The sequence below is a fragment of the Micropterus dolomieu genome, linkage group LG08 (assembly GCF_021292245.1).
Source record: "Micropterus dolomieu isolate WLL.071019.BEF.003 ecotype Adirondacks linkage group LG08, ASM2129224v1, whole genome shotgun sequence".
In the NCBI taxonomy this organism is placed as follows: Eukaryota; Metazoa; Chordata; class Actinopteri; order Centrarchiformes; family Centrarchidae; genus Micropterus; species Micropterus dolomieu.
The window spans coordinates 22,655,636-22,726,275 of record NC_060157.1 but is presented as its reverse complement, the minus strand read 5'-3'; the positions used below and the strand labels follow the sequence as shown (position 1 = coordinate 22,726,275).

Genomic DNA, 70,640 nt, shown 5'->3' with positions numbered 1-70,640 from the left:
TTTTTGGCTGAAATTATATTCTGGCCCAACTTTATCTACCAACAATCAGAATGGATCACGTAGGTAAGACGTGAGAGAAATTCACCTGCAAAAAAGAAATAATGAACAAACATTTAAGTAGTCACTTTTGATTCTCCTCACCAGAGTGGTGGTCATGGGTCATCACAGTTTACATACCGCCTACATCTGAATGGTGTTTTTACAATGAGGATTATATATGTTATATCTAAGATGCAAAGAATCCAGTAATCTAAGTGTTTGTTTTTTTTTTGTGGAATCACCTGATGAAAATTAACCATTTCTGAGAGGGTTACATAAGGTATTATATTTTAAATGAATATAGTATTCAGGGCTGTGTAGGACACTTTCACAGTATTCTCTTAATATGTGGGTCTCACCTCTGATGCGATGAGCTCCAGTCCCCGACGCTGCCTGTCCTTCTCCTGCTGCAGAAGGCTCCACATCTCTGGATCGTCCTGGGCCAGGCTGTTCTGTCCTGTCCACCCGCTGCTGCTTCCGAGGCCATGTCTGCAAGACTCCACTGTGACCTGCCCCTCTCGGCCCAAACATCCTGAAACCCTGAGGAAGAGGGGCTGCATGGGGTGGTGGATGAACACCCAATAATCATTTCAGTTAACTAAACTAAACTTCCACTCCAACTGCTCTCTGTCACTGTAAATAATATGTTAGTAGTGTTTGGGAAGACCCTAGAGAGATGGTGCTGTATTTCTTTAAACGCACTATTCTATTTAACAACTCAGTGTAGTTAATGAAACTTTAATGGGGAAACAAAAAAGTCACAGGATTCGATAAAACTCTTCATTGTGCTATAAAGTGTCTGTGCAGAGTGAAAAGGTTTCTGAGGGGTTCTTTTTTGTTGTTGTTGTCCAAGATTGCTCCTTTGGTGTCTTTTGAAAACCTCAGGAAGAGTGAGCCTGTGCAAAAACACTTTCATCACTCAAAATTATAATACTTTGCACCAGGGGTTTGGAAACAAGGGAGTTAGAATAATGTGTCTTTTGATGTTCTAAACAATCCATTAAATGAAAGGCAGTGAAAAAGCAAGCGTGTTATTCCGTGGAGCGGTTAAAACCTTGGACATGAAAAGTATAATGTGGGTTGGCCACACACGCAGTGACTTATTTATCAGACTCTTGTTTGTTGAAGGCAGCTTGTAGCTGCATGATAGTTACGTAACTGTGTTACTTTGGGCTAATAGACAGATTACTGTACACGCATAAATATATGTTTAAACAAGCCTCCTTTCATCTTTTGTGTTCATTATGTTTTCTAAGCCTTGAGTATATTAAGCCTTGCATGAAGAGCAGAGTTTACAGTCAACTTTCCATCAACAACAAAACATATTCTGGGACAGACAGTAGCGCTCTTTTCTCTTTTGACAAATTCAAAATACAACACAAAGTCGTACATAATGTGCATCTTCAAAACAGACATTTCTTTTCAGGCCTGCAGTGACAAGCTGACCTAGTTTGTAGTAAAAAGTGATTTAGTTACAATTGCTCTTAGGGGCGGGGGGAGATCTTCTAATGCAGATCCATGTGGATCTGTGTGTACATTTCAAAAAGCTCTAGATTAAATACATTATAAAACAAATGAACTCACCTGTAATTTTTGCCGTAATGAAAGAGAAAACATGACTGTGACAGCAGAGGGCTGGGAAAACTTTTGAAGGTACAAAGGGTGAAAGTAAAACCAGTACTGGAGGAAAGCCAAGGGCATGGGAACTTTGTGTCACTGATTAAAGTGACTGCTTCATCTCACTCTGTAACAGTTCTTTGAAGAATAAATATCTTATCAATCATTAATTTCATATTAAATAGCGCTGTCCATGTCCAAGTCCATGTTTCAAAAAGTACAGATGATTCTGTCCCTAACGATATATCTGTTTTGTATTATTATTATTGAGGCAAAAAAACAAATTTTTCGTATTCAGAAAACAAAATTCATAAAACACAACACACAAAGTGATCTCATGAATTAAGTCACTGCTTTCTTTTAAAAACAATGTGGAGCTTTTGGCAGATGAGTTTAGTTTCAGACAAAACAAAGCACATGTTATAAATGTCATCGCTAACAGTCAATGCTGATATTAACACAAGTTTTGGCTCAAACTGCACTCACTGACATGTGGAAAACATGTTTTTAATGGCATATAAAACAGTTTGAAACTAGTTTGAAAACTGAACATATGATTTTGAAGGATGTATGTAAAGTCCGTGTTTCAGCATCTCAGAATCTGAGTCATCCGAAGTGCTGCTGGTTCTGCTCTGTCTGATAGTTGTGGTCTGGACAGATTTTCTGCACCAGCCTGTAATCGGTACCAGTGAAGGCAATGAAGATGCATATAACCTTAAAGGGTTTGGCACAGATCCAGGCTGCCTGGGACTGGGTGTTTTCAGAGTAGCAGGTCTGCCCCGGGTCGTACATGCAAGGCTTGGTCTTCTTGGACCGGTTGGTTCTCTGGTATTCAATCCGGCAGTTGAGTTCGGTCACCATCATTGTGTCCTGCTGCTGCTGCTTCTGCTGGTCTGGAGGAGTAGAGCTGGTGGACTGAGGTGGGCTTTGGAATTGGGAAGTCAGATCCGGAACCAGGACTGAGTTTTTGGTGTGAACACCCTGAGCCGCCGGATCAAATACCTCCCATCCTACAGCTTTGGAAGGAGGGACGATGCTGACGGATATGTTTCCCAAACGGGACGAGTTGTGGCGGAAGTAGACACTGAATGTGCCGTTGATGTGGTCCACGATTTTCCCCGTCACTAGGAGGCTGAATTTCACTGTTTTCACGTTAAAGTAAAAATTGCCCCAGCCCAGGATCTTCTTGGCCTTTGGGGATGTTTTTGCGGGAGGTTTGGATTTGGGAAGAGGTCGGTACAGATACTGATCCAGGGCTTGAGAGACATTCTGCGGCCATCCGTATGGGCCGAGAGAGCCGTAAGCTGGTGTTTTGTGTTTGGTGGAGATGATCTGTAAGTCTTTGGAGATATGTTTAACCTTCAAAGCAGCTCCCACTGTGTGCACTCTTCCTCCTTCCTCCTCTCTCCAATGTTGGCTCTGAAAGTTCAAGGGATTGGCTGTTTCCTGGACCTGTGGAGAACAAACCATAAATTAAGGACATCTTAAAATGTAAAGTGCTCTTGTTTCTAATCTAAATGGTAAATTCATCCAAATCCCTATAAAGCATTTTTTCTCACCAGTCCTCTGACCTAAACGACAAAATAGGTCATTTGTCAATGCCTCCCAAAACAACACATATGAGCATTTCCTGTAACAGTCCAGTGACCTTAACTACGTTATGTAAGCCACATGACATGGTTAACGTTGTGAAATAGTTTTTTGCTGTTTATGTCACCCGACTTCTTCCTTTGCTACCGTTGTATGGCCACTAGATTTCATTGTCGCAAAAAACGTAAATATGGGTCATAATAATGTGCTTCATCAAACGACCTAAATGGTCATTTTTATGGCCGGGACAGGAAACAGGTTTCTCACTTACCTGTATCCCTAGTGGTAGTCTAGAATGCAGGTGGTCTTGTTTTTTATTTTTAAGTTTGGAGACGTCTGTCTCCGAGATTTTCTTTGTAACTCTGAGAGCAACACTTGGGCTGTGTTTAACCTTGTAGATAGTTTTGAAGCATTCATCCATTTAAGCTCTGCGAGAGAACAAACAATTCTTCGGTCAACAACTAAAAACTCTAAATACAGTAAGTATAGTATGATTCGTTTTGTGTAAGATGCACTGTATGAGGTGACAAGAAAGATAAGAGAGAAGAAAGGCCTCTAGACCACCAGGATGACCGCAAATGAAGGACAGTTTCACTGTAGCTACATTACCAAGTAATCGATTCAAATAATTATGCTTTGAGGTGCTGTGTCCTCTGAATGAGAATGACTTGAAATTGACTGTGATCAATAGGTCAGCTCCTTCAGGCAAGGACTACAGTTATAAGGAGCATGCACACCCCCACACACAGTCACATTCATATTGCCATTAACACATTTTAATTTGGCTGTCCTCCCTGATGCTCTCTCTCGCTCTCTTGTAAAAACTCTCAATCCTCTTTTTCAACAACCTTGATAATGGAATCTATGGGCGTATTAATCATTATGACTAGAAGAGAGAGGAACATGGTCAACACACAGGTCACAGTTGAAGACACTGAAGAGGATCAATAAAATAATATCCATTTATAGTACGTAATTTATGAAAGGGTAAAACCGTTAGCCCCATCTTCTTCATATCGAGCTCCGTCTGTGCTGAACATGTCTCCGCTGTCTGTCTCAAAAAGACTAAAGATCCCTCTTTCTCTTTTACACCTTTCTCCTCCTCGTCATCCCAGTTTCCATTCTTAAATTGATTTGGATTACTTTCTTGAAATTTATATGGTATTAAGCTTTCATCTGGATTCACCTGGTCATGTTATTATTTCATACAAAGAGCAGTTCATGTTTCATTCATTTACTGTATATCTTCATTGCATTTCTCCATCTCCATACACATTCTCCTCTTTCCCATTACTGTCCCTCAGATTTTGTACATACATATACATAAAGGTTTATATAAGCTCACTTTCCCAAACATTTGCAACATGTCACCATTATGCTTTACCTTCTTAAAATGTTCTTACAATGTTCCCTATAAAAAATAGCAATGCGATTTATTCCTCCAAGAAATAATCTATGTGGAGAAACAAACTCATAAGACATATTTTGATGTGCGACTAGTTGTATTTGTGATAGTGTTATCAATAATAGTTTGGTTTTCATATCTCACACAGAGCAGAATACATCAGTAACATACAGAAAAATAGTTAGTTAAATCATCTCAGTTCATCTTAAGTATCTCAGTTTAACATGGTACTGCATAAAAAATATAAAACAAGTGTGAAACTTAAGTGCATGTTCAGATTGATGAAGCATCTGATTGTAAGCCAGGAAGCCACCTGCTGTGTCTATTAAAATGCTCAAATCAAATTAATCCAGTCATTAGTGAGGCTGTATTTGTGACTATATTTCTGAGACTCATTGCACAGTTGACGTGATATATTTGAATAACACACACAATCATAAAAATAAAAAAAAGTTAAAATCACTGTGTTAAGGTAAAAACCTAATGGGACCACCTGACTAGTCAGGTGAATCCTGGTGTCAAGATTTTTTTTCCTCTCTCATTAAAAAAATACTTCCATTTGTAAGAGGAAGTGTGAATTTAGTGAGGGAGACAGGTCACATTTTTTTGCCTCTTGAGCACTGAGACATGAGTTAGTCAAAAAGTTCTGCACACTCATTGTTTAGGACGTGATTTCTATTTTCATCATAATGTGTCAAAGGCAGATGGAGGTTTCAAGTTATTCTCCGCCAGATTTCTGAATAAACAGCTCCCAGGATATCATTATATCTCACCAACAAGTGGGATTCACATCACCCCTAACCACCCCAGCCCTGTGTGCCAATCTCTGCCTTCTCCTGTGAGCTCCAGCTGTGCCTATTGTTACACGCCTAAATCTCCAGCTCTGTGCTGTTCTCACCTACCCTAATTGGAGCCCACTGTGTGACAGCCGTGTCATTGGCTCTGTGTCAAGATGCCAGCACAGAAACTGCAACTGAGCAACAGCGGTGGAGTGGATGCAAGCACAACACCTGTGCAAAAGCACCTGCAGAGGCAAAAACTAAAAACCCAGAGACTTGAGAGCAGTAATTGCATTTTAAGGACAGAGTGAACATTGTTGCCATTGGCTAAAAGGAACCTTAATGTGTCACTTTTTCACGACTTAACAAAAAACGAAGTGACAATGTTTCTTAAGCCCTAGGGTAATAGAACTTTATCAAACTGACAACGACTGTGCAATCATTTATTTCAAGTAATAAAGCACCAAATTAGATTGCTTTGAGGTTCTCACCTGACAACTTCAGTGTTAAAGTTACAGATGTCGCAGTCAGCTGCTCATGCAGCAAAGTTAAGAAAGTTAAATTAAAGACAGAAGAGCAGATTAAATGCCTGAAAGAGAATTACAGACCACAAGACTGGAACAAATTAAAACTTTGAGGATGGTCTATAGCCCATAGAATACATAGAATATAGAAAACCAAACCATATCAGAACAAAAGATCATTATTATTATTAGGCATTTAGCTGACGCATTTATCCAAAGCAACTTGCAATTGCTACATATGACAGAGGTTGCACACCTCTGGAGCACCCAGGGGTTAAGTGTCTTGCTCAGGGACACATTAGTGGATGTGTCGCAGTGAGAATTGAATGCCGGTCTCCGACATGTGTCTTATCCACTGCGCCATTGCCACCCACAAAAGACCAGTGCAAATGTCCTTACTTGATTAACCAGCATAGATCAAACTTTTCAATTAGACAATTTTAAGATATGTAAGTTAAATATCAAATCAGTAGAAACAAAATCAAGTCTCCAGCAAGTAGCAGCTTACATTCTTGCTGGAGTCAAACCTGAGTTCTCAACTCTGTCTACTTCTCAAAATAATCTGGTGTATTTGCTGAACCATTGCTACTATGTCATCTTACCTATTATCCTTTAAAACTACCATAACCTGACTGTATTTTAAGCTATAAATAATTTCTGGAGGACAATTTTTTTAAGTTGGTAGATATCTTGTTTTTGTAACAGAACAGTTTAAATCTTTTAGAAATGATTGGACCATTCCCTTTTTCAGACACAGAAAAAAAACACACTGTTTAAACAGAAACGACCACTGATTGATTGTGCAACAATGCTGCAATATGATGAACAGTAGCAGAACCAGAGCACGAGGGAATTCGAGATTCATTCTTAGACAAGAACTAAATGATGAGATTAGTTTTACTAATTAATAGGCTAAGCAAATCTCCCGAAAAATAACACTTATCAGAGCCACCAAAATTAATTTGTTAATAATGAGCCACACAGCTTTAGGAGCAGAGCAAAGAGCGGCTGTTCACTGATTTACTCACCGCCACAGGGAGAAGCCACAGACAGGTGATGGCAAAGTTCAAACACAGCGCCCTCATTTTGCAGCAACGTTTCCCCATCCAGAGAACCGGACTGTCTTAGAGGCAATCTGTTCGACTGAGTAAGTGGTGATTTACTGAGTCAAAGCTTACACTCACTTTAAAAGTAGGCTAGAGAAGACATTCCGCAGTGAGAGACTCAAAAATCCCCAAGATCTGGAGTGAATACTCGGCTCAGTAAGCCTCCCCCATCTCTCTCTCTCTCTCTCTCTCTCTCTCTCTCTCTCTCACACACACACACACACACACACACACACACACACACATCTCCGTGGGGACATGTCAATGGGATGTGTCATTACCCCTTTAACCTTAACCATCAGAATTACATGCCTAACCCTAACCCAAATGTAACCTAAACGCTAAACCAATCCTTCAACGAGCAGTCTCTACCCGTGGGGACCTCAATGTTTGTCTCCAGGGTGACACGAATCCCCACCGGATTAGTGTGCATTCAGGTAAAAGTCCCCACCGTGATATAAAAAAACATGACACACACACACACACACACACACACACACACACACACACACAGAGGCTACATGCACTCGCGCGGACACACACACACACACACACACACACACACACACACACACACACACACTGTCCTGACTTGCCTCCCTGATCATTTTCACCACCTGGCCGGCCCTTATTATAACTCATCAACCCGGGGAAAGGCGCTCTTAGGCGGGCATGCACAGTTTGACAGCCCTCCCCGCTGTCTCCGCATACTTTAGCCACGGGGAGGCTGACAAAATGACAAGGGCTCTCTCTGGGAAATGTAAAAATCACTGACAAGTCTGGTGAGATTCTGCCATTGCCTCAGCCTATCAGTGGTATTCCAAGCCAACAACTCACTGCAGGTAGGCTACTAACCAGACAAGGTGTCTTTAATAAAGAATGAGAGCTTGTGTAAATACAGAAACCCATTAAGTTTCATGCTCAGCCTGAGCCTATATCCCACCTTTACAGCTTCTTTGCATGCTTCATAAAGGTTGATAAAACCTTAGGAGTGTCTTCAAACTGTCCCATTGTTTTAAAGACATTCAAAATTTGAATTGATTTTTAACTGGCCTTAAGGGACGACAGGCATAACCGAATAAGTGCGCGTTTTCATAGTTTCTTTTTGTGAAAATGTTCGTTTGTTCAAACATGTTGACATAACGTATGCGCCCAGCTAGAAATAGATTACTTGACAGTTTATACCGGATATCCTCAATCTGGTGGGGAAAAAATAACATCCTGATCATAGTCTATGCCGCCTATATAGGACTGCATGAGCAGAGCAGCCTGCACTCGGCACCAAGCTCATGTTTCGTTTGCGCATGCGCACAAGTAGATAGTCGTAAGCAAAACAGTGACATTGTTCCAATTTATCGCAAACATTTCACATCCTCTCTTTTGTCAGTAGCCTTTCTATGTCTTTGGCGTAAAGGAGAAAGCAGGTGTTTTATTCTAGTAGGGTTTGAATTTGGTTGTTTTAAATTGGAGGTGTGGTCTAGCTCGCCATATTCCCACAATGCATAGCGCACGTGGGGCATTTCCACGCTAAACGGTTTACATTTAACTCTCACCAGCAACATTTTGGTGCAAGAACCGGATATCTCTATTGTAAACACTTTCTATTTCTGGGTTCCAAATGTTTTCAGATATGGTCATTTTTCTGCTGTGAAGCCTAAGTGAGTATACTAAGGCGGAGAATCAGGTCGGCCACCAAGCGGGTGACAGGCCAGTACACTCTTGTTTCTCTTCAGATCGTATAAATCTTTCGCCTTTTACTAAAGATTTCCGTGGAGAGGAACAATAAGAGTTTCAATTAATTTTTTGATGCCCTGCTCACGCGGGGCTTCCTACACCTGTGAAAAATAAAATAAAATTGAGAATATAGTACTGCAGGTGCTCGTGGTTAATATGACGTATATGTGTGTTATGTTGTAGGTTCCAGTTTCATGAACAAAAATGCAGGTTCCTCTTTAGAATTATCTCGGAAGATTATTTAAGCAGACCAGTTATTGTGGAACAACAAACACATGATCACGTTTTAAACCATATAAAGGTCAACGTAACCATTAATAAACACATCTACATACCGTATATTTAAAAGCCCACTATATAATTTTATTTTTTTTAATTGATTGTCAACCTCGTAACATTTTGCTTTAGGGAACTTCTACAAAAATGTGAAATGAAGCTTCATGAATGACTGGGTGCAGCTGCATTTCGCCAAGTCGCCTGTGAGGGGCAGCAATAGACCAGCGGCGCAAAATCTGCAGGAGCGTGCAAGAAGAAGAATTTGGAAAAAGAAGAAGAAGCGAAACAGAAAAAGAAGAAAGAAAAACAAAACGTCGATCTCCACTGAAACAACAGACCACACAGTCCCTGGCACAAGCACGCTGCAAGAGAGTTTCTTTATTCGTTCATAGTTGATTGTGTGGCATTCAGGGGCGCATCGCAGCTCTGCTCGTCCAGCGTACCAGCCGCTGAAAGAGGAGGAGCGCTTCAACGGCGAATGAAAAAAAACACCTCATGGACGTTTTTGCTACCAAGCGAATGAGACAAGTGGATCAGATGAATAGTACGTTCACCCACTGAGGTCAATCTGCGTGTACAATCTTGTTATGCTGTGAACAGCTGATTGTCTTTGTAGCCAGTTAGCCTGTCCTCAGTTTAGAGCGCACATGGATGCTACTGCCATTGTAAAAATCGAAGAGTTAACAGACTGTAACAATAATGCCAGTGATCAACAACAAGAAGCGGGAGACACGCCACCACCAAAAAAGCAAAGGAGGAATAAAAGTGCAATCTGGAAATATTTTACCATTTGTGATGATGACGTGACCAAGGTGGTGTGCAACCTATGCAAGAGAGTTGGGAGCAGAGGCAAGGATGCAGCACATCTAACTACCAGTGCTATGCACAACCATATGCATTACAAACATCGCAATGTGGGAGGCATCCATAGCACTCTGAGTAGCAGGAGACCACAGCAAACCCCTACACCCCCTGCCTTAGTGCCCTTTACCCCACTTGTTGTCCCGAATTCCCAAACTGAATCTGTTGAGGAAGCAAACCATCCAATGACCCAAACAATCACAGACAGCGTGGGTGAAATGATTTGCATGGATCTTTTGCCATATTCATTTGTGGAGAACAAAGGGTTCTGTAAACTTATGAATTTAGTGGCACCTCATTACACACTTCCTGCGGGCATTCACTTCAGCAGCAAAGTTGTACCCCTGCTTCATCAAAGACTCAAAACCAAAGTGAAAGAGAGCCTTGAGAACATTGAGGGCGACGTTGTGCACTGCACAGCTGATATTTGGACTAGAAAGTTCTCAACCAGCTCCTACCTGTCTCTTACAGGACATTGGTTTGTACAAAATGTATCAGATTGCGGGGCTGTGACGCATAAACGTGTCCGTGCGTTGCTCAACATGAAGGTGATTGATACAGAGTACACTCCAGCAGAAATCTTGCAACACCTCCATGACCTTGTTGAAGAATGGCAAAACATAGTTCCATGCAGATTTACTGTTGGGTCCTTTGTCACTAACAACACCTGCAACATGATGAAAGCCATGTCAGACAGTGGCTTTGAGCACATTAGATGCATGCCTCACTCCCTACACTTGATTGTAACAGGTTCTATTGAGGAGTGCCATGGTGTGGTTAGTGTAATCAACACTGCAAGAAAAATTACCAACACTGTACATATGTCGAATAAAGCCTTAACAAAGCTACACGAGAGACAGGAGCAACTTGGCCTTTCTGTGGCTGCCTTAATCCATGATGTGCCGACCCGGTGGAACACAGTGTTGTTCATGCTGCAGCGCCAGCTGGAGCAGAAGAAGGCACTGATTGCCATGTCCACAGAGGTGGACCTTGGTGTGTCTATCTCAGAGCATCAGTGGACTTTGATGGAGGCCATAGTCAAAGTGCTGGAGCCCTTTGAGGAAGCAACACGCACAGTGTGCCAAGATGATACATCCATCTCCTCTGTGATCCCGTGCATCCAGGCCCTCAGAACAGCACTGAACGAACTTTTAGCAAATACGGATTTGAGTGATCTGTTAGAGACTCGCAAGCTAGTTAGTTCACTGCAGAGCCACCTTGAGGAACACTTTCAACACGTCTTTGAAACACCCACCAATGCCTATTTTAAAGCCACACTCCTGGATCCCAGATTTAAGATCATGCCCATGACAATGCTCAGCAAACTGGATTTTGAAAGGTTGAAAGCTGCCGTGGCAGCGGAGGTTGAGGAGTTGTTGGACCAGGATAGCAGGCCTTCAGCAGGTGAAGCCGGCTCTTCTTCAGGTGTGGTGCTAGAACCTGAGGGAACCAGCAGCAAGCCAACAAGCCTTTTCTGGGGTGCAATGCAAAGTCTTACAGCAAATAATGCAGCATCTTTGTCCAAGACTGTGACATCATCAGGTTTAGTGGAGACCTATCTAGCAGAGAGCAGCACACTGTCACTGGCCTCTGACCCAGTGATTTCATACTGGTCAGCAAAGACGGCACAAAATCCTGCACTGGCTCGAGTGGCAATCAAATATTTGGCGTGCCCACCGGCAAGTGTCTCCTCTGAGAGGCTCTTGAGCACAGGAGAAGACGCTGTTGCTCCAGATTACAGACATCTCCCTGTCCATGTGCCGCAGCTGATTTTCACCAAGTACAATTTGGTTGGACTGTGTGAAAGTATGTGAAGGTTCTGGTGCTGAAGAGAATAAGCCCTCATAAATGCTGTAGAAATGCAACCAAATGTTTAAGTGTTAAAGCTAGTCTGTCTATGTTTAAGTGCCATGTTCAGTATCCCAATAATTTAAAGTGAAAGTATCTTCTACATGCTCGGCAAAAACCTTTGGCTGACCCATCCAGGCACTTTGTCATCACAGACATGGCACTGGATGTTTGACAAAGCCCCTGTCCAGTGACTTTAATCTTCACTGCTCACAGATCAATCTTTATACTTTTCACAGTCTTAAAAAAATGTAGATTGAAAACAAGGACGTCCCTTTCTGTCTTTGCATAGAGGAACATGAAACTCACAGAACAGGAAAGTTGTCAAGGCAGTTTATTATTTTTGAAAAGTTTTTTTGTATTTCTGATTATTACGTCTTGGTTGTATTTGTCTCATTCTGTAGTAATTCATACTCATCACTCCATGTAGCACTTTATATTTTAATTTGTATATTTTGGTAGGCATCTTGCAATAAACAAAAAAACGCAAAGAAGATTGTGATGTTTTTGTTCTTTTTTCATTATTCCTTGTATCTTCTTTAAATCCTTGGCCTTCATTAATGATGCAACTTGCTCTTTATTTATAAGAATAATTGCTGCTGGGTCACCTGATTTTTTTCTGTCCAGAGTTGATAACAGCACTCAACCTCGATTTGAAACTAGATTTCAGCTGCCAGTTTTAACATAAACACAGATAATGACGTGAGCTAAAACTCCTGTTTAGGCTGTGGAAGTAGCAACTGTACCAAGTGGTACAAGATGTGCACATACTGCATTACTGCTTCATGCATAAAACTCCAGCAAGAGAGGTTCCTCTGCATCTCTCGCTCCTTTTTGTTTTAAATAAACTGTTGCCCTTTTGGAAACAGAAAGTTTCACAGTGAGTTTTTAAATGCACTTCAGGTTTAATGTTAGAAACATTTACACTTGCAAACATTCAAGTGTATTTTATGCTGTGTTTTAACACATTTTCTTTTCATATAGCTTTTGTCAGGGTCACAAGTGAAATTATGTACAAGCCCAATCTAGGAAATGTTCTTTGCATTGTTTATTTGTTAATATAAAGCTATGTACATGTTGATAAGGCTTTGAGGCCTCTATTTATACAACTATAAAGAAGCTAGATAGCCTTGACAATGGTAACAATGTTTTATTAGACATTAATTATTTAAAAACTTTTACCATGCAAAATATTTGGTTAATGGATCACATAAGCAATGGAAATGGACAGCAGTGTTAAATGAGAATAAATAGCTGTTTTTTAAAAACAAAACAAAACCTGAAAGTTCAATGTGGTTGTTCTTCATGTTTGCATTTTGATTTCATCAGTTTCCTATTTGTCAACTCTTATTACCATCTATCTGGCCCTCAGAGGTTTTGTTATGGCCTCATTTTATTAATTTGATGTGAGATTTAACTGCCCACTTACTTTAAAAACTGTATTGTCATCTTGATTTAGAATATATATTGATGTCTTAAATCTTATACATTCATATCAATTCATGAATTGATTTATGACCTTTTGCAAGGCTCTCCAGGTTTTCTCTACCTCTCCTAAATGCTAGCTAGATTTAGCACGTAGAAACTTAAAGCATCTGACCATCTGCATTACCATGGTATTCACAACAAAGCCATAAACATCACCTGATTAAATCATTAATCTCTCCTTTCTCATGCTTCACTTTGTGTCAAAGGCACAAATCCATCACAGCATATACTTTTCTGCTGTGACAGACAGTCTGTTTTGACTATGTATGTAACATAGCTGAAAGATCAGAAGGATCTCCAGAATAGTGACGTCTCAATTTTGTACTGATATTTAAAGGGTGTTGCAGGCTCTTTAATTGCATGTCAAGGTTTTTATGTCACAGTGATCTCTTCCAGCAGATCAGCAGGGAAGTAGCCCAGCTTGCGTCCAGTGCTGACCTTCAAGTAGCCACCTTTCTCATCTCCTTTCTTCACCACAATCTGAAACCAACAACAGCACAAATAAACATCCGAGCATCTGTATCAACTTGATACATTCTCACCAAGGCCTCTACATATTTATTGAGGCACCGTGCACCATTTGTATGTGCTTCTACTGAGGGTTCAACAGTTTTTACAGTTTTCGTGTTAGTAAGACAATAAAATTAGCAATATACTTGGGCAGCGGGTTAATGTAAGGATGCTAAATGTCTGTTTCTTTTAAGTCTGCCTTTATTTCCAGTGATGACTAAACAAAAAAGACTTGGCACACACTGGCAAATATGAGATCTTTTCAACCTTAACTTACAAATGGACAACAATAGAACCAACACATGAAAAACATTGTTCAGTGTTTGTGCAAAATCTGATTAGAGAGATGTTGCATCTTGTTAAATTAAATGCACACTTGCACACGTTAATGCTGGTACCTGATCTTTCTTCAGTGTGATTTGTCCCATCTCTCTGTTCCCTACAAAGGAGCGTGTCACCTTGAAAACTCTTTCCGATGCACGCACTTTGATGAGGTAGTTGGTGGGAAAGTAGCCTGTCTTCTCCCCCATCTTTCCCTGAAAATAGAGGGATTTAGTTCATCCTCCGGTTCACCGCAAATATTTAATGGATCCAGTGAAGGCTAAAAGAAGTTAAACTCACCCTCCACCACTCTTCATTGGAGTCATCCAGTACTGTGATCCGATCACCAGGGCTTCACACAAACACACATTCAATAAATGTCTTTTATCACTGCCTTTTTGTTTAACAGTTACATTGTAAAACCAAAAAAGTGTAGATTTCACTTAAAGTAGGTTTAATTGAATAAATAAAATAATAAATGCTTTACACTACTTGTTATTACTGGATGTTAGGGAATTCAGACGTACTGGAAGTCGAGGTCGTCTTTCTCTATGGCCTTGAAGCGGTAGAGAGCCAGGTAATAGTGGGATTGGGAGAATGTACCCTTACTCTGTTGACAAAACAGCACAGATTCTACTGCATATGACAACTGATTTATAACAAAACATGCTCACATACAGCTGGTGGAAAAGGGAAGAACTTTTAGTAGCTGCATGTGAGTAAAACAGAAGTGTTTTATTAACATTGTTTCCTACCTTGTCGTCTGCTTTGTCTCCTCCTTTCTCCTTCTTATCATCAGGCTTCCCTGTATGAACATCAGGCATCAGAGTCATCAACAAATTCCTTGCTTTTGATGGAGGATTAAAATCCAGTAACATTAAAATGGAGAACAAATCATTTCATGTTATTGTCACTATTTCGGCTATTTAGAATCCTTGTTGAATTGGTCAGTTTTTTCTGCACTTTAAATGAAACTGTGTTTTAATTTGATTAATTTCATGTTGGATATAGAAATGTGTACAAATTGTTATATTTATGACCACAGCTAGCGCAAAACATACCACCACATCTAACCATCATTATAGTGATAATCTTGGTACCTTCTCCTCCCTCCTCATTGTCTTTGGGCTGTTGGTTCTCTTCTTCTTCTTCCTCCATCATCATCATCATCTAGAGGACAACCATTGTAAATCAGAACTGCACACAAACGTCATATATCATATCCTTTCAAATCCTTCATTTGCTTTTATACTGACATGTCTGCATTCGTGCTTGAATTTCCTCTACTGGTGTTGGGCTAATTTAATGAATGAGTGAAAAACATGTATCCGAAAATTTTAGAGTGAAAAGTTTGATTAAAAGTACTCACATTTTTCTTGTCATTTTCATTCTTTTTGCGCTCCTTATTTGCCATGATGACACCGACTCGCAGGGTGTCAAAGACGGGATCGTTCCTGTTCGGGTTATCTTGTCAAGGACAAAGTACCAGTTAGACAAAAAATTTTAAGAATAAATTTTTAGGTAATACACACTTTCGCAAATAGTATGTACACTTTCACGTACACTAAACTGATAGATAAAAAGATTAAGAAAGCTAGATATACATGAGACATATTGCCATTCAGTGGACTCACTTGAATCCGGTTGGTCACTGCTGTACAGCGGGGAGCTGTAGGCCCTTCTGAAGCCAGGTGGCTACAGGAAACAAGTAGAGGACATCATGCTTCAATGTTTCAAAAGTAATTAGAATGTGTCTACATTTTAGTGGCCTACTGTACTTTAGACATAGTATATTGTTTTTTTTTATGGAGCATACCAGCAGAAGGAATAGGACTCACAATTTTGCCGAAGCACCTCTGAAACTCAACATAGGACTGACATGAATGGTGGATGTTGGTCTTGCAGTTTTTACACCTCAGAGCAAACTTGTTGTTCACTGAAAAATTAACAAAGGAACAGCAATTGGGTTGCTTAGAAAGCAAGATTAAGTATTATAAGTATAAAACATCACATATATAGTATGTATATATGACATTCAGAAGATATAATAAGTATAACATAATAGCTTCCAGTACATACAGACTATCATGCGAGCGCAGACATCACAGAACTTGGGTTTCTTGCAGTAGTGGTCCTTAAACTTGTGGGGTTTGTCGTTGACCCGGATAACAGGCTCTGGAGTTTCTGGTTCCTTCTCCTCCACCTCCACCTCCTCTTCATATATAAAATAGACCTGGACACACAAAGGGCATATCACAGTCACTTAAAAAACACAATAAATGTGCACATTTTGATGTTGGTCTAAATTTTATCATGGTCATTGGAAAGGGACAGTGTCAAATTTGTGTGAACTATTTTGGTTGTCTTGCTCTTAAGTATGCCCACTTTTGATGTTGTGTAGAGATTTGTTCTGCAAAAAGTGTTGGTATGAAGAGTGATGAACCCATTAAAACAAACGACCAACCCAGAGTCAGTATAAGTTCTGATGTCTCAGATTGACTTTATCTCAAGGGGATAAAAAACAGAAACACACAAGTCAAGGCTCATATTTTTGTTTTGTTTTTTTTTTTTTTTTTACAATTGACGCTGCACTGCGTTCCTGCCCCAGCTGGTGGCTATTTTAAACGGCCCTGGAATGGCACTTCTAACAGTGGGGTGGGGGGGTTGACATGGTGCTGTCACTCACAGTGTCTCCGTCCTCTTTCACTACATTGTCAGGAGCGGGAGGGTTGTCGTGGATATCCACAGAGTTTTTGTCATCCTCCCTGACACACAAAGAAAAGAAAACACAAAGCCATGAGTCAGATCATCTCATGCAGCTACATGTCATGACTTTCACGTGAAACATTTGTCTCTCCAAGGTGTCACCTTCAGTTTTTTAAACCTGACCTCTTGCTTGTCAGTAGGTGAACATGTAATACCTAAACCTTAACATGAAATGTGAACAAAAAAATGACCGAAATTGGGGTTACAAGGTGACAAGCAGTGACCTGATGTAACAGGCATGCTTTGTGCCAATATCAAATATCAAAAACGTTCCACCTCAAAATAGTTGAGGGTGGATCATTTATTCTGGGAGACTCCTATGACGCATTTTCTCATATGAGCATGGAGTCATTACTGTATTTAAATATGCTGTAGGAAGATATGGTTGAAAACTTTATGTGTTTTTTGCGCTTTTCAGTCTGGACTGTTTAGCCTACTAGAATTTGAATTAAGGCTTGTGGAGATGGTGAAGAGGTGCAGGCAAGCAAAGTAGGGCAAGCAATATATTCCTATTGCAGAGGTAATCGAATGGATTTCAGGAAATATACTCACTGGTCCATGGTGTTTGGTGGATAATGTCAGTACTGCCCCGCCTACAAAGACATACAATATATGTGTATTTATTACATACATGCGTAAATAATTGTGAGGAGTTTTGTTTTTGAAGAAGCACCATCAAAAATCAGTAAATTTTATTTGCCATGGTTGGTAGAATCAAAAAGCACCCCAAGAAATATGTGCATATTTCTTAATGTAAATAGAAAAACAACTGAATGAAATTAGATTGTAGTTAGAATTTCTATTTGTCATTTATTAGGTTGGCCTTCACATGGCATCCAGTCAAAATGTATGAAAAAGATTTTATCATCCTTTAATTTTTATCAGAGGATAATGATTTTAAAAAGTAGCATAAACACTGTTTCCAGCATGTATTCTTGTGTCTGTATGAACACTTAACAAAAAAGTTTCATGTAGCTACACACCCGCTTACACACACATACTGAATGAGTGCACTTGTCCACTTGACCTAAACTATTCTAGGGTGGTGAAATTAAATCTCCTCACAGCTAAATTTGGTTTGCCTCTGTCAGTCGAGAAAAGACCAAAAGAGCAAAATTCCAGAAAGTATGACAGCGATAAAAATCAATCTTTGTGAATTGGCAAAAATAAATCTCAATGTGGCAGTTATTCAGCTAGTATTTGAAAGCTTTATGAAACAGCATTACTGAAACTAAATTGAATAAACTGATTTCCACATGCTTTAGTCACGCAAATACATTTTGCAGTGGAATAACTCAAACTTTAAACTTACACTGGAACGTACCTCTTGTCAAAATTCACGCAGCTCGGAGGAGAAATGACAAAATCCACTGTGTGGGAAAATCTCTCTGTGAATGAGTCCTTCGCCTGCTGGCGATGACTGGAGTGCTGTACGTTCAGGGAATCTGAGTCTAACAAACCAGCCGATCAACCTGCCTCCTCACTTCAGGCCCTCAGGACTCTTTGTCAACACCTTCACAGTCAGGGCCCTTTGTTTATTGCCTCTATTGTCTCTTTAGGTGATTTCCAAAGTGATTCCAGGCTCGGATGTTAGCATATGTCTGTATTTGTGTACTTTCCTATGATTTTGTGTGTGTGTGAGTGTGTTTGTATGCGTGCTAGGCTCAGCACTCATGTGTCAAGCTGACTGTCCACGACAGCTGGGGAACTCAGACTGAGCACTGATGACGAGGGGAAATCAGATACTTTGTTTCCCTCTGTCTTCATTACACTCATACACACCTCTTTCCCCTTGTCCCACTTGTTCACAAACAACAGCAACACACACACACACACACACACTGCTCGCTGTCCTTGTCCTTTTGTGGAGACAAAGAACAATGCAAAAACATGTATGTCACCTTTTGTTAAACATTTGAACTGATAATTCACATCAGTGCTGTATTAAATATGTCTACTATAGGCATTTTTAACTACTGGGCACCTATTCATATTTTAAAGGGCACAGTATAGGCTACTGTGCAACAATCTGGCGTTTGGGGGGAACTTAAAAAGAACTTGAACTGTAATTATTTTTGGGTATCTAATATGAACCTGACCTTTCTTCAGAGCAGCACACCATCGATGTTTGCCCATGGTTTTGCAATTAGGTCTGCTCAGTTTTGGATGCAAATTGAAATTGTTTGAAGTTAGTTTACCATTAGAAGAAATGTGATAAGTTTGAAAGTTATGAAATAATCCATAGCTTTTTAGTTTTTTAATTTTGATATTGTACAGTGATTGTCACTGACATTTTTCAATGACTGTGGTGTCTGTATGGTTTACTGTCCATGACACTTACACTGTTGCAGGACAGAAAATCGATTGTCTTTTACAAATGCCTTGGCTAATAGATGAACACTTCGACTGGTTTTCAGTTTAGCTGTATTTATTCTTTTTGTAATTACTGTACACAATAACAATGATGAACAGCACCTTTTGTAACAACGGTGTCAATCTACATATACTGGAACCACCTCAGGTTCCTGAGGTCCCCTGTACAAAGTTGTACCCCATTGGTACTTTACAACATACACAATGACAGTGATTTTTACGGTCTGGGCCTGGATTAACTTCCTGAATGGTACATGGTGTAGGTAACTCATCTGGATAATTTCACTAAAACTCTTTAGGACTAATTATAGCAGATTCAGATACAGATTCGCTCTTATTGCTTTCACAGCAAGTGTTGCTGCAGTAGATGATAAAATGGTTGATTAAGTCACTGTGACCCTTTTGGTGGTTTTAGAAGGTGGGTCATGGAGTCACTTAAATCACATGTTTGTTTGTTTTTTTCATGTTAGGAGCATGAATGTGCACAGCAAGTGTGATTACAACCAATGGTTCACCTGAAAATTGAAGTTTTGTCCTGGTGGTGGTGCTAGAGTTAAAATCAAGTCACCAAAATAAGGGCCAGGTTATCATCTAAAGGTCCAGGGGTGGACATGAGCTGGTTTGTGGGCCTGTAATGACCACCCTTTTTTCCCACCTCTCACCTCAAGTCCCCTGTCATTTTAATTAAGGTCTATTTTGTGCTTTAATTGTTCATTCAATATTACCAAACAAACTTGTAATTAATCAAATTACCACACACTAATTACCATATGGCAAACCTGGAGCCTATGGCAGTCTTGCCTGCTTTACTGGACTGTCTAATTCAGAAATACAAGACAACACCAAACGCAGGCATTTCTATATACCGATGTAACATTAAGGTATGCATGGAAGAATTATCTGGAAACAGGGAATGAAAAAGACATTCTGAGCAGCGGTATGGAATGTGATATGCATTCAAAAATTGTAAAAAAAAATAAAAAAAAATAAAAAAAAAAATATATATATATATATGCTATGTATATATACACATTATGTAACTGAGTATGCTTTTCATTTCTGTATCTTGATAAATGACATATTATCTGGGATCAAATTTAGTGTAGACAGGTGCTCATGAAGCCATTATTCTGAGCTGCAGCAGACATGCATCCCGGGCCTGTTACCGTTCTGTCATTATCATGTCCTCTATCAAGGAGCTCCGCACTGTTGTCTGTCTGGAACACTACAAAGGTCCCGTTGCATGTCGGGTACAATACTCCCTGAGCACGGAATGCGCATGCCCAAAAGAAAACTCCATTATTTTTTTTTTTGCTCGGAATATGTAAGAAAAAAAACAGTGGGAAACTGTGAATTTGGGATTACGTGGGTCGTAATGGTTGTCGGAATACACCTGAATGCAAGACGGTTTAGCAGAGCCGAGACCAACGCAACGGCTGGATAAGTGTGCTTCGGGAGCGGGACATCCTTCAGTCTTGTTGGGACACTCCAGAATCAAGTAAATTTCAGTCTGTTAGCTCTGCTAGCCTAGCTGGCGGCGTTAGCCCCGAGATCCCAGGCGCAGTAAAATGAAGCGTTATTGCCCTTTGTTTTTAAATCGGACTGGCAGACGTTGTATAAACGCTGCGAGCTGATTGATCGCGCTAATACGTGATTTAAATAGTGGGATTACATAATTCACGGTTATTTATTAAAGTATCAGGCGTTTTCAAAACATTATCTGGCTAGTCGGCTAGCTAGCTAGCCAGCTAGCCAGCTAACTCTTGATTCTCCCGCGAGCCAAAAAAGCGAACACTCCAAAACTTCGCCAACGCAGAGAAAGGTTGATAGGTCCTGCTAACATCAACGTTAGCAAACGGCTGTCAATAAGTAAGTGCATCTGGTGATCAAATTCATATTTTGTTCCGATGCATTATTGTGTCTGGCTCGTTTCTTGTTACCCTAGCTAACACGCAAGAGTTTTGCATCGGAGTGTTTTGTGCGCCTGACAGCTGTCACGACAACATAGTACAAAGTAGGGTAGCTTGCTAGCTTAGCTGTTAACCTAGCTGTTAGCATGTCGTCCATCAGTCGTGTAACGTTAGTATAGTTAGTGATATTGTTCCATGCCTGCACACTGCAGAGATGTTGACTTTAGCTAGGCGATGAATACCACCAAGATTTGATTTCAAGGTCTTTTCATGTTGTTAGCGTGTTATCTTGTGAGTTGTTTGTTAGAAAGACAGCCGCTTATATTGTGGCTAAACATTCAGTAAACCACGGGCCTATCCAAACACACCCTCCCACTTCAAAGTAGCCGCAGCTTGTTCTGAAGTTGTATTCTTTTTGAGAGAGTAATGAATCTGATGTAATCATGTTTTGAAGTATGCTCAGATAACATCTATTGCAGGAAATTGTATGTAATGTTGTATGTATCAGTTATTTACCCTGGCTTCCCCTGTCAGATTATATAATCCACCTCCACCTTTCTTTGCAGGCTCCCTATCTTCACTCAAGAGCCTACTCTGATGTGAACTGAACAAATAAATCTGCAGGAGGCATCCTCTAAGTTGAGAGTCTGCCTCACAGCTGAAGAAAGTCCAGGTGTTTGGGCATCAAGTCAGGTTTTACTGGCAGTTTGTGTGCTTCTCACCCACCAGCATGTACATTGGACAGTGGATACCTTAGCCAAAACAGATCCTGGCTTCCCAAAGATGACATGGTATGCAAAATGTGTTTCAGTTATTCTGTTTTTTTTTTGCTTTACTTGACCATAAACTAAAACAGTCTCTTTTTTTGCTGTGGCCACACCCAATGGTGATATGTTTACATTATGTTTGTGATTTTAAATGTTGCAGACGACATTGTAGAGGCCTGAATATTCAGGAACACAGACATAATGAAAGTAAATGTTGGGCATTTTGCCAGACCTTTTTGGTGGGGTAGAAGACAGCTGGAAAGTAAACATTCAGTAGCTGACATTGAAATAGTGCAATACATTTAGTTAGCAGCCCTTATTGTATGCACTTGTCATGGTTCTAGGCAAATTTCATCATGGTGCCATTTGATGTTTGAGGTTGACATTTGGTGTTGTGTAATCAGATGAATGTGGCCCACACATTTGGCATGCAGGTTGCTTTAATTATCCTGAAGACTTCACTGCAGAGACATTCGTTCATCCACTTTATGCATGTATGTGTTTACTTATTTAGTGAGGCACAATAAACTACACTGATGCATGAAACTAATTATAGTTGCATGTGTACGTACATTTTTTAAAGACGTTCAAAAGGGTTAAGAGTCGTTGCTGATTTTGGGCTATAAAAATAAACTTGACTATTTTAAAGCTCTTGTAAAATGATAATCAAAAGTGATACCGACTATAAATTTTAAGGATTTCAAAAGTAAAATTCAGTATTGTGTACTACTAAGGCTGTAAGATTTCTATAGACCGTAATTAAATAACACATGAAAACATTTTAGACAATGACATATTTCAAAAACAGAATAATGATTTTCCAGCAATGAAAATATGTAATCCTTTAAAGCAAAACACAAAGCACACAATTAACACTTTGCTACTTTTCTAAGGTGCTGGCAGGCCGCAGGTAAAAAATGATGGGAGGCAGTGAGACTGTCAGTGGGGACAAGGATGGGGTCCACACCACTGCAATACACATCCCCATTGGCTGGCAGAGGAGAGTGGAGGGCGGGCAGGTGATCTATGTCAGGTGGGTTGATTCACTTGAACAGATACATATGCAGACTTATTGCTAATAATTCATAATTGGAGAAAGGACGTAAAAGTATATGTGCATAAATGTGTATGGATGTAAGCAAAATAATTTATTCCGGAGAAATGTTGGTTTCACCAACATCTTTAGGGTGGTATTACCAAGAAAGACCAAGAATGACTGTGGCTTATGTGGATTTGTTTTAGAAATTTGCATAAAGATGAAGTACTTATTTTTCCAGTAAAGATTTTGATGATTAATGTAACAGCAGCATATTCATACATAGGCTGTAACCTAGATTTGTTTATATTAATAGTAATAATAATATTGCAAGCTAAGTAACCATAGTTTCAAATCAACTCTCAAAGTGTATAATAAGTCTTTCAATAAGGCAGATTCTCTTCTTTTTACTTGACTTTAGTTGTTCAATTTCTGAGACTTCTTTTGTCTCACACATACAAAGGGAGGCATACAGAATCTGTTCCTGTGTTCCCATTCAAATTACTCAGGCTAAAATGGGATTTCAGAGTTTCTCTAATATAGCATGACAGTCTGAGCAGCCATGTAAAACACTCCTTTCAGTTTGCATATGCAGCCCTGTAGATGTCTTTCAGTGCTTCTCAAATCTTAATGTGATTTTTAAATATGGAGATCTTGAGGTGTGTTCAGCTTTGCTTTAACGTGTCTTTGGTAGGTAGGTAGGTTTATTATCACAATATAACAAGTTATAGAGTGAAATTGAGTTTTGTAACTCCCTTCTGCTACATAGCAGACAATATACATTAATAAAAAATCAATTATGAAAAATGGTAAACAGAAATAAACTATCATCACTAGAGCAGTGCTGAGGATGGATTAGAGTTTAAGAGTCTGATAGCTCGGGGGGAGAAGCTGCTCTTTATTTCAGATCTCCCTTGAGTTTGGTGTTCAGTTGGTCCCTGTCTTCTTTCTGCAGTCCCAGTGGCACTAACCTATCCTCTCTGGAAGAGGTCAAGGCCTATCTGTTGACTGATAGCACCTGCAAATGTGGTCTTGAGTGTCCACTCATCATCCATAAGGTAAAGCTGGTTTGTATGTTTGAAATGTGTTTGTAGTGTGTGTGTATGTGTGTGTTGTAATGGTGGGCAATACAGACAGAAAACACACAGTAAATCACCACTACTATCTGGTCTTTTGGGTTTTCAGATTTAGTATCTCTGTGACACTCTGTCACATATTTCAGCAGCATAGCGATGACCTTTTGACTTCTGTTAACTCACTTGACCATTGTGGCGAGTTTTACTAGTTGTTTGTTGCTGTTTAGGGCTGAACAATTACGGAAAATAATCTAATTGCGGGTTGGTTTTTTTTACCGGTATTGCGATTTAATATGCAATTATTTTTTAGGCTCTTTATCTTCTACATTATTCAAAACGGACAAGCAAAAAATCAGTGTATAGTATGAACAACACAATATTAGATAGATTAACACACACTGTTCTTGCCTGTAGGCCAAGCCTATGTTATGGTGAAATTAGGTGATGCATGAATTAGATTAATTATTTTGAGCAATGTTGGAGAATAAGTATCAATTTATAGTAATTTCAGCGAAAGACAACCAGGTAGGCCTACTTACAGCAATCCAACAGCAACAAGAAAAAGGAATTTCAGCACAGTGTGTTCTACAGAATACGAAAACAGTTCAACACTAATTAATAAGTCCTTCTCTCAGTTTAAATATCCACAAGAGTCCATTTCTCAACAAAAACAACTTGTTTTCTGGATCCCAGCAAGAAAACAAAAAAAACACACGTACAGAAGTTGGCCAATGAAAATAAAACCAAGTGACACCTCTGGCATCTAAACGACAAGCTTGATAAATCTCCGACAACACCGGACTTGATGCTTTCTCCGCAGACTGCTTTACTCTTGCATGTCATATGACCAGAGTGTAATCGCAGCCTTTGCAATTAGAAAATCTCGTTTTGTCATCTTGCGATAATATCGCAAATGCAATTAATTGTTCAGCCCTAATGTAGCATAGTAATTATTGGCAGCCCTGCAAGGTTTTTACTATGAATGAAATGCAGGCATGTGACATCGCCACACGTGTTAAATTAAATATCTATGACTAACCTTTTGGATGGTGTTTGTCCAATTGAGTGGAATCATGGCTATCTAACCTTTTCTTCATAAAAAGTGTGTAAAAAAAATATAAAAGAGTGTGCATAGCCTATGAGTATAAGCAATGTGTGACACTAATATTGTGAGTGTAAAATACCCCACTGGTGCCCTTAACTGTCCTACATGTGATGCAGTTCAAAGAATTTTCATTTATCTGGTATCCTGCAGGTTTTCAACTTCACTGTGGGAGTGAAGGTGGAGCAGCACAGCCAGCCATTAGGCAAAGCAGAGCAGGACATGACCAAACTGTGTAACCACCGCAGGAAAGTTGTAGCGATGGCTGCTCTGTGTCGGAGTATGCAGGCTTCACAGCTGCCCTTCGCAAACCTTCATCATCCAGGTACATTTTTTACACATTGAGATGTGCTACTCCTGCACCTGTGTACTATAAAACAAGCTAAAAGAACCACAAATAAAACTCTAGAAATAACGTTTCTATACTAATTTCTACAGACTTACTAAACCGATGCGGACCAGCATCCTGTAGGAGATTATCATTTTTATTTTGGTGTGGATGGTGGAATAACTCTGTACTTCTTCCACCAAATCTTTTGATATTGGTGTTGAGTGTGCTGTTTGCACAGTACTGACCGTATATAGAGTGCTGGAATGGGACTATGATCTCGCAGGTCCCGCAGGACTCATCCCAAATTTGCTTTGATGTGTGTGGGAGGGTTTTTTTTGGCAGTATCCTCATCATGGTGGGTTGAATTAGAGAAGCATTTTCATTTCTAAAAGTATGAGAGGCTATTGTTAACCATGCATGTAAATACATTATCTTTCAGTAAACCATGTGCAAAGTACAGAATCAGACGTTTAGTTTAGTTTCTCCCTCGCTCTCTTGCTTGCTTTTCTCACTCTGAAATCTGATGTTTGTGTCTGTTTATATGGGAATCTGCATTAGCTATCAGAGAAACTATGATCCCTTATCCATGTTCAGATACAGTTTTAGTTCCTACTGCCTCAAGCTAAATCCATAAGAGCTAAATGTATCTTATTTTCCGTGTGGGAAAGGCCAGACAGATTTTCAATTGAAATAATTTTTGATGGTGTGTGTTCGGAAGCCCCAACAGGAGTAGGCGGGAGTGGGATGGGAAATCCTGTGAGAGCAGGTGGGTGTGGGATTGAAACGAGTGCTGGGCAGTGCAGCAGCTATCGGCCTCACAGAATTGAAACCACATTTTAATAGCAGCAATGTTCTTCCACATTGGGAACAAAATATCTTATTATAGTCCAAAAAACTTTAGTTGTGCAGCAGAATAGTTCCATCATTGTGGTCCTGTGCATCTGTTTCAATTGCTGTTCTTAGGACTGTTTATATTTTTGACAAAATGTGAGAACTCCTTTTAAATTATTTGGATGTTTTGTGTAATTAACTAACTATAGGACTGTACTGGGAAAATAAAAAGCACATAATCAGTTTGATCATGTGCCTTTAGAATAAGTTAGATCTCACATGACTACAGATTTCTACATCACACAGAAAGACCTCAAGTAACAGCCCTCATGACTACAGTGGGTATAGAAAAGAATCACCCCCCTGTAAAATAATCACATTTTATTGCTCTGCAGCCTGAAATGAAAACGGACAGACACAGTTTTTGTTTCATTCAGCTGTATTTACAACTTACAACATCCAAGTGAAAGATATAATACCAACTTGTCAGAAAAAAAATTACAAATTAAAAAACAGAATCACTGAGTTGGAAAAAGAATCACCCCCCCTCCTAAAAATGACTTGTACACCCAACCAGGTGTAGTTAATCACCTTCTCAATAGCACACAAAGCCAATTGACTTTCAACTGTGATCAGCTGTGGTCATTTTGATTAACTCAGCATGAAACAAGCTTTTCCTGAAGCATTTCAGTCCTTGGTAGTGCAACTGAAGACAACAATCAACTATGGGTGGCATAGTCAAAAGATCTCTGGGATAAAGTTGTGGACAGGCACAAGTCAGGAGATGGATACAAAAAAGTTTCAAAGGCTTTATCAGTGCCTAGAAGCACAGTGAAGTCTATTATTAAGAAGTGGAAGGTATTTGGTACAACACAGACCCTCCCTGGGTCAGGACGTCACTCCAAACTGGATGAAAGAGCCAGGAGGAAACTGGTCAGAGAGGCTACCAAGAGGCCTACAGCAACTCTGAAGCAGTTGCAGGAATTCATGACAAAGAGTGGTCATTGTGTGCACGTGACAACAAAATCTCACATTCTCCACAAATGTGGCTTGTATGGGAGGGTTGCAAGAAAAAAGCCACTCCTCAAGGAAGGCCACACGTGGAAAAAGGTGTTCTGGTCAGATGAGACTAAAATTGAATTGTTTGGCCTCAACACCAGTATGTCAGGTGAAAATCCAATAAAGCTCACCATCCAAATACCATTCCTACAGTAAAAGCATGGAGGTGGTAATATCATGTTATGGGGTTGTTTCTCTGCAGCAGGGACTGGAGTACTTGTCAGGATAGAAGGAAAAATGGATGGGGCAAAATACGGTCAAATTCTTGAGGAAAATCTGCTGCCCTCTGCCAGAAAGTTGTCAATGGGAAGAAGATTTACCTTCCAACATGACAATGACCCAAAGCACACAGCAAAACTGACCACACAGTGGTTGAAGGAGAAAAAGGTGAATGTCCTTGCATGGCCTAGTCAGAGCCCAGACTTAAACCCCATTGAAAATCTGTGGAATGACTTGAAGACAGCAGTCCACAAACGGTCACCATCAAATTTAACTGAACTTGAACAGTTCTGCAAAGAAGAGTGGTCAAATATTGCAACGTCTAGATGTGCAAAGTTCGTAGAGACATATCCCAACAGACTAAAGGCTGTAATTAAAGCAAAAGGTGGTTCAACAAAATACTGAAACAAGGGGGTGATCCTTTTTCCAACCAAGTTGCACTGAGTAAATACAGCTGAATGAAACAATTCATTTCAGGCTTCAAAGCAACAAAATGTGATTATTTTACAGGGGGGTGATTCTTTTCTATACCCACTGTATGTACAAGACTTATGAACATATGATGTACGCAATTATATACTAACCAAAAAGTACCTTTGTAGTTACATTTTAGTAATTATGTGATTCACACTACCTTTTAATGAAAGTAAATAATGCTGTCATATTGTACATTTTATATCATAAATTACAGAAGTTTAGTAAAATGCCTTTTGTGTGTGTGTATCCACTTTCAGAGATGAGCACTGGAATGGACAGCCGCGATCCAAAGCGGGTTCTCGCGGAGCGGGAAGAAGAGGACCATGGCATTTACCATCCCAAACTCCATCCAGTCCCAGCCCGACCCCACAGCAACCTTCACCCAAACCCCTGTGCCAGCCCCAAATCCTCCCACCAGTTTATTTTCCCTTACAATGGTTCCTCCCCTGTCCTTCACACGGGCACAAACTCTCACCATCCTCTAGAGGCTTTGAGAAGGCTTCACCATCCTCCTCCTATCCCTGCCTCGTCCAGCTATTCCTCCAGCACCTCATTCCCAGCTTACAGCCATGCCCAGAGGTCACCCTGCACCCCGACACCTCAGAACGTCAGTCAAGGTCAAAGAACACCCAAAACCCCAGAGACTCCGGGCTCTCCTCGGCTAGGGCCCCTGTCTTCCCCTCCTTCCTCGTCCCCTATGACCATGGGTGGAGGAGGAAGAGGAGCACAGACTCACGCTCATCACCCTCATGGTGTCATTGTGGGAGGCTCCCCCCTCTCTCCGTCTTCCTCCCTCTCTCCCTCTATCCATAACATGAACTGTGTGTCTCCTCACCAGCGGTCCCGCCACCCTTCAGCCTCTCCCTCCCCTCTCTCTGAGCAAGGAGGAAGCTCAACACCAGCAGCAGGAGGAGGACTGATGGGAAGTAACTTGCCTCAGAGGAGGAAATCCACCTCTTCCTCTCCACATTCCCCTCTCTCCGGTGGCTCCCCAAACCCCAGCCCCCACTTCCCCAAGTACAAGCTGGAAGACATCTTGGAGCAGTTTAAGAACTCAGGCAACAGCAGCACTAATAACCACCACCTCCTTATCCCTACTAACCCCTCCTTACTGACTAACCAAAGCAGTAGCAACCCTCATGCTCTCTCCTCGAAGCCCTCAAAGAGTACCATGAGCCCAACCCCCAGCCCAGGGCCACCAAGTTTTGGGTTGAACTCTGCAGGTCTTTCGAGTTTACCTCTGGGGCCATTTCTGAACCACCACCACAGCCATCAGGGAAAGCTGCCACACCCAGCTTCTTTCCCTGCAAGTAGCCTGCTCTCTGCGGCTGCCAAGGCTCAGCTGGCTAACCAGGGCCAGAGTTCAAATGTGGCTACCAACCCGGTGAGCTTGCCCTCTTCTCTGGAGGTCTTGAAAGAGGCACAGCAACAACAGTCATCAAAGGTAACAAACAGCACTTTACATAACAGCCACTCTCCCTCTTCCATCGCTTCGACTAGGCCTCCCCATCCCTCCCTTGCAGCAGCCTCCTCCGTCCTTTTTCCTCCATCCCACTCTCTGGCCCAGTCCCTGGCTTCCTCCTTGCCCCACCTGCCTCCCACAGCAGAGCGCAATGCGTCGCACAGGAAGAGGCAACGGCGATCTCCCACAGTGCTCAGCATGCTAAGAGACACCCAGCACCTGGTTAATGGGCCTCGGCAAACCCCGCCAGGAGACGCCGTTTCTGCTACAGCTATCAACTTATCCTCTTCCTCTTCCTCTTCCTTCCCTTCCTCCTCGCACTCTTCCTCTACCTCAGCTGTGCAGAACAAGAATGCTGTAATGTTAGAAAACCATCATCATCTCCTCCCAGGGCAGATGCCAAGGCTCCCTGCTCCCCGACAGATGGCACACCTTTCCAGGCCTCCTCGACAAAATGAGGCTCTGGATTTCACTACAGGCCTGACACCTACACCTCTTGGCTTGGATCCTCCAACTCAGCCTCTGTCTGCTCTGTTACACCTGCTCAGTGTGCAGAATGCACAGGCCACAGCCTCCGCATCGAACTCTGCTTCATCTCAGCCAGGTTCCGTGTCTGTTGAAGGAAGTGGACCCACTAATAAACAGAGCCCCAGACGGTCCCCCTCTTCTCCCGCCCCGCATTCTAACATCAGGCACCCACAGACTCAGTCGCTGTGCCGAACCAGTAACACTAATCCTGTACCCTCCATGCCACAACCGCTTTCTTCTCCTCCCACTTCCTCTCAGTTCAGATCAGTGCAGTCTCCATCACATCCTCGGCCCACTAAATCAAGTCCTTTACAGAGACATTCTCCTTCTTCTACAGTGCTGCCCAACTCAAGTTTAGCTTTACACAACAGCCCATCTCAGCATGCGTCCCTGACTCCCTCAGACAAGCATCAACCAACTGAGAATCAGGGACGATTGCGGGAAACCTCACCACAGGGCACTGTGGCAGCAGATATTGGTAGTAACAGCATATCTTCATCAGTGGACCTGAGTCATTCTCAAGGCAGTGTTTCTATTGCGATACCAAGCTCCCCGAAACCTCTTGATCTTAGCAACCATGTCCTGGCCCTTCTCGCAGCATCTTCCACTGTGCCCCAGGGAGAGAGCAGCTCCTCCGTCCGTACCACTGATGTTGTGATGTCCCCCCAAGGAAATCTCACTGCAGGTGAGGATATTTTTCAGTCTGAAGTGTGTTTTTAGTCTTTTAAGATATAGCTATGGAATGCATATATAATAATATAAAATTATAATTGCTTCTGTATTAATGTATATTGTCTGCTATGTAGCAGAAGGGAGTTAAAAAAAACTCAGTTTCACTATATTGTTATATTGTGACAAATAAATGTACCTGCCTACCATATTGAAGTAGCATGGTTTGTAGAGCTTGGCAATTTATTGAACATGTATCCATATAGAAATAAAAATTCTCTCATTCTTCTGATTAAAGCTAGGGTAGGTAATGAATTTCAGAAGCATTTTTTGTTACTTGTTGAAATTCTCTTTTCATCCTAGTGGCAATCAATAAATGAAATGCTCTGAAATAAAAAAAATAAATCAATCTGGTATCTGTGGCTGTAGCAGGCTTATAATAAGCCCAGGCAATAATTCCATTCGGCCCGAACAAAATGATTGGCTGGGCTACCTGCCTGTCTGCCTACTTATCTGCGTGCATCCTGCCTGTAAACTCATGCACATAAAAATGTGATTGGAGGGAGCCACAAAGGGAGAAGGGGCTTTTTTGAGTTGATACTTTCAAAATCCAACTGTCTGTTGCTAGTTTCTCCAACGTTGCCTGCCCTAGCTTTAATATGAACTTTCTGTGTGGTTGTGAGCGCTCCCTTTAAATCAGCTGATGGTATCTCTTAGGTTAGGTTCAGGGCAAGGGGTATAAACGGTTTCTTAAGGTTGCGCCCTTCAGGGTGTTTCTCTGAATCGATATGAGTGAACACAGTTTATTGATGTGTTTTTGCCAGCTTGTAAATTGAATATTGTTTTGTAGCTTACTGTCACCACCACAGTTAAAACCTGTATGAAACATTTTACTGACCAGCTCTAGACGCTTGTATAAAATATTACTGATAGCCTGAATAGATGTGAATGATTCATGTCTTTTGTCCAGGGCCAGAGGAGCCTAGATGTGTGGATCCAAAGGTCTCCATAGTGACCAAATCTCCAGCAGCCACCAGCCCCGGGCATACTATCTGCTCTCGTCTTGGCGATACTCACAGTCCTCCTACACCTTCAGCTGTTGGCGACTCAACTGCTCCCTTACCTCTGGCAGAGGCCTTCCCCTTCATGAACCAAGAGCAACTGCTTCAGCTGCTGTCATCCACAGGAGGTCTACCATCCCTCCTGGACCCTGCGGTCTTGGCTTCATTGCCTCTAGGGGGGCTATGGTTGCAACATGCACAGATACCCCCTGCCAATGCTTCACCACAACCACCACAGAATATTGCAGAGCAGCAGCAATCAGAGCAGCAGTTACTGATTCAACAAGAGACACAGCAGCAAAACCAGGATCAACAACAGAAACAACAACAGATAAACAACAATCCTCTGTTTCCCTTGTTGCCCTTGTTGAGTGGTGCCCAAGGGGAGCTGCCTCTGAACCTTTTGGGCCTGCTTAACCCGCTCCCAACCCCTTCTCCAGGACAGGAAGCTGATTTAGGGCTAACAGAAAAACCTAGCCTTCAGGCTCTGCTCATGGCTTCCTTGTTGCTTGGGCAACAGCAGGCGTCTTTGTTACCTCTCTCTGGGCTGGGTCATTTGAGCCAGGTCAGCTTGGAAGTTCCTCTCCAGCAGCCACCCACCACATTAGAGGGCCTCACCCTGGATAAGACCTCTGGCCTCCTGGATCCATCAACCCTATCGGGCCCGGGGCTCTTGGAAGTCGTCCAGAGCCTTCTCCCCATTCATCCTGGAGCTGAGGGCTCTATTCAAGCCCTGCAGTCTCTGCTATTTCCCACCACTCTTCCTCCTCCCCCCGCAGCCTTCCTGCCCCTCAGCCCTGCCTTGCTCAGTGCTGCCCTGAGCTCTGCTGAGCTCCACCCACCTCCCCACACCCAATTAGCTCCTGCACAGCAAACCCAACATACCCAACCTCAGGTAGGCTCCCCTGTCTCCTGTAGCTTTTTTCTCTGAGCGCATCCTAATTTCACTAGAAAAACCTAGAGAGAGCTCCTCCACTTTTCCATCATTTCCCCCTGTGCCAAAACCATAAACCATTTTCCTCTACTGCTAAAACAGGATTTCTCTCTATACTATTTTCAAATGAAGTCCTCTTCAAACTACATGTTTTGTTTGTTTTGGTTACAGTCTGTTTATCCCAATTTACCTCAGGTGTGAATGCACATGTTTTAGTTCACATTTTAAATTTTGCATAAAAAAAAAAAAAAGATTTGTCTTGACTCTTGTCTCTCTGTATTACTCTGGACCAATATATATCTCCTTTTTTTTTGTTTGATTCACTGTTTTGTATTTTGCTTGCTTGAAACTCAAACCCTCCACTTTACTCTTTTCTCCAGGTACCTACTGATGCTGGTGTTGACACCCTCATCCCCCTATCTCTCCAAGGCAAGGACAACCCCATCCTCCAACAGTTACTGCCCACTTTGCTTAACTCTGCTGTATTAGGTGAGTTAGTGCCCACTCTCAACACTACTACATTTTCTTTTGTAAACATTGTTAGGAATTAAATAAATGACACCAGCAAAAATGACCAACTGCTTACCTTCTTAAAACTTTAAACATTGCAGGCATTCCATAGCAGTAACCCATTATATCAGTACATCTATGAAATGTGTCGTTGTAGGAGATCTTTCTGGCATCGCAGGCCTCCATAACATGTTGGGGATCGGAGCAGGTTCCATCCTCCTGCCCCCGGTCCAGACCTCTGCGTTGGGCATGCCTCTGCTGCAGGGTCCTGATGGAGCCATCAACTTGCTCAACAACATACAGGTGGGTAACTGGCCTGTAGCTTTGTGGGTAAAGAGGTTACCGCCTTAATGGGGCGGTCTATAAAAATAAAGTCAATCAAAATCCGATACTTTATTTGCTATGTATTGTCCACCTCAGCCTGCTAGTGTCACAAAGGAGCGCAACTTATTATTCATATTTATATATTTATATCGTATCTATGATTTAACTAGGGCTGAATGCCCCCCGAAAAAACATTGCGACAGAGACTGCTATTTGAGTCACAGTTTTAGTGGAAATCATTTTTGCTTTTCATTTAAACTAAGAAAATATAATAATGATGATGTGATTTTTGGCTGGGTTCTGTACCAAACGAGAATGTTTTCTTTTGTCTGGAGAATATGATTTGTAGGCTGGGGAATCTCTGTAGCGCCACAGTGCTTGATTTATTATGGGATTTTGTGACACATTTTTACTTTATCAAAAACTTGCAGCTTTTGCGATGTGGATATTGCACTCTACCATATTGTGAATTGGATCAAATTTCGATCAATTGTTCTGCCCTACTAAAAACTTGATATTTTTAAACCAAGATGCTTAACTATTTGGATCAAGTAGCATGTGAAAAAGGTCTGCCAAATTCCAAATTTAGCAGTGTACTGCTGTTAGTGTATCGGATATATATCGATATTATAGACATAGACATTATGTAAATACAAGTATTCGAGCCGACTCTCTATCAGCAGATATACAATGCTGAAGGACTCGGCTTGAGATCAGGACATCCTAATTATTATTCTTTTTTTCTTTTTTCTTTTCTGGCTGAATTGTCTATGGCTTGTTGTAGGATTTATATATATATGTCAGGAAATGTGGATAATTTGCTTTTGCATCAATGAGAAAACACACTGCTTGATCCCTAACATTAGTTTTGGGATCTTTGTTGATTGCTTCAACTTTTTTCCTTCAGCTAAATCTTGCACCACCCTCAGAAGGAGAGAAGCCAGTCTCATTGCAGGAAACACAAAGCCCTGCCCCGCAGGAAGACATTCCAGCCAGTCAGATCGCTCCAGAAGTGGTTCCCAGTCCTGCGCCTGCTCCAGCCCCTGCACAAGAACCCACCCTGCCCCCACAGCGAGTATCTGAGGGCAGGTCTGTTATTGATCCTTACACATCTTTCATGGACACGATTTATACCTCCTTCCTTCAAGTCAGTGCTAAAGAGCAGGAAGACAGGGCCCACTTGGGGCCATCTGACTCCACTTCACCCTTCTGTGCCTTACCGCCAGTTTCTTTCCCTGTGGAGCATCACACCCCTGTCCCAACTCTGCCCCAGGCAAGTGCCCCAGTCTCCCTCAGCCCACGTCGGGCCTGTTCTCTCCGCAACCCAGACTTATCCCGACTCAGCCTGGAAGCAGCAGTGCATTCCCCGGCCCAGGGAACGCCCAAACCCACTGAAGACGGGTCTACTTCACCCTTACAAAGGAAACCGGTCATGGGAGAGGGACATACCCACCCAGAGCCTCCTCTGCCACCCATTTTCTTGGAGGAGGCTAAGACAGACTGTACTGGGCCTGCTGCGGCTGTGTGCCCCTACGTGGAGGCAGGAGTGGATAGGCAGGGGCATCTTCCCCAGGCAGGGTACCTCAGTCCCAGGGATGGATGCAGTGGGAGGCCCAATGAGGAGACAGCTGGGACATTGATGCACACCGAACAGGGAAGGGTGAGTGCCAGAGTCTCCTGTTTCCTTCATACTTATACAAGATTTTATCACAAAGTGGGACTGCATAATTATCCTGCTGAGACACCAGAATTCAGTTCTTGGCACGGACCAAACACAAAAAAAGGAGGAATGTAGCATTTTGATTGACTTGAAGTGCTGCATTTGTATGCCTCTGATAGCTGAAGAGTATTTACATGTTTTTGTAATGTGATTTCTGATTCTACCTCCCAAGGATCAAGCAGGCGCTGCAGGTGGAGCCAGAAGAGGAAGGAAAAGGAAACAAACGTAAGTTGTCTTGTTAACAGTTCATTACTCAGACATGCTCTAGGCAGGAAATCACCTAGGTAAATACATTTCCAGTAAAAAATAAAAAATAGTGGCCCCATGTATCTGTGCACTAGACATGCCTTTTCTGATGTTTCATACCAACTGTCCTATCAGGTTTATTTGGCTCTTTTATGATGTGTAATGTCTAATGTGTTTCTTACTTTGTGTATCAGGCTACAGAATGTGTTAGAAGACTTCAGAGATGTGGATGCTACAGCACTAGAGGAAACCAAGGCTACGGTAAGACCCAGCTGCCCTTCAGTGACTCACAAAGCGGTTTAATTATCAGCCACAATTCACTAGTATCCAGTGTTTTTCCTGGCTCGAAATGATGCGAGGTGGTACCATCCTGATCACGTGTACACGTGCATGTGTACCGGCTCTTTTCTTCTACTTGTCTTTCTCTGCACTGTGCTGGTTACAATACAGTCTTCACCACATTAGCGTAATGCCGCAACTGCAGTTACAAATGACAGAATCCACAAAGCACAACGCTCACCAGAAAATAATGTCTACCATGAAGACAGCGTCAGAGTTTTGTTAAGAGCTGGAGGAAGGACTTACTTTCTCTATGCAGGAAAAATGTCATTGAACTGTTTCAAGTCAGACTAATTCCAGCTGTCTTACTTTAAAACAAGTCCTATTTTTGTCTCAGTTAAAACAGTGAGTGTTAGTGTTTAAGGATTTCTCCATGTCCATGTTAGCTTAAGATATGAGGTTCAAAGTTGATTCTTGACAAAAAAAAGTCCTAAATGGGTATTGTGGTGAAATTATTTTCTCAACTGCTGTTTCGAAGGTCAAGAATGTACTTTTAACGTCAGAAGCAGCGTGTTTGGGATGGAAAGCAAACATGAAGGGTTTGCTGAGGAGAGAGGTTTTTCTTCCATGCTGGAAATGATTGTGCAGTTCTGACCGCGGTGGTAAAAACATTCCTCCGCTAAGGGGCTGGGAAGAGATAAGGCTGATGTGACTGTAATTTCTCTCTCTTTCTTGTTCCAGACAGCACTGCTGAAGCCGGAGAGGTCGGTCCGCGGCAGGAGGCGACGAGGCGCCAGGTCTCAAAGGCAGTGATTGGTGGAGGGAGCTGTAAGTCAGAGCGGTTCACCAATCGGAGGCGGCCAGACGCCTCTCCTCTTTCCCCCTACCATCTCTCCACCATCATCACCACTGTTTTGACCTGTCTTATTTTTTTTTTTTTTTCAACTGCACTAATATTATGCTGTTGTCATGTCAACCATTGTTATGGCAACCACTATGAAAAAAAAACACATGGGAGAGAGATCTAGTCTGAAAAGTTAATTTATAAAAACTGAAAAAAAAAATTTGATGAGAAATGTTGAGGATACTTTTTCACTTAGGTCTTCTCTTAGGTCTAGTTCACAAAATAATGGTTGCTTGACATTGTGATCAGAGATCTGTTAATTATGGTTGGTGTTAGAATTATATCAGTGAGAAAACACAAAAAGAGTACTGTTTTCTTCTCATCAGTGTGTAACTGTGAGTCAGGATAAAGCCCATCTACTTGAACGATGCTCTCTGTTGAAAGTGTGTCTGTATGTATGTGGATGTGTGTGTCTTTTTATGTGTCGCAGTATGTGTTGGACAACAGTGCTATTGCTGAGCCCTTCACCATCCGTTAGCTGACTTTATTTTCATTTTTTGTACACGAGACCCTGTCTGTTGGTAAGATAAAGGGCTCTTTGCAGAGACACGCAGCAGTTATATTTCACAGAAACATTCTGAAAGGTTTTCAGTAGGTGCTGGAAGATAAGGAACAGGCTTGAGTTTTTTTCATAGAATAAAATAACCTTTTATATGGGACAAGCCAAGGAAATAATGTGGGTCACCTTATCAGATTTCTTCACACTCAAAGAAATTAATCACAATTCCACGTGTCTTGTGAGATGTTCTTTTATGGTTTGTACGTCACTAATATTTTTATGAACTGAGAAAACATTCAATTAAAATGTTCTTTGTGTACAACTTTGAATCATGTCATAACGTGTCAGGGTGCCCAGACAGATCCACACCATATCTGGAACAATTTAGAAAAAGACTGTCAGCATCATTTGTCACATTTTGGCAACCCACTTACATTTCACCTGCTGTCATTAGTTGATGTAAAGAATTACATGTAGCTGTGGTGTGATGGAGACACTCTGTCGACACCCATACTTTGCCCACACCGCCCTGCCATGAGATGAGTGTCTGGAAAAAGTATTGAATTTTTAACATTTGCAGGAATCCCGAGTTTAAACAAAGTACAGTATGTCCTTTGATTGGTTGAACGAGTGGCTGGTAAACTTAAAACGCAGAAAGCGATGACGTCTTACGTGAATCTGTTAAGTCTGTGTGTTACTATGGATTTGGAGTGCTATCCTCCCTCTGTCTCCTCATATCACTGTTTAACCTCTCCTCCACACACTGCCCTGCCCCAAGAGTACTGGCATCTCTAGCTGTATTTAAAGAAAAAAAGAATAAAGAAAAGTGGAAAAAGAAAGCAGATTATGCAATTTCTACACTTGGAGATTTGTATATATGTACAGTTAATGTGTTTTATTTTGATTTTATATTGTTAGAGAAAGACGAGAGAAAACAATGAATTGTGAATTTTTTCTGGGAATTGTAATTAAGTATTTTTCTCATTCTACCCCTTGCTTTCAATACTTATGTTTAAAAAGACGATTAAATTGTGGACTGTAGCTTTCTTTTTATATGGGAGTTTTTTTTATTTAATATTAAACTATTTACAGAAAATGTGCCGTGTGTTGATTGCTGTCTTCTGAAAAGGATGTGAGCAGCTTTGTGACGACGTTTACTGGTACAGGAGTTTTTCTTTAACTCGCACATTGTAAAATGAAGATTTTATTGAAGACTGAAATAACATCAAAGACAGCAAGAAATGTGTGTGATAGCTTAAAAAAGGAATCTCAGACCTTCACCCTGAGTTAAATTGCACATTTTAAAATGTTTTCCAAAAACGTTCCATAGAGAGCCGATTAACGACAATACTGAGTTACTTTTCCATCCTTTTAGAAGGTGTGGTCTAGACTTTTATTTTGGAAAACAGGGTTAAAGTTGTTTAATATTAGTGCAGCTTTATTGACCAGAACTTCCAGTTTATTATCTCAGGCAAGGAAGTTGTGTTTTCAGTTCTGTTTGTTTTTTAAAAAATAAGTTTATTTGTCTTAACAATTGAAACGGGATGAAATGCTCATTCATTGCTCATTATAATCATCAATTTAATTCTCGGATCTCACTAGTAAGAATGGCTGTTGTAAATGGGCACAGTAATGTGTTTTCTTTAGTTTTAACATTGTGCTGCATCATCTCTGTAATGCTCCATCAATTACAGAGATGAGGCCTAAACTCGTAATTTTCCACTGCCTTACCATAATGATTTCCTACGCCTTCCAAGAAATGCAGTAAGGCATCGGAGAGAGGCCAAAGTATGGCTGTGATGACTAGTCACTGCATCAGCGCGCCTGGCAGCTGTTTTACAGACAGTAATGATGTTATGCTTCTTCGCTCTGTGCGGATGTGACGCTGCAGCGCGGAGCTCTGGTTTCCGCCTGCCCGTGAAGAGGCTGAGCTGATGATCCCGAAGCTGTGGGTACCACTTTAAAGAGACGGATGCAGACCACGCCCTTCCTTTACTCTCCGATAGAGGGCGCTGTGGCGACCAACGCTGACTGATCATCAGCAGCTTTACCTCACTGCCCTTCCAGCAGCATCTCACCTTCAACCGGCCGGACGCACATCCACCGCCGCACCCGAAAACGGAAAGAAAAAACACACGAGAGAGAAAGACAGCGTCAGACAAACCAACACGGGAAACCGAGTAACATTAGAGTCTGTTGTTTTAATGATGTAGGGATTCGTTTCGCGGTTTGACATCTAATTTAGCCTGCCCGCCTCACTGCGACAAGGAATCACCGTCCAGCTGCGCATAAATAAACTGTAACCTGTCTCAGCTTGTCGGGATTGTCAGCTTGTTCCTGTCCACGAAGAAGAACGCAGTGACTGCGCATCCTTCGTCGTTGATTTTGACGGTCAGATCAGGCCCCGATCAGCGACAGGTCGCCTCCAGCCTCAGCATCATCTTTCCTCTCAGCAGAAAGCAGCATCCTTCCACCTCCTTGAATCTGCGCCATGGCCGATGTTCCAGCGGAGTGCAACATAAAAGTGCTGTGTCGCTTTCGCCCTCTCAACCAGTCGGAGATTTTACGCGGGGACCAGTTTATCCCCAAATTCCAAGGAGACGACACTGTCGTCGTCGGGGTAAGTAAAGGGAGGCGCTTTGTTTTGCAAGCAGGCCCCTCATCAATAAATCATCACATCGGCCCATCTGTTTGGGTTGTGGATTGGTAAGAAAACGTGATGATCGGTGCATTACTGGGAAATATCACACCTTTCCCCCAAACCTGTCTTACCATTAACGTGACAAAGCCCAAATACATGTTAAACTGTTAAAGTGCGCAAACTGGCCTCTTGCATCAGCTGACTAAGGTCTGCACAGTGTAGTCTATGAATGAAACATAGCTAGCCTAATAGCTTATATCATTACACAAAGACCTGCTTTATATGTTGCTGTAGGCCTATGTATGTATGTAACATAGACCTACCTCCAACACAACCCTAAAATGTAATAATAAACGAATAAATATAAAGTATTTTCCATGCTGATATTGATGGGTCCATTCATTCATTCTGGGTGACTAAACCAATTAGCCTAATTCACATCTCCTTCCTGCTGCCATGAGCCAGTCCAGCCTGCAGCGCTATTATTATTGGTGTTATCTATTGTCTGTCATTACTCAGCAGGTGCTAGCAGCACATGCAGACTAATATATTGGTGCAGAGGTGAAGTCTGGTCATGATCTTTGTAGTATATTTTGAAGTTTGGAAATATGGGGGCTGGTTTCCTAGGTGGACAAAATCTGATGGTGCTGCATGTCTTGTTTACTCTGCAGATTTGTTTATGTTTGTAAAGGTGGATTCACCAATTATATGTGCAAAGAATACATCAGACAATTCAGTTTCTTTAAATTCAAAATGTCTAATAGTTGGGGAGCTTGCATCTAAAGGCTGTAATGTGTTGAGAACACAGTTTCATATTCACTGGAATTTGTTTTTTGTTGAAACTGCAAAATATTGTCATATTCTGACGTTTTTGTTAGAACCAAATCAGAAAAACACAAAAGCTGCCAGTGTAGCCTTATTTCAGTGTTAGTTTCTAATGCAAATCAAATTATTTCAAGAATTTTATGGAATAAAGTGCCATTGGTCTAAATTTTCAAGGCACCAATCTGTGTTATTCAGTATGCTTAAATCTTAAAACATCTGTACTGGAAACAGACTGAAAATAATCCAGCGACACAGGCAGATTTCTCTGACTTTTAAATACAGTTTTATACTTTTAGTATTTCAATTATAGACAAAAAGGTTTGATAAAAATGAGATTTTGCTGCACAGATGTCTTTGAGGTTAGGGATTTGCCCATTGCTATGTGGTTCACATTTACATTTGAAATTCATAGAAATTTATTTGAATTGTTACCATCCCTGGAAACCAAAATCATTCCAGATACTTCCAGTGTAACGGCCAATGCACATCAACCTGAAAAAAAAAAAGATGAGCCAAATGATCTATAGCTCTTCAGATCTGCAACATAATTGTATCTGTTTCAGTTGCATTTTGCTCATATTGCTGATTGTCCTCTTTAGATGTTTTATTCTTAACCAAAAAGGAGCATAAATAGTGCACATGAGGACCTCACATGATTGCTAAAAGGAGAGGCATAGCTAGCTTTCGGTTCTCCTCTGGCTGACAAATGCAGCATGCAGAGGGAGGGATCATGTTGAAACTTTCTCCGATGATAATGGAAACGTCTCGATCCGACCTTCCTCTCTCCTCTCAGCCTGACGCTGGACAGTATAGTCAGAAACTGATCTCTCAAATTGCCTACAGAGAGGATCAATAATCATCCAGTGAGCTAATGCATCACTGACAGACCTGCTTTCCCTTGTCCCTGGCTCCATCTGTCTGTCTATCTGTCTGTCTTTGAATTTTCTCTGAATTTGTCTCATTCCCTCTTTGATTCTGACACCTTGTTTCTCCTTTGCTCACACATCTCCATTTTTATGACTCTTTCTGTGCCTCCCCTGTCCCTCCCTCCATCGTCCTAAGACTGAATGTCTTTGTCTGGTAAATCACTCTGTCATGGGGGCAGTCTGCAGATGAGTAAATTTGTTAATGTCGTTTAATAAGTACTGGCACCTCACATTAATATGTTGCATTGTGGCCTCTGTATCAAGTGGGACAGTGGCATTCAGGGGTTTAATAGCCTGGTTTTTGAGCAAGGCTTGTTGTCAGGGCTGACTCACTCTGTCTGAGTCACACAAAGATTGTTTGGATTTTTAGGAGGAGCTGATTCTTTGTGGGGACATATTTTGAAATAAACTAAATACTTTCCTGTGGATTTAGCCGCAAATGTTTGATGAGAAGAGGTCCAAAATAAAATGCCAAATTTCTCCTTGTAAATGCCAAAGTCCTGTCCCTCTTCTACCTATCTGTTCTGCTAGCATATGTAATGGACTGAGTGTTTTTAATCAGTTCTTCTGAAAAGACGAAACATGTTTCTGAAGTTTTCTGTTCATATTCTATTTCTATGGCTTTTCTGGACAGTACTATTAGAGCATTTTCCTTTGGAGGAATAGATAATATAGAAATATGCTTATGCAGCAACACTCGGCAAGAAAGTGAATTGGGATGTTCCCAAAAATGTGTACTACTTAAGATAAAACAATCATTTCTTTTATTAACAATCAGCAAAAACCTACCCCACTGTCAATGTCTCATGGGAGCTGTAATTCTAAAATACATGAGAAATTAACTGTTCAAATTTTGTTCAGCTGTAGATATTCCTTTATCTTAGAATATGTACAGAAAACCCTGAGTACATGTTTTCATTTAAGCCTGATGAAAGACGGAAACACTACGGGAAAAACCCTGTGAGTTACATGTGCTAGAGTTACAGAAGCTCTTTAGGATTGATAAGCAATGCCTGAGGTACTGCAGAAACACTGCTAACAGCACTGTACTGTACAAGCAGCTATTAATAAAAGGCCCGTATTGTCTTTCATGACTTTGTTTCCATGTGAGATATGTATGAGTATGAAGCTAGTAATGGGGTGAAAAAGCATTTTTTTAATGACCTTGGTCCTTGATCTGAATTTGCCAGGTCCTGGATAAAATATGGCTCTGACTAGCTGGTAGGAAGAAGCACTGCAGTGCTGGCTTTCTCACCCTCTGCTGATATCATCTTTTGTTGTGTACTTACTGCTGGAAAGATAAATGCAGCGTTGTACAAACCATCAGCACACCTCTATTTGTTAAACGGTAAAGTGATGTGTTGTGTTGGGCAGTAATAATAATGCGAATTTTTCAATTTCCAGTTTCAAGCATCAGATACCTTAGTCCGATGACCAGCTGCTAGAAAAGAGACTCAAGTTTTTTTATTTAAAAAAACAAAAACAACTGTCATATAATTTAATTCTTCTAATTATAGTGCAGCATCACAGTTGTACTGTAGAACATTATTTGATTAATCACTATTATTGTGCCCATGTCTGTTTAATTCCTATCATGTTTATGTAGAAGAATAAACATTTAAAATTTGAATATTGCATTTACTTCAATGTACTGAGATTAAACGGAAAAATCTGATCACAATTCGGAGTTAAACAACCATGTCTTTTGTGGTTTTTGTTAACTGTTTGTTTGTTGATGGTCTTCACAGGGCAAGTCCTACTCGTTTGATCGAGTGTTTCCAACCAACACCACCCAGGAGCAGGTGTACAACACCTGCGCCAAGCAGATTGTCAAGGGTATGGAAGATTAGCAACATTAAAACATGTCAGATATTTGAAATGTATGTGCTGTGGTCTCATTTGATATTCTGTTTTTCTCATAGATGTTCTGTTTGGATACAATGGCACTATCTTCGCATATGGACAAACCTCCTCCGGGAAGACTCACACCATGGAGGTACAGTATTAGCATAACAATAGCATTAAAATAAAGCAAGTAATAATATCAGTTGGATGTGGAATATCCGACTGATATTATTATCCGACTGTGTCCAACCATTGTAAAGTTTTTCATGTGATTCATTCATCAAACATTTGGTGGAGTTTTGGGTCTTTGTATTGCACTTTTGTCCACAGAGATTCATTTTAATGTCAGTCCAACTGGTAGAAAGTGGTGTCAGGTCTCACAGAAATGATCTAACAGTCCTTCTTCAACAATGTCTTTTTGTATGTTTTTGATACTACGTGGTCGATATTTTGTTGACACTTCTTGTTTTTTCAGGACAGCGTTTTCTCTTTTGTTCTTCCCAGCCTTTTACCGTTCTTAGCTTTGATTTGACAGACATTTTATCAGAATTTAAAGGCATTATTGCATGAAGTCTCCATTAACCTTTGACCCTGGATAGCTATCACCATCTCACTGCTATCTGTGACTTCCTGTTTCAGGGCAAGCTGCACGATCCTCACCAGATGGGTATTATTCCTCGCATAGCTGAGGACATTTTCAACCACATCTTTGCCATGGATGAAAACCTTGAATTCCACATTAAGGTACTGTATATGATGAGTTAGATGAGTTGATGTCTTGTGTTGTGGTATGCTTCTTATGTTACATTGTGCATGTGTTTGGACATTCTCACTCTTCTTTGTTAGCTATTCTTCAGTACCTTCTCTCTGTAAACAGCTGAATAAAAAGCTAATCTTGGTTGCCTATTTTTCTTTCTTCTCCAACAGGTTTCATACTTCGAAATCTACATGGACAAAATCCGTGACCTTCTGGATGGTTAGTGCTGTGAACCACTTGCAACAGTATTTTGATTTGCCAGTATATTGTAAAATAAAAAATCTATTGTAGCAACAATGTGACTACTGCACTCATGATTTGACTAACTCTTTGATTTTTAGTGACAAAGACCAACCTGTCTGTCCATGAGGATAAAAATAGGGTGCCATATGTCAAGGTTTGTGAAAGTGCTCTGTATGTTGTCTTTTTGGGGGAAAATCTGTCTGCGTTCTACAGCATATCAATTAAATTAATTCTGTCTCTCCTGTCCCTTCTCCTCGTGTTTCCTTTCCTCCCCTCAGGGATGCACTGAGCGTTTTGTCTCCAGCCCCGATGAGGTTATGGATGTGATTGACGAAGGCAAAGCTAACCGCCATGTTGCTGTGACCAGTGAGTACTTAACTTGCTGTTGCTACAGAGGATACACAGTTGGCATTTGAATATTGCAACTCGGGATAGACGTCTTTTTTATTTATTTAATAAAGACAAATTCTTACAGTGAAACATTAGTAGGAGTCATTTTGAGAATACTTCCATACCAGAGCACGACGTCTAGTTTCTCTTCGGTGCCAGCTATAGCGCTCACTACTCGTTACTGATGCGTGAAGTGACAGCTGAGTTCATGTAACCTGTTACTGTGTCTTTTTATGTAATCTTCGTGTTACAGTCTGCTATATAATTTTTAAGCTTCATTCATTCTCACAGAAAGAAAAAAGATCCTGTCAGATGGAGTTCACTGTAATGTAAACTGGCAAGACTTGTTTTTCTTTAATTGATGTTACAAAACCTTCGAAAGACTAGAGACTACAACTCTCTGATCTGTGATTTCTGCACCTTGTTTTGGCCTTTATGCTGTTGGCTCCTCTATGGTCCAGTAATAATGTCTGACTAATGGCTCCTGTACTGTGTATTTACAGGTCAGAGTGATGCTTTGGCTTCATTGTACAACAGTACTTTGCAGTGTAAAAAAAGCAGCTTAAATTAACATGTGACCTAATTACCAGATACAAGAAATCCATAAAAAGGTTTCACAGGTGTAAACACTTTTCTTACAATGTCCTAGTCAAATTAGGATTACTCTAATTTGGTTGCATGTCATAATTTGTTATTTAATTAATTTATTAATTTATTATTTTTAAGAAGAAAAAGCTTAACCACTGACATATTTTATTTCATGTTCTTGTTAAAGCAGTTATGAATTTTTAATTGAATACATTTAAATTACTACTGTTACAGACTTCTTATTGCAGTTGGAGGTATTTCAAAAGGCAAAAATCCAATAAAGAAATTATTTTGAGAACTATCCAAGCAACAAACCATGACAGCAAATTCATAATTTTTTTCTGTGGTGGAGTCTTGTGCTGACTCACTGGGCTGAACTGAAGTGAAAAGATCAGATGAGCTTTGGGGTTCAGCCCAAAAACAAAAACACCAGGTCTGATTCACTGTAATAAAGATCAACCTGTGCAGTTCAGAGTTAATGTATTTTGTGCCTTAGTGCTCAGTGTGTTTGTTCCTCTTCACATCAGACTTTCTGTGACATTTTCAAAAAAATGCGATTTAATGTAGCCCTTTTCTGCAAGACCTTACAGAAAAGATAAATGATCTTCAATGTGTTAACGTGCTAGAAAAAGTTATTTTCTATAAAATATTAATCCAGAGAGTACCTGGACAAAAAAGGGATTAGACAAGAAATATTTCCCCTGAAAACATAAACTAGTATCACATTAGTTCATTTGGAATTCAAATCAAAAACTATTTATCTGGTCATATCAGTACACATTTTGTCAATGACATTTTTAGCTTCAACTCCAGATATTTGACGGCTCATACATTACCATTCCTGCTTCTCAATGCAAGTCCTTAATCACTTTAAACTGAATCACTGAGGTCTAGCTTCCTGTCAGTCATAATCTGATGTCTCAGCATGCACTTAATGAGCCAGAGCTCAGCGGGTCAGAGTGATTCTCACATTCATTCAAATGAAGTAAATTGAATACACCAACTGTGATGAAAAAAAGAAATGTAAAAACACCTTTACACCTTTAACATTTATAAATAAACAGTTCTTTCAAAGTACAGACCAACAACAGTGAACAAGTTAATCTCAGTCAGTTCCTTTGCTTTGTAATACCTAAACACAGGAATATATAAGCTGCCATATACCGGCCTATGTATGAAATAATGAGGAGTTGAGAAGCACAAAAATGCTTAATCTTCATTTAGAAATCATTTTATGTATATTTGGTAATATATCTGGTAAAAGAAAGTTACTATAGAGGGCAAAAAAAGCTGAAATGTTTAACTAGTAATAACATATATTTAGTGTTCGTATGTGTTTTTTCTATGCAGACACAGGCACTTACTCAGCTACAGAGTACTGTTGGCTGTGAGAATTCTTCATTGTGTGGCAACTTATCTGGAAAGATGAATGCTGAGATTAGTTGTCTGGTACAGGCCGCTATAAGAGAACAGGGGTGTTATAAATCATCCATCCACTGAGCTGATCTATGAGCAGTCTCTTACCAGACAGGCCAATTAAATATAGTCTGACCAACTCATTCTCTTCACACTGAGTGCTTGTGCTCTGGCAGACGATACGTACATTTCACTATAAGCAATCATTTCTGCCTGTGTGTTAAGACTTTTAGTAAACAGTGTCACTGTAATGGGGATGGGGACAGCCTTGCATTGATAGTATGAACTAGAGGACTGTGTTGGCTTATACTATATTTATTTGATGTCCTTGTAATGGATATGATGGAGGTGTTGCATATTGATTGGAGGATAAATTCAATAGACCTTAGATCTTTAAAATAATAATAATAATAATAATAAATTTAGAAATAACTCATGATAATGATACTACAGTCTTCTCAGTGGAGCAGATAACACCCAAATCCTACATAAATCGAGCTTTAAAAATGGACTGAATGTAGGAAGCAGTGGATAAGATTTGTTGAAGGCTGTGCCCCCGAGCGGCACAGTATTTTCTCTTTCCTGGTAGCTGCCTGCTGACTCACGGTGCTGCAGAGCGGTGTGCTGATAGCAGACTAATAGGGTGACACTCTGTAGACACTGAGCCAATGCCCTCAGATATCATCTGCAGAGAAATCTGAACTTGCTTTCCGTGAGGAGCTCCAGTGAAGAGAGACATATGGATCCGTGCTGTTCATCTGCACTCTGTGGAATGATGATGTCATCATGAATGACTTGTTCTTGTTGAAAAAAAAGAAACATGGAATATTTCATGCACAGATGAATCACTTCACATTAATCTGTTTTACTACATTAAGTTGACATGATCCTAAGAACTGCTGGCACTAGATCGGAGAGACATAAAATAAGAAGAAATAAGTATCTAGAGTTCTACTGCAGGGAAAACTCTTTGGCTTTTTTCCCACCCCAACTGTTGTGTTGCTCCTGTCTTTCTACAGACATGAACGAGCACAGTTCTCGTAGCCACAGCATCTTCCTGATCAACATCAAGCAGGAGCACGTTGAGACTGAGCAGAAACTGTGTGGAAAACTTTACCTGGTGGATCTGGCTGGCAGTGAGAAGGTAACATCACCTAACCTGCAATTCAGCTGCTTCAAATCAATCAATCAGTCAATCAGAATAACTGTTTCTGTGTTCTTCTTCAGCTGTGCATCACTCATGTTTAACGTCACTCGCTCTGTCTCTTTCTTTATTCCAGGTCAGTAAGACTGGAGCGGCCGGAGCCGTCCTGGATGAGGCTAAAAACATCAACAAGTCTCTTTCTGCTCTGGGAAATGTCATCTCTGCCTTGGCTGAGGGCACGGTGAGACACTTCCCTTTATTTGTATAGACAATAGAGTAACAATTGACACTGTGTGCTTTGATAATTATACTGAAGTAGATCAGCATAAATATACATTTGGATTAAAGTGAAATATATCAGCAATATAGTGGTGAAGTGGCAGAAAGTGGTTGCATTTACTCTATGTTTTGTTCTTGGTTTGGTATTTTGGTGAATAATGTTTGTCAGTGTTAAGTCATTAAATATTAAATAATATTTAAGGAGCTGATGTAAAGTAGTTGATTGATTTCTCCACATTTAAGTTAAGCAAAACAACTGAAGCTTACTTTTATTGTAGAATTTGGGGATATTAAATGAATTAAAATATGTGTCATGTTTACCTCCAGGTTCAGATACTGTAGCAAATAACCTTCCTCTCTCATTCCTAACACTGATGTACAGCAGCTGTCAATCCCTGTCAACTTGTTAATGAAATGCATCCTGCCCAGCACCCACACCCTTCTTTGCTTTCTGCCAGCTCAACAGGTTTGGCCGTCAAATGCCAAAACTATCCCTGCCAATTATAGGATTAGGTAGATGCACCACAATCAATCTGGCACTTTTGACAGCAGTTTTGGGGGTTGTTAAATCCAGGAAAATCAAGAGGAATGGGAAAGTGTACATATTTGCTGATTATAATCTGCTGATCAGTGTAGAAGTACTGAATCAAGAAGCAAATGAAAGGTGCCTCAGACATTTTTTTCATTGTTTGGTTTGAAATTGTCTCTGCATCTTTTTTCTCTCTTTTGTTCCTATTTTCCTTTCATCACCTCTTCCTTTTTAATTATCCTCCTTTCTTTTCTTTCGTCTTTCTGCTTCTTCTCTCATCATCTTCCTTCCCTCCATCCCTCCCCCTACTCACCTCCTCCATCCGCCCGTCTCTGCTTCTCTCTCCTGCAGAAAAGTCACGTGCCGTACCGTGACAGCAAAATGACCCGCATCCTGCAGGATTCCCTTGGTGGGAACTGTCGCACCACCATGTTCATCTGCTGCTCTCCCTCCAGCTACAATGACGCAGAGACCAAGTCGACTCTGATGTTTGGACAACGGTAGATACATATGTCAATGCGTCTTTGGAAAGAAATGATTGTATATAGCTTATGAGAATTGAACAATTTTTTTTAACATGCTGCCATGTTTTTCAGCAAGGAACCAAACTGCTTATATGTATTTACCCATCTAAAAAGGCAATTAACTATTTTTGGCGTAACCTAAAATCCAAGCAGGGCAGGTGCAGATGCTATGTATGAATCTATGGTATGAATCTCTTTTTGAATCAGAAAGGTCTCAAGAACAAACTTTTACCTGATATTTAATAAAACTTTTATTATAATGGTGTGAGATTCTTATTTCTGTGGTAGTTTCCTCTCATACGTGTTAGGGGACCTTGAAACCAACAGAAAGCTGAATTGTCCAATGTCAGTCCTTTCCTTACTCACTTAGAAAACAGATTTTTACTATCCCCTGTGTGCCCCTGTCTTTGTCCTCCTCTGTCGCAGTGCCAAGACCATCAGGAACACTGCTTCCATCAACCTTGAGCTGACAGCAGAGCAGTGGAAGAGGAAGTACGAGAAGGAGAAGGAGAAGAATAAGACTCTGAAGGACACCATCCAGAAGCTGGAGACTGAGCTCAACCGCTGGAGAAATGGTGAGACGTTAAGTGTTTCCTGACTGACTGACTGACTAACAGCAGAAGCTTCAACTCGTCTGGCCTGACATTATAAAAAAACCTTGTTATTCTCATGTATTTGTTTCTCTTTCCTCTTTGTCCCTTCATCCCTCCCCTCAGGAGAGGACGTGCCTGAGACGGAGCAGACCACAGCGGACATTGTGATCCGTCTCGATAGTGTGGAGGAGCGCCCCGTTTTGGACAATGACACCTCCTCCATTGTGGTCCGCATTTCTGAGGAGGAGCGGCAGAAGTATGAGGAGGAGATCCGCAAGCTGTACAAGCAGCTCGATGACAAGGTCCAAACACAAAACCATGAACATACTAATCACCGACACTTTTTGCCTGCACATTAGTCACATTAAGTCTCAGTTTTTGACTGTAAATCCACGTCTCTAGCACGGTGTACATGCAGATGTTATTTTTGTAATCATCATTGTATATTTTAGTGTCCTTCTCACGGGTGTTCAACACTTGCACCTTCTTATAAACTGAAATGTAATTAGGGATTCATTAATAGAAAACAATCACGAGCAAAGCAGATGAAAGCCTGTAAAACCTTTTGTGTCACATGTATTCATAGACACAGGCAAGTTATTTAGTCTGGATTGTTGTGAGGTTGGTATTTATGATCATATCATGTTTATGCAGGATGATGAGATCAACCTGCAGTGCCAGTTGGTGGAGAAACTGAAGCAGCAGATGCTGGACCAGGATGAGGTCAGTCCACTCCAAACTAATACACACTGTATGCACACACAGACTATGTTTAAGAGGAGTCTTTCTAATTCTGAAATTAAGCTTAAAACCAAGCTCCAGCTTTCACACAACCCCTTAAAGAATTCAGGACTGGAAAAAATATTGACACTTTAAAAAAATGTCTCTCTCTGCCTCTCTCCCTGTCTTTCCCCCAGCTCCTGGCCTCATCCAAGGGCGATGGGGACAAGGTCCAGGCGGAACTCGGCAGGCTGCAGGTGGAGAGCGATTGCGCCAAGGCTGAGGTAAAGGAGGTGCTGCAGGCTCTGGAGGAGCTGGCCATCAACTATGACCAGAAGAGCCAGGAGGTTGAGGAGAAAGGACTGCAGAACCAGCTGCTGGCTGACCAACTGTCCCAGAAAATGGTAAGTTATAAGAGGAACAGTGTGAATGTGAGATTGACAGAAGAGCGCTTCAATCAGAGACAGGATGTGGAACAGAAGGAGACGCTCCCTTGCTGCACTACAGAGACAGGCACCTGCTGTGGCAGTGCAGCTTCCTCGAGTGGTAAATACTTTCAGGAATGAAAGGACAATCAAGTACTGGAGAAAAAGTGTTTGAGCCTCTTTACATTAGACTTAGCTTATTGCCTCTGTTAAGGAAGAATTCAGTCCCATTATATTTTTCAGTTTGCTTTCTGTTGATAAAAGGAGTGCTTCACTAATCATTACTGTCTCTCTCTTCCTCTCCTTTTCTCTGTAACAGGCCAGTCTGATGGAGCTGGAGGCAGAGCTGTCTCGTATGCAGGAAGTGAGCGGTCAGCAGAGGAAACGCATCGCTGACGTCCTCAATGGTCTGATGAGGGACCTCAGCGAGTTCAGCACCATCGTGGGCAACGGGGAGATCAAGCTGGTGAGTTGGATCACAGTGTAAAAAGAGCTTTAGATTTCAGGTCAAAATGGGCGTACACTTCAGGTACAACACTTAATAGAGTGTGTATTCTTATTGAGTTTCCTGTATGTCCTGCTCTGTTGCACATTGTTTTTAAAACTTTTCTCCAATCCCCAGCCGGTGGAGATTAGCGGTGCGATCGAGGAGGAGTTCACGGTGGCTCGCCTCTACATCAGCAAGATCAAGTCGGAGGTGAAGAGCATGGTGAAGCGCTGCCGCCAGCTGGAGAACATGCAGCTAGAGTGCCACCGCAAGATGGAGGAGACCGGGAGGGAGCTCTCCTCCTGCCAGCTCCTCATCTCTCAGGTGAGGGATGGAGGGAGAGGGACCGGATGGGTGGGGAAGAGATGGACTTGATGGGCTGTGTGAATTAATCATTTATTGTGGTTGATCATGGCTGGGTTTTTTATGACTTAATTAATTAACATTTCCTGTGTATGTGCATTTGTGCTCACACAGCATGAAGCTAAGATCCGCTCTCTGACGGAGTACATGCAGAGCGTGGAGCAGAAGAAGAGGCTGCTGGAGGAGAGCCACGACTCCCTGAGCGAAGAGCTGGCCAAGCTGCAAGACCAGGGTAACACACAGGGACACACACAAAAACACAGTTACACAATTAATGTCCAAACAAGGAAATAGGGGACAGTTTAGCCATCCTGCTTATTTCCAACAGAAATTCACATATCCCATTTTATTTAAAATTGCGCCGGAATTTGCATGAAGATGTTATTAGGTTGTAGCTCTGAGGTGAATGTTTGCCTCCTCTTTTACTCCTACCAGATAACTCCCTGCTTGAGGATAAGGATGGAGAGAAGGGTGAGACTGAGGATGGAAATGTAAAGGTAAGGCAATTTTTTGTGCCCAGCCTGAAACCTGAGTATACTGGTTAAATCGATACTGAAATTCTGAGATGGGCATCCTGTCATCCCAGAATAGGATAAAAGCAAAGTACTTCTTATTCAGACCTGACTCTTTTGTGACATTTCATGCCTTCTGTTTCTGTTCGATCTCGCCTGTATGGTGCCACTGCATTTATTCTTTTTGTTTTTTTCAAGCATCTTTGAAGAGATGTGTGTTTGCTCTCTCCATTTCCAGAAGGCTCCTCGTCAGCAGGGGGAGTCTCACCGTGGCCTCTATCACAAGCAGTTGGCCCGCCTGCGGGATGAGATCAATGAGAAGCAGAGGATCATTGACGAGCTCACTGAGTCCGTGACCATCTTAATTATTTTAGTTATTATTATAATAATTATTATTATATATAAGATACTATAGAAAATGTCTCATTATTAATCATTATATGCTATTATTGTTAACAAAATTACATACTGTATATATTTTACTTTATATTTATACTGCATACACAAAAGTTTACTAACTATTATCTGTTAAAATAAAGATTGCTTTATATTAATTTTAATCTAAACTCTTTCCTTTCTCTTTTGCCTCATGAACATGTGTGCTGTTATTGCACACCTCCAGTCGTAACTCCAAGCTGGAGCTCGAGCTGGCTCAGGTTCGCGCTGACTTTGAACGCCTGAAGAGTCAGGACAGCACCAAGAGTGAGCGCTTGGAGGAGCTCTCGTAAGTGTTGGAGAGGTCTATGTCCCTTCTCATAAATTCCAGCAGATGACTCTCAAAACAAGACATAGTTGTTACATTTTCCTGAAGTACACAGAAATAGTGTCTTTTTTATGATAATGGTTTTGCTGTCCTGTCAGATTCCTGCATGAGCGCCATGAGCAGACTAAACAGGACTTGAAGGGTCTGGAGGAGACTGTAGTGAGTAAAATAAATAAAACTGTCCATCTATCTCTGTCTCTATCTTCTGTGTCTCCATCTCTCCGTATCTTTCCTTATACCTCAGAGTCTGTTCTCCTTTCTACTTTATATCCTGTCTCTTACATCACAGTGTCTAGAGTTGTCTTCCTAACCTCTCCATCTCTCCGTCCTTCAGGCCCGCGAACTCCAGACCCTCCACAACCTGCGCAAGCTGTTCGTTCAAGACCTCACGTCGCGGGTTAAAAAAGTAAGCAGCTCAAAGATGATAAGAGAAAGCAGTGACTCAGGAAATTCTGTTTTTTAATCATGTTTAAAGGGTATTAAGGAATCTGTGACCTGAACCCCCCTGATAATCCTCAGTAGAAATAGCATCAACATCCTCCATCCCTCTAATCCCCTTGACTTTTTGATATCATGTATGTGACACAAGAAATTCACTTTTTGTATGGAGTGGATTAAAGGTCTTGCTAGGAGGTAATATGTCACCATGCAAAATACTGGAAGGATAACTAAAAGTGCACGTTTGGCACATTTGACTGTGTATTGAAAACGGACAAGTGGAAGATCTAAGGTTCTCAAGGTAATCAACGAGTCACTAGTATTCTTAAATGCATTTGTCAGTCCCTGTTAGGTCATTTTCTGCCAAAAACCTCTTCCTCTACCTTATTTTCTATTTTTATTCCAACCTTCCTGCTTCCTGGTCCTCTCTGCAGAGTTCCGAATTGGAGCCTGATGATAGCGGGGGGTCTTGCACCCAGAAGCAGAAGATTTCCTTTCTTGAGAATAACCTGGACCAACTTACAAAGGTTCACAAACAGGTGAGAAACACACACTACAAACTTTTTGTGATGAACACATTAAAGTCTGCAGTTTGGATTGTATTAGATCAGTTTGATTCTGATATTTTCATTCTAAGACATACATCTGAGTGATAACTGGACTGTTACAAACTACACATGCCTGGTCTGTTTTGAACAAATGTAAACTGTGCAGTTTTGGGCCTCCCATGCTTTTTTCTTAATGACCCGTGGAGGTGAGGATTAAACTGAAAGTACCACATTGCATCATAATACTGTAATTGTATATTTAGTCATATTAGATTAAACAGTAATTTAACCTAGCTACATAAACTGTAAGTGTACTTTGCTACATGTTTTCTCCTTCTCATTTTCTGTTTTTCCTCTTATTTCCTCACAATGACTCTTTTTCAATGTCTTTACTGTGTGTCATCTCTCTGCCCTCCAGCTGGTTCGTGACAATGCAGATCTGCGTTGTGAGCTTCCAAAGTTGGAGAAACGTCTTCGGTCTACTGCTGAGAGAGTTAAGGCCCTGGAGACTGCATTGAGGGATGCCAAGGAGGGTGCAATGATGGACCGCCGGCGCTACCAGCAGGAGGTTGACCGCATCAAGGATGCCATGAAGGCAAAGAGCGCCTTGAGGCGCCCCCATGCTGCACAGATTGGTACTGCACTGAAGCGATCATAAATTATTTATGCTTTTGTTTGTGTCGTTGCATGGGTATGGGAATTTTTTTTAAGTGAAATGTCTGAAATGCATGCAATTTTGAACTGACTGTTTGAACTGATTTGTCTAACCAATTTGTTCTACAGTGACCCAGTTTTATTATAGCTGTACCCTGCCTTACATTGTTTTCTCATCCCGGCAGCCAAGCCAGTGAGACCGAAGCAGCTGCCCGTCTGCTCTCCCACCAACCCGTTCTACACTTACATCCGTGCCACTGAACAAGCCAACACCTACAGCAACATCCTCTTCCAGAGTGGCATGACACAGCCGAGCTCTGCCAGCAGCAACTGCAACCCCAACTCTGTCCAGAGCAACACGTGAGTTTAAATCCTCCTTTCCATTTTTTCCAGCTAGCCATTCCATGGCTTAAAGTCTGGTCTGCCCATAATTGCTGATTTCTGATGTCAGGAAGATTCTGCTCTGGTCTTCAGAAATAGAGCATCATGTGATGTTTGCAGACAGATATGGAGAGGTGATTCATCCAAGCATGGTCATTTGATTATAACCTACAGCTGGCAGGCGTCGCTTTTCTATATTAAGTATTACTTAAACACTGTGTTCCTCTTTACTCTGTCTACCTTTTGATTTTGCAAATTATGGGATGAGACAGGTCTCCTTCACTTGTAACGTCATACTACTTGTATTTTAACTGTGTTTGTTTTCTGTTACCTCTGTGGTGTTTTGCAGAGTTTCCACAGCGCTTGGCTACAGAGCAGGCAGATATAACGGAGACACACTTGAGTCTTACCCTCTAAACATTGACAATGGTGAGTACAAGTTTACATATGTATATGTGCACATGTGTGGACACATATTTTAGCACAAATCATGAGGTATTTTATAGTTATATTAAGAATCTGAGATATTTATTGTCAGGAACTCAATGTTTTTGTATCGATGAATACACTCTTTATTATATTAGTGGATCAATTAATTAATTGTTTCCAACAGGTAACAGCATCAGTGAAACGAGAGACATCAATGACAACAGGTGAGGATGTCAGTTTAGTAAGACAGCAGTAAACAGAAAACCTGATCTGTTTATTGTTTCTGGTCACTTTAACCAACTTAAAATTAGATTAAAACATTAAACTGTATTTTTAGTTATGTATGGTAAAATAAGAATAAATTAATTTGTGCTAGAGAATTGAGATTAAATGAAAATTCAACATTGTTGTCATGTGTTATCAGTTCATTTCTGGCTCCAACATTTCATGGTGCTGCAGTGTTCAGTAGGAGTGATGTACAGTAAATGATTATGACATGGTTGTATTCTGAGAGTGAGTGTTGTGTTTGTGTATCTGCATTAACAGGAGTGATGTTCACTGTGGCAGCGAGGTGGATGATTCAAACAGGCACTACGTCATAAAGCAGGAGACTGCTGCAAGTTAATGCCATGGTAATTATCAAAGTACCCTGAGTCATTGATTTGTTGTTTTGCAAATTAACCACAAATCACCTGCATTTTAAGTTACTGAAACTCAGGTTTCCAACCCAGACCAATTTCCATACTTCAATTTGTTTCAGTACTAAGAAAATCATTTCACAGAGACTTGAAGCTTGCTTAAGGTTATCCATCACTGAATAATAATATGCACAGCTCTATACTTTTGAAAACTCTTTCTCTTGACACGTTCATGGACATTTTGCACGAGGCTACGGCAACATTATGTACATTATGCAAAAATAAAAAATGAAAACGGAAATTTAAAAAATGTTAGCCAACAGGGAGAGGTTACCGATGCCAAGCAGGAGAAAGTCCCTGCAAATGTACTTTCCTAACACAATGCCATAAACCGGAAACCAGTGGCTGCCTGGAGGTCAGAACATCACAAACTTTGGAAAATTGGTGGCAATAAATGCAAAGTATATTCGATTTATGTTGTTAAAACAAAATCGTTTGTATAAGAATAATTAGAAGGGCAATTAATCATTCAATAGATATTTTAACAGATTTCTGTGTTTCTCCAAACAATGACTTCCTTCTATTCTCTCTCCCCAGAAGATGACCATACACTGTACCCATCCAAGGACCCCTCCCATCTGCATGCAGCCTGTCTCCCTGTCCCTCCATTACATCACTGATGAAGATGATGATGAGGATCTGTAGCCCCTGTAGTCTCTCCTGCTCCTATGGTGACCACTCTCACCCTCAGGTTTGGGGTCCAGTCCCTTCCAGTTCAGTCGGTGAAGGAAGTTAATTAAATCATCTTTTTTTATATACAGAACGTCCACTTAATCAATTCGTCAATTCCTCAGCCAATCAATTTGTCAACAGATATCACTGAAGCTGATTACCTCCCGAGGTGGTTGAACTGAAATGGGGCTGACTCCATCCCTGATTACTAAGTACACACATGTTGTAAATAATAGTGCCGTACACTCCAGTAGAGGTTTTTGACCAGCAACTGTTTGTGTGAATGCACGCCTCCACCATCCCCTGCACACATCTTCTTAAGGGCATCATGCGGATGACAAACTGTAGGCAGACGTGACCTTTTTCTCTGTCGTAAATAAGAGCATAGTGTGTAACGCCAGCTTGTAACAGAAGACCCACACTCTGCATGCATATCGCTTAGCGGGTTAGCTTTCAAACCTTTGCATGTACCCTGATTCATGTCAGGAGCTGGTATGCTTGCGAGTGAACCGTCTGATCGACTACGACAGATGTCACACAGAGAAAGAGAGAACTGGTTTTCCTTAATCCTAATCCTGGTGTCAGCGCTTTATATTTTCTGTTATATAGTAAAACTGGGCTATTGTGTTAATGTGACTTAAACACATGAAAATGACATAAAACACATCTGGGCCTAGTTTTATTTTATAAGAAGAGGGCATAGGATGCAACATGATTCAGGGAAACCCAGCCCAGATCGAGTATAGTAGTAGTGTGTATCGAGGAAACCTTTTGTAATTGCTTTGATACTGTGATGTTGCAGCTGTATGCCACTGTACATTTCAGGTAATGCTGCCCACGCCCATTTAATGTGTCCCTCCCAGCATTGCACCCACACGTCTTCATACGGAGCCTTAACAAGAGCTGATTTCTCATGATCAAAGTAACACGCTGTCATGTGCATACATTTGTAATTACTACCTCTAGAGCTACTCATTAATCACTTAACACAGGATAGTTATACAACATACTTTCAAACACTGTATAAGAGCTGATCTTAGAGTTTCTAGAGAAAGTTGCAACTTTAGTACACCAATAACTGTAAGTAGATTTAAATGCTCTTACCAGAGCAGTAGTTATGTTCTCCTGAAGTTAACTCATACACTGAAGGAATCTGCGTATGCCCATCATATAACAAGATCAGAGCTGGGCTGAAAAAGTGCTTGCAAAAATGTTCTGCTGCTGCAGAGCACCCGTCAGACAGTGTCAAGTTTATTATCAAAAGAAAAGTACAACATTCTGATGCATCTATTTGGCACCTGGTAAGGCTGGATTCATGAAACCTGCTTTGTCTCCTCTAATTTATAGTTACACTATTGATATACTTCCACTGTGTTATTTACATTTTGATTTAAAAAAATAAGTGAATATCGCAAGCCCCTTTAAGCCCCTGTATGGAAGTTATTCAGTGATTCAGTGCTTTTTAATCAGAACCGTCAAAAGTCCAACGAGTGTCTGAAAACGAGTCCCCAACTGAGCAGCCACCAGTGTGGGATGGACAGACCGTTTGGCTGAAGCTTGTTGTTTGTAGCTTGCAGGTCGTGCTGTTATTCTTCTGTGAGAAATCCTGACCAGCCAATCAGGATAGCAGAAAGCAGCATGCCTTAGGTGGGTAACGAAGAGTTGTTTGGATTGAGCTGAGTCACTGAGTTAAATGACAGATTAGACCAGAAGTGTGTCATTCTTAAAGGAAATATAACTAACACACAGCTTTTAAAGGAACACGAACATATAAGTGAGAAAAAGAGTTAATTTAAAATTTCTGTTTTCTGTTTACACGTTGACCGCATATTTGATCACAGTTGCGCATTTTAATATTTGCAAAAAACAATCTTCACTTTTCTGTAGAAAAATATTTCTCTATGTAAAGTTCAGTGCATTACATCCAATTTGGATTTCTCCGTGTAAATTTGTTCAAATAGGACCCCAGTACGTAATGTGAGTGTACCTCCCCAGTCGTCTGATTCTTAGCAGCCTCATTTATGACAGCACTGTCTCATGCTCCTGCTGGCATTAACAACATCTCAGGGCTTCACATTCACAGTCACAGCCACCACAGGTCACCACCACTGTCTTCCCCATAGACTTAAAACCATGTGATTGCTGATGAACAATCAGGCGAGTGTGTGTTCTTCGAGGCTTAGCAGATGCACTGTATGATAAAGTTAACATTACAGAAATAACACCATTTTATACATAGTATATAACATCGCCATTCTGTCACATGCCATCTAAAATGAAAACCTGCACCTGGTCAAACCCTACTGTACGTGTCCAAGCAGACCCTCTATTTGACATCATGTTTTAAGTGTAATAAATAAATTTGAGGAGGGGGAAATGTGTACTATATTGTCACCTGCTGTTCCACTGTCTGATTTAAACATATCTAAAATACATGTGCTATATATTGTTAATCTTGTAAGTAAAACAGCGTGTCATGACATAGTAAAATGCAAAATAAAGGTACATGCTAACTTTGTTAAGAGAAATGTTTGTTTTATTTATTTCTGTATGCCTATACTGTAGCGTCAACATGATTACGTGAAGAACCACCGTGCATAATTTCTGTATATATAGACTCATCACTATGCTGTATTGTATGTGAGTGTTGTAGTAAAAAGCTCAATAAACTTGTAGAAAGGAATTTGTTGGGAATCATTTGGGTCCATGGCATTGTTTGAATATAATGGATGATGTTTAGCTGAAAATGACTCCATCTAGTGGATGGGAAGACGTATTGATACAGTACAGCTTTAACTGAATGAAAAGCCACTTTATTGTCTGACTGTCCCTCCTCAGTGCACCTTCTCTGAGAGGTAACAGGTGCACTGAGGATGCAGTCCCTCTGGTTTCCAGAGGGACTGCATCCATGTGTCCCCTAGTACTCCCTTTACAGAGTTTTCAGCTCCATTCAGAGAAATGCCTCACTTTAAAATATCTATACTTCTCTATATTACAGCTGTATTTTTACCCTGTTAAATGCAACTCCACTGAAAACTATGATTACATTGCTATGAATGACTGCTGCGGAATAACATGTATGTTTGAATATCTCTGTTGTTATAACAAACTCTGACACAAACAGGAAATTCATGTATGTCGGGCACTCCCTGTTGTTATTACAACATCTGACCTAAACAGGAAATTAATTTTCAAATGATGTTATGAAAGAAACCTTTGCCAAAAAGTATAACATGAAAAGTAAGTTGATGCTGGAAAATAGAAATTAAATGGAGAACAAAATTAAAGAGCCAGCAGTGCTGTTGAGATACTGTATCTCATTTGCCCACTGATACACTGTATAAAGATGATGGAGAAAAAGACAACGCTTGCTTTAAGACTCTTTAAGTCATGTAATCACTGCAGTAGCTTCCTCAGTAGGTTTACATTGGGAAGTGTACATGGGAAATGTTTTTATTCCAATAAACTATGCAAAGGCATTTTGCTGTATCTTTTAAATCATTACAGTTTGTTTATTAAGCCTATGTTACACACTCTAAAACTCAGTGTAGTGACACCAAGAAAAAAAAAAAAGTAGAAATTAAAAACCCTGAAAGTCTGAGACTGTTACATTAAACCTGCTAATCACTGTAGATATTGTGTTATTAGATATATGTTTATTATTTTCTGTGTGAACATGGCTACCACTCACATTTTTCAAATTCTGTTGAAATGATGAAAATCTCATTCTTCGAAGGAACTTCCTTTGTGCCCTCTTATATTATAATAAGCAGCTCTACATCGTTCCCACGAGAAAGAAAGCAGTGATGTAAATAGCAGTGGCATGTGAAGCATCTTCATGGTCTAGGCTAATGTTTTGTGTGTGTGTGTGTGTGTGTGTGTGATGCTGCATGCACAGTAACACACATCGATGGATCAGAACAAATTGTATCTACTCTGTTACAATGTTATCGGGTAAATACTACAAAATTGTAAGGTGTTTCTGAATAGTGTCAGAGGAATCAGAACATGACATTATATATTCTTCTCTCATGTTCACACAATGGAAACCACATTTAATAAATTCAAGGTCAAGCTGTTACACATTAAACATTCATCTAATGTGTTTCAACTGACTAAAGGGTATTAAGAGTATGAAGATTCTGCTTTATGGCTGCCTACAAAACTTTTAGCCTTTTAACTTTTAAATTTGATTGATTAAGTGATTTATTCTTCTTATAGTGGTCTAGAATGATCCCAGGCAAATGTGGAGTGGAAATAGTAGCACAGAATGTGTTCGCCCCCCTGTAGTTTGTTTTACTTGCCACCCACCCACCCTAGAAGCTGCTCATTGATTTGCGCTCACTTGGCGCGCGTCGCCGCTGCGCGCTCCCGCGGCCCAGTTGATCCGACTCTCGATAATCTCCGCCACCAGTAGGACGCTGCACAGCCGAAACGAACGACGGGGCTCGGAGTGGCGACCCTCCACACATCCAGGTTGTCACGGAGCTCGAAGCCTCCTGTAGCTGTCCGCGCTGCTGCAGCATGCTCCTGCTGTAACTCCAGCACTGCTTCCAAACTGGATATGAGGAGCGACGCGCAAGGTAGAAAGTACCCACATCCACTAAGTTTGTCAATGATATGCTAATGATGGATGGCCTATAAATCTAAAGGTGACACCAAATCGTTTGTGTAATTTATGTCATCTTAAATGACAGACAGCTGTTAAATTAATACTTCAATGACATGCTTTGTGTTTAACGTTGGCACAGTAGTGACTAATTGATTAGGATTTTGTTGCAGAACGAAACTGATTTTAATTTATAAGTAACAGTTTGGTGGATTCATAATGTCATTTGTGATCTTCTCCGTAGTCTGAAGGCACGTTAGCTGGCAAAGGCCCAATTATGAGCAGAAATGTGCACACATCACTACTGTGGAGCTGTAGAAAAGAGGGCAATAGTGTTTATTTTGACATAGTGCTGACACTGAAGCAACGCAAGCTTCCAAGGTTCAGATCACCCACACAGATGTCTGCATTAAAATGCATGTACTGCAGTAGCTGCTGCTGGAGATCCCAGATCTAACTTGATTATGAATATCAAGTAGAATATTCATTAAAAGGGGCTGCTGGAAACACTTTGGCCTTATTGGATTTAAAGAAATATACAGATACAATCTGATCTGAACATAGTACTGTGCTGCACAGCCAAATGTTCTAGCTAATGGTACCACACACAACTCTGCCATTGTTACACTGCCTCTGTAGGGTATCTTAATAATGGTAATAATTGATGTCTTATTTTCAAACACACATCAGCATGCAGAGGATCTTGTTTCACTCCAATTACATCAATATCAACAGGATTAATACATCAATGCAGATATCCTTTTAATCAGGCGCCAACGAGGAGGTGATAATCTTCCCAACTATATGCTCTGCTGGCAGTCAGTTACATAAACTTAAGACTGATGATGTGATGACACGCACACACACTCACACTTGCAAGACAGTGTCACTCATCCAAGTCAAAATTAGCATGATTGAAGATGTGATTCCTTTTCAAAGGGCTGATATTTGATATTCATCATTGCCTCTTGTGTCATTCCACTTGGAGAGTTTTATTACTAAATGAGACACTTGTAAAAAAGCCATAGACCTGCACTCTTATATCCACATCTGTGCAAGCTGTTGTTATTTTTAGACACAGTTACATGATAAAGTGGATTGTTGTGTCATTTTTTTCCCTGCTGTATATACAAGAATTTGTAATGCCAAAACACCATAGTTTAAGATGTCATGAATATTCAGTACATTTGGTTTGAGATGATGGAGGACAAGATGATTTGCAGCAGCAGCAATGTAACACTCAATTTAGAAATTATTTATTTAAGTTTATTAAGTATTTTCAATTTAATTTCTATTTTCTGTTCATTTATTTGTAGACTTTTTTGTACACACATATCATATTCCTTGTGAAATTAAGGAGATAACTAGTCGTGGAACAATTATTCAATAAATAGATGAAATTACTGACAGAAGATTAAATTTTGGCTATTATTTATAGCTGATGAGCAGCGTATTTGACCAGCACATCAGCATAGCACTGTTAATTCTTTCAGTCACATATCAGGTGAATTCAAATGAAGAATTGTTTGTTTCAGCTTCACAATTATGAAGGATTGCATATTTTGGCTCTTGGTAAAACTCCTTATGTAATTTAAAGACATCTCCTCCGGCTTTGGAAACTTGTGGTGGACATTTCTCCTTATTTTTTGATTTTATATTCTTAAACAATTAAGTAGAAAAAGTAATTTATAGATAATCAGTTGTCTGAAAAAATGTCAGCTGCAGCCCTAAACTGCTCTCTCTCTGTGTTATTCCAAACCTAATGTTCAGTGTTCCTCCTGTGTGACCTGAACCCTGTGGCTTCACTCCTGTAGCCAGCTGTTACTGTCTGTCTGTGTGGCTCCTTCTTCTCTGCTGCGTGGGCGAGGTTATAAATAAGAAGCTGGAGGTTTTGTGTGTGCGTGCGTGCGTGTGTGTGTGAGCTGTTTAACCAGCTGCTGGGGAAGTTTGTTTGTCTACTCTGAGTGCAGGTGTACCTCTAGATGCTGTTCTCGGGTCTGCTTTAAGGTTCTCCCCTGGCCAGCTCAAGGGTTTAAGTGTGTTTGTGTTGGGTCACCATCACCTGTCTCCTGTGTTGTAGCTGTGTATGTATGTGTGTGACTTTTTTGATACATAGTGTTCAAAATCATAAAAAATGTTCCTGTTGGATGACAGAATGTTTATCCCTCTATTTTATCAACATATTTAAAAAATTATTTATTCTTTATGATAAATTAGTAGATTTATATATAAATGCAGGAAACATGACTCTTGTGTACTTTTATGGTGATATACAGTATGATGTCATGTGAGTGATGTCATAGGGTTGTAGTTTTATTATTTTTTTCCTGAGATGCCAGGGCTCAACAATCATTAAGCTGACCTCCAGAAAGCTGATTTGAGAGTTAGTGAGTGATCACTGACTGCACAGTGAGAGAAACTCTTACAGCAGAGAAATTGCCATTTTTGAGGTTTTATTAATTTTTTGATCTTTGAAAAACCTCCCTGAGATAAATTATAAACTTTACACATGCGTTTGTGTCTCTGTCTAGACAGAAAGGAGCATAGGAAAGTGGCCCTGACCTTCAAGGGCAGACCACTAGTGGTGACACAAATTTAGCTTTCAAATATTGAAAGCTTGTCTCCATATTCTTTGTGCAGTACAGTATGTTTTAGTTTTAGATAATGGTTATAGTGCCTAGTGGTTTTGTTTCCACACATGCTTACATGATGTCACACCAATTTCTGTTCATCTTTTTTTCCCTTATGTACAAAAATCCCCTGCCTGTCTACCTACCTACCTCTCTGCATGCACTCATCAAAATATTAATATTATATTATTGCCGGGCCGGCTGTGACATTCAAGGCCATGGTTGCTTGTGAATCATATGGACGTCATGGCATTAGAACCAGCCTAAGGAACACACACTAAATGATTCAAACATAAAGGTCCATAAAACCTCGTCAGCAGGCCAGAACTGGGTCAAGGCTATGGACTGACAACTTTTCTTAAATAGAGATTTCAGTAGTTAGCCATTAATTCAAAGTAGCATGATATAGGAATATCAGTAGGAATAAGAATGTCTTGACTTTTATATTGACTGTTTTGCAAAAATTATGGTCTGTTCTCTATTTTTATTTTGTATGTTTTCTTTACTCTTGTTAATCGATGTCCCAGTCATGCCTGTCTGTCTGTTATGTTTGTTAATCTGGCTACTCTAGGCATCATGTTTCAGACACTCATGCAAAGGCACATACAGGCATGCACAGGCACACACACCTTTGTGAGAACAACATGTTTGGAAATATTCAAGTTAGCCGCACATTCAGTTCATTCAGACTGCCTCAAACAGCTCATGGTGATTTATGACCAGCAGGGTCAGCTCCGTAGGAGGCTTTGAGGGGTCACACAGTCAGTCGGACGGCCAAAATAGATACCTCTTCTCCCCCACTGGGTCGATTTGTCTCAAGCCAGAGCTGTCCCTGTAAAGCAAGTGTTGAATCTCGCAGCCTAGATCTCCTAGGTCAGTCTGTTAAAAGGCCCTGACTGTTTCAGTAGCTCACTGCTGTGCTCATACAGCCTTCATCATCACAATCATCATCACATGTCACAACCATAATGAGAAAATCCCTGCCACTACTATCTGCACCTTTGCAAAGTGGGTTACTACTTGTAAAGGTTCTTAACCAGCACACCTTTAGTGGTGCTGTACCAAATTGGAGTAGAATTTACTAGTTTGGAAAATTCACTTTAATGTAACGGCACCTTAAAGCAACACTTGGGAATTATTTTAAAAATAACCTTTTGTCGTATTTGCTAAAACTGTCACCATATCCTGATAGATGTACATGAGACAGATGATCTGTGAAAAAAATCAGGTTCCTCTTGCTCCACCTAGTGCTCATAATGCCATTTGCAGGAATCCGGAGTCAAAACAACCAATCAGAACCAGAAGGAATCTCTAACGCAGTGTCAATCACTGCTTGAGCACCCGCTGCACAGCCCCCCTCCTCACGCATGCTCTCATCCAGTCAAGCTTAATATCTTTAGTGCTGCTTCGGAAATTATTCAAACACAATGTCTGAGAAGCAACCACCAGCAAAGAAAGAACTGTCCATCGCTCCTCTGTGTGAACAGAGCGCCACATGGAGCTTCAGGCTCATTATGTTAAATGCCATGGTGCTCGTATCGCCGAGTGGCAAAGATGCATGATGACAAACACTGGGGAATAACATTTAAATGGGGCAGTAGTGCACGAGCTTGCCTCTGAAGATTGGGGCGCTCTGCCCTGGGCCGCAAAGCATTGTAGGGGCCTGGGGTCTTGGCGAAACTCTCGCTGTGGAGATTGAGCCCTACACAAGATGAGGTTTCCCAGGGCATCCGGCTCCTTCTTGTGGGTTTGGTCGGAGGGGTTAACGGAGTGATACAAGCAGCAGAGAGAGGCATGGAAGGTTTTGCATTGTATGTTCAATTGTGACCGACTGCTGCTTTCATGGAGGTGAGGTGGGACAAGCAGGTGGTGTTCACCACAGCTGTGTGTTGAAGTGTTCAGACACCTGTCAGTCAAGATAAACGCACCCCAAAATATGCCCATCTTAAAGCCTTGATGGCACAATGGGAAGTTTAGAATTGCAACAAAGACACAAAATAGAAAAGGGAAGCGAATGAGATCTCAGCTTATACTGACTTGTTGAAAGAAATTTGACCTTTGACCTCCATACAGAGCTCTTTTTTGGAGCCAGCATGTAGTGGTTATTACGGGTACTGCATCTTAAGCACTTAAGGATTGAAATTGGAAGGACCAGCTGTGGTGGTTGCTGATTGGGTGAAAACCAAAGTGGATACAGTTCAGTATACTTCTGCAGCAGAGAAACCATAGGCTTGTTTGCCAGTTTCTTCCTTGTTCACTGATTACAGATCAAGAGACACATAAACAGAATTTTTCATTTTGAGTTAGAGCCAGATTCTTTTGAAGCATTTTCTTTTCTACTGTTAAGATGGTTTGACAATCACTGCACCAGGATATTGATTTGATCTTTCAGGTTTCCTGATATGTTGCCATACCAGGCAATAATATCTAGATGTGCTTTCCAGAGTTACAAGAGCTTTTGTTCAACATTGTGTACCATACATCTGGGCAGAAAACAGACCTGTTGCTGCAAAATTGAACAAGACACCATGAACCAGATAGGTTGCAGGGAAAGAGACTGTAATGACTCAACTGTTTCATTAACATGCCAATAATAGATGGAATACTAGAGGAGGGTTAGCTTCTGATAAGAGCATCACCTACTGAGTGTAAAACTAAACTTGATTAAATATCTTTCTGAAATCTACAGCAGCTCCCTGTTTGGGTTTAAGGCTCTGTTTTGTTTACCACCAGTAGCATGCCTGTATCCCAAGGACTCCATAAAAAAAGCCAATTGCTCATAAAACTGGCAATTACATGAACTTCCTATGCAGCCCAGGTCTGATTCTTGCTTGTTCACTGTAGGAAATACATCCTCAGCTATGGTAACTGCTTTACAGAATGGTAATGAGGTGCTAGCTGCCTGGTTGGGACAATGCATGCTTGAAGTGTTGAGGATGCTGGAGGCAAAAATAGAAGGCCAAGGCTTGAAGTGCGTTTGTTTCCATCACTGGTTGGGATTAGCAGCTTCTAAACACTACGTTCCATTAAGGCTATTGTAACAAAGTACACAGACTCATGAACACACACACACACACCTTTTTAAATCCACTCTGACACCCTCTAACATTGACAGCGCTGCTTCCAAATAAAGTAAAGCAAGTGTTACAGTGTTTTATTGGTTGTTTTTAAATGTCTGGAGCTGTTAATGTTGCACAGACATTCACACTGAGGTTAAACAGAAAGATGACAGATCATAGACCTCAGATACAGACCAAATATGGCAAATATTTTTTTATTTAGATTTATTCATTTAGCTAACGATTTTATCTAAAGCAACTTACAATTGCTAAGTATGTCAGAGGTCGCACACCTCTGGAGCAACTAGGGGTTAAGTGTATTGCTTAGTGACACATTGATGTCTCACAGTGGATTTGAAATCGGGGCTCTCATACCAAAGGTATGTGTCTTAGCCACTGCGCCATCATCACCATACCTATGGTATGTTTTAATCCTATGTGAAGTGTCAGACCAATAAACCTTGAAAATCTTGGCTGATTAGTATAATCTATATGATTTAAGTCAGTGAAAAAAAAAGTCAGGAAAAACATCTGCAGAGAATATGCAGATTTGATCACATGACTCTTGAAACTCTAGTCCGGACCACAATAAGAGAAGCTAAATTACAGGTTTGCATTGCAGTGCAGCGAGTAGCAGAAGTTTGTGTCACTCAAGGCAGATTGTTCAAGACTTTTTACTTTTTCACAATTAATGTGACTTTCCCTAAACTTCACCCTGGTTTTCCAGTGAGTTTGAAACAAATTCTCTAAATTGCTTGTAATTTCCAGATCTGACAAGTCTACCTGTAGTGTTGGCACTGTTTGCATCTAGTGCAGCTACAGTGCTGCTAGCATGTAAAACAATGATTTAGAGAAATGTGGAACCCTGAATGAAGAATATGTGGATAATAATACACTAGATTTTTCTGTCCGCGATGATCTTCATCTGAACTGCACATTGCGCATGTCCACCCTGTATGAGTGTGTGTCACAGTGACGTGGCTGTCATACTTTGCTAGGGTCAATAGTTCGCCCGCGCACACACACACTCACACACACACTCACACACACACACACACACACACACACACACACACACACACACACACACACAAACACACACACAGACAATTTTGTGGATTTATTTTTGTTAAACATTATTTTTAACCAGGCAAGCTGGTTCTGTGCAGATTGTAATTCACAATGACAACCTGAAAAAGAAGCAAAGGAGGAGGGGCAGAGATTTGGGATTAAGCAAAATGTCCTGTTTATAATATGTATGAGTGAAATGAAGAGAGGGGGAGAGACCGTGAGACTGAGTAAGAAAGGGATTTTTGAGAGAGAGAGAGAGAGAGACAGCGAGATGAGGACAAGGGCGACAAGGCCTTGACTGCGACCAGTTGAATCAACAGCTTCTCTCCTCTGGCTAGAACACGCTCGCTCTGCTCAAGCCTAATACCACAGACATGCCGTCACACACACAATATCTCTCTCTCTCTCATCCACCCTCCCTGCTGATTTTTCCTCCTGTTCTCCCTCTCTCTCTTTCTGTGTCCCTTTGTGACTTTTGCACATTTGCCTTGCCAGTAGAGTCCATGCATTGACAGAGCCTAGAGGAGGAGCAGAGAGAGAGAGAGAGAGGCAGAGCGAGGGGTGGAACATGAGGACAACAATGATAGCTCCAGTATATGACAACAACATCAACACAAATGATTGTCCTTGGGTTTGTTCTGCAGAAGTCGAGGCAGAGGGCACGCTACTCTCAAATACATTATGATGAATAAGTTGTTTTGTTGCCGGATAAGAAACAGCGGATATTTCATTGTATTCTTATTGGTGCATCACATCAGCCCTTGTGTGCACACAATTAGGGTGATACCCTAGTTTCAGTACCCTGAAACTGAGACACTGAAGACAACACTTTGGGCTCTGGGAACTTTGTCTAACTATTGTCATTGTATAAACTATATAATTAATTTATTAATTGCAAACATAGTGGACAGATTAATGGACAACTGCTATTAGTTGCAGCACCAGTATCAAAACAATACTTATTTTGTTTCAGTGCAGATCTTTCATTTTTTAATACTATAGTGCTTTGGACATATGACCAGGGGTCTCATTTATAAACAGTGCGTATGTACAAAACAGGGTTGGAAACGTGCGTACGGCACTTCCCAAGCAAAGGTTGTGATCTATAAAAAACAAACTTGACGGGAAAATGTGCGTCCTGTAAGTAAACTCTGAACCATGCGTACGCACATAATGAGGAGAAATGGGAAGAAATGAGAAACGGCGACTCACATGGCAGAAGGATGAAACGCTTTGAAATGAATAGACCTACTATTGTGTAAAATAAATCGAAATATCTGAGTATTAAGACCTTTCTGAATAAAAAACACCCGCTTGATTGGCCTTCCCCTGCGCAAAAAACACACACAATTTAAGATCATTTGCAGCGCACAAAAATATCCAGATTTAGGATCATAAACACAAACAGAGATTATTTTTCTGCAAAAGAACACAAATATTTTGTACAGTTTAATTCAGAATCATATTAATTAATACTTGTATGCAGTGCAATTTATTCTCATAAATAAGGTGAACATGAGGACAAATGACATTTAAATCGATGCTGTTTTCAATGCGTCAGTCGAGCAAATGCGAGTGCATAGTTTCATATTGCCTATTGTAATCAGATGTTCGTTGCCTTTTTGAGGCTAAGGCTATGCGCCAGCGTGTGGATTTGATGGGCTGCTTGGCGTTACAGACAATATAACACTATTTTATTAAAGACATCTTTCAGTGTGTGTCATATAAAACAAGTCATATTTCTTTTAATGCATCAGTAGCCTCATTAAGTGAGTGGAGTGTTTGTGTAGCTTAAATAAATGTTTAAACAGAAGTGGAATGCATTTTGTTTACTATCTTTTCAAGTTGGGAAATCCAAATTAGTACCTGGGTCTTCTCAACTTGCATGTATGTGTGCCCCTCCAGCCAGTGACGTCACTACTCAGGAGGGAAGCCCCTTCCTGCAGATCAGTTATAAAAAGGTGGAGCTCTGGTGCCCCCTTTCCTCCGGTGCACAAGCGCTGTGTGAAAGTGTGTTTTTTACCAACCAAACAACATTCTTCAGCTTCACCAAAAGGAGCCTCAGTGTCACACTGAGTTAAATTTCATTTTGTAGCTTTTCCGTCAGAATTTGCATCCTTTAGCAGTTAGTATAGTATATAATAGTATTTGAGTGGAAGCTAGGGTCCTAGAAATGTAGTCTAAGAAGTGTGGTCCTAAAACTGCATACTCCTCTACTGCAGAAACATCATCAAATTCACTCGGTGGTGCTGTTGCAAAAAACAAGGGTCCTAGAAAAACAGGCTTATGACTGCAGGTCC

The 70,640-nt window shown here is 40.8% G+C and overlaps 5 protein-coding genes and 1 non-coding gene across 10 annotated transcripts in view; 3 read left to right on the top strand and 3 right to left on the bottom strand.

Moving 5' to 3' along the window:
- The window catches only part of LOC123974765 (serine hydroxymethyltransferase, mitochondrial-like), a 10,224-nt gene extending 8,065 nt beyond the window's left edge, over positions 1-2,159 (bottom strand). The window contains 4 exon segments of the mRNA XM_046055651.1: positions 399-593; positions 1,624-1,676; positions 1,679-1,719; positions 2,143-2,159. Coding sequence (XP_045911607.1) covers positions 399-593; positions 1,624-1,676; positions 1,679-1,719; positions 2,143-2,159 — 306 coding nt within the window.
- LOC123975222 (neurexophilin-2-like) lies at positions 1,950-7,214 on the bottom strand. 2 transcript variants are annotated; one of them, XM_046056494.1, is made up of 3 exons: positions 6,983-7,214; positions 3,518-3,674; positions 1,950-3,108 (listed from the first exon to the last, which is right to left on the bottom strand). In XM_046056494.1, exons 2-3 carry the CDS (start codon positions 3,665-3,667, stop codon positions 2,263-2,265), a joined length of 996 nt encoding a protein of 331 aa, XP_045912450.1. In that variant the 5' UTR covers positions 3,668-3,674; positions 6,983-7,214; the 3' UTR covers positions 1,950-2,262. The 2 variants fall into 2 exon arrangements, with proteins under 2 accessions (XP_045912450.1, XP_045912451.1); XM_046056495.1 differs by lacking the exon at positions 3,518-3,674.
- Positions 7,215-8,773: 1,559 nt separating this feature from the next.
- On the top strand, positions 8,774-8,887 carry LOC123975901. Its single transcript, XR_006826194.1, has one exon. It is a non-coding gene; the product is annotated as a U5 spliceosomal RNA (small nuclear RNA).
- A 4,022-nt stretch (positions 8,888-12,909) lies between these two features.
- stac3 (SH3 and cysteine rich domain 3) lies at positions 12,910-18,518 on the bottom strand. Of its 2 annotated transcripts, none has more exons than XM_046057408.1 (13): positions 18,177-18,518; positions 17,417-17,457; positions 16,785-16,863; positions 16,178-16,331; positions 15,937-16,034; positions 15,733-15,793; positions 15,468-15,565; positions 15,199-15,268; positions 14,854-14,903; positions 14,626-14,708; positions 14,399-14,450; positions 14,176-14,313; positions 12,910-13,747 (listed from the first exon to the last, which is right to left on the bottom strand). In XM_046057408.1, exons 2-13 carry the CDS (start codon positions 17,422-17,424, stop codon positions 13,640-13,642), a joined length of 999 nt encoding a protein of 332 aa, XP_045913364.1. In that variant the 5' UTR covers positions 17,425-17,457; positions 18,177-18,518; the 3' UTR covers positions 12,910-13,639. The 2 variants fall into 2 exon arrangements, with proteins under 2 accessions (XP_045913364.1, XP_045913363.1); XM_046057407.1 differs by having other exon boundaries at positions 18,189-18,518.
- Positions 18,519-20,528: 2,010 nt separating this feature from the next.
- Positions 20,529-37,987, top strand: mbd6 (methyl-CpG binding domain protein 6). Of its 3 annotated transcripts, none has more exons than XM_046056482.1 (13): positions 20,530-20,735; positions 21,714-21,938; positions 22,808-22,947; positions 23,906-24,008; positions 25,282-25,453; positions 28,303-30,720; positions 31,675-32,660; positions 33,080-33,188; positions 33,367-33,512; positions 34,441-35,193; positions 35,426-35,478; positions 35,694-35,760; positions 36,520-37,987. In XM_046056482.1, exons 3-13 carry the CDS (start codon positions 22,832-22,834, stop codon positions 36,589-36,591), a joined length of 4,995 nt encoding a protein of 1,664 aa, XP_045912438.1. In that variant the 5' UTR covers positions 20,530-20,735; positions 21,714-21,938; positions 22,808-22,831; the 3' UTR covers positions 36,592-37,987. The 3 variants fall into 3 exon arrangements, with proteins under 3 accessions (XP_045912440.1, XP_045912438.1, XP_045912439.1); XM_046056483.1 differs by lacking the exon at positions 20,530-20,735 and adding an exon at positions 20,761-21,106; XM_046056484.1 differs by lacking the exons at positions 35,426-35,478; positions 35,694-35,760; positions 36,520-37,987 and having other exon boundaries at positions 20,529-20,735; positions 34,441-34,622; positions 34,760-35,063.
- A 1,503-nt stretch (positions 37,988-39,490) lies between these two features.
- On the top strand, positions 39,491-59,489 carry kif5aa (kinesin family member 5A, a). Its single transcript, XM_046057337.1, has 29 exons — positions 39,491-39,801; positions 43,322-43,409; positions 43,496-43,569; positions 44,058-44,162; positions 44,346-44,394; positions 44,517-44,572; positions 44,697-44,784; positions 47,832-47,956; positions 48,093-48,197; positions 49,116-49,264; positions 49,715-49,863; positions 50,005-50,183; positions 50,536-50,604; positions 50,799-51,005; positions 51,346-51,492; positions 51,649-51,837; positions 51,991-52,108; positions 52,312-52,373; positions 52,627-52,736; positions 53,011-53,112; positions 53,250-53,310; positions 53,486-53,557; positions 54,024-54,128; positions 54,556-54,772; positions 54,977-55,151; positions 55,522-55,601; positions 55,786-55,825; positions 56,148-56,233; positions 56,840-59,489. Exons 1-28 carry the CDS (start codon positions 39,673-39,675, stop codon positions 56,224-56,226), a joined length of 3,129 nt encoding a protein of 1,042 aa, XP_045913293.1. The 5' UTR covers positions 39,491-39,672; the 3' UTR covers positions 56,227-56,233; positions 56,840-59,489.
- The last annotated feature ends 11,151 nt before the right edge of the window (positions 59,490-70,640 follow it).

Bases quoted from the DNA above. Each gene is read 5' to 3' on its own strand.
- LOC123975222 (XM_046056494.1), bottom strand. From the start codon at position 3,667: ATGGATGAATGCTTCAAAACTATCTACAAGGTTAAACACAGCCCAAGT. The intron at 3,109-3,517 runs GTAAGTGAGAAA...TGTTCTCCACAG, and splicing joins GACTACCACTAGGGATACAG to GTCCAGGAAACAGCCAATCC.
- stac3 (XM_046057408.1), bottom strand. The intron at 14,451-14,625 runs GTACGTCTGAAT...GTTTGTGTGAAG, and splicing joins AAAGACGACCTCGACTTCCA to CCCTGGTGATCGGATCACAG. The intron at 13,748-14,175 runs GTACCAGCATTA...TGTTGGTTTCAG, and splicing joins TCACACTGAAGAAAGATCAG to ATTGTGGTGAAGAAAGGAGA.
- mbd6 (XM_046056482.1), top strand. From the start codon at position 22,832: ATGATGGGAGGCAGTGAGACTGTCAGTGGGGACAAGGATGGGGTCCAC. The intron at 22,948-23,905 runs GTGGGTTGATTC...TTCTTTCTGCAG, and splicing joins GGGCAGGTGATCTATGTCAG to TCCCAGTGGCACTAACCTAT. The intron at 30,721-31,674 runs GTGAGGATATTT...TCTTTTGTCCAG, and splicing joins CCAAGGAAATCTCACTGCAG to GGCCAGAGGAGCCTAGATGT.
- kif5aa (XM_046057337.1), top strand. From the start codon at position 39,673: ATGGCCGATGTTCCAGCGGAGTGCAACATAAAAGTGCTGTGTCGCTTT. The intron at 52,737-53,010 runs GTCCGTGACCAT...GCACACCTCCAG, and splicing joins ATCATTGACGAGCTCACTGA to TCGTAACTCCAAGCTGGAGC. The intron at 54,773-54,976 runs GTACTGCACTGA...TCATCCCGGCAG, and splicing joins CCCCCATGCTGCACAGATTG to CCAAGCCAGTGAGACCGAAG.